This window comes from Musca autumnalis, unplaced genomic scaffold (genome assembly GCF_047663935.1).
Source record: "Musca autumnalis isolate F117 unplaced genomic scaffold, ASM4766393v1 scaffold_5, whole genome shotgun sequence".
Taxonomy (NCBI): Eukaryota; Metazoa; Arthropoda; class Insecta; order Diptera; family Muscidae; genus Musca; species Musca autumnalis.
In genome coordinates, this window is record NW_027412088.1 from 69,677,678 (window position 1) to 69,749,766 (window position 72,089).

The 72,089-nt window shown below is 34.4% G+C and overlaps 1 protein-coding gene across 1 annotated transcript; it reads left to right on the forward strand.

Annotated features, from left to right (window-relative positions):
* Nucleotides 1-6,403: 6,403 nt before the first annotated feature.
* LOC141405816 (antigen 5 like allergen Cul n 1-like) lies at nucleotides 6,404-46,042 on the forward strand. The gene is made up of 4 exons (XM_073990550.1): nucleotides 6,404-6,785; nucleotides 18,297-18,446; nucleotides 45,322-45,569; nucleotides 45,644-46,042. Exons 1-4 carry the CDS (start codon nucleotides 6,642-6,644, stop codon nucleotides 45,894-45,896), a joined length of 795 nt encoding a protein of 264 aa, XP_073846651.1. The 5' UTR covers nucleotides 6,404-6,641; the 3' UTR covers nucleotides 45,897-46,042.
* Nucleotides 46,043-72,089: the final 26,047 nt, after the last annotated feature.

The window sequence follows — 72,089 nt, forward strand, 5'->3', positions numbered from 1 at the left end:
TGACGTTTGCCTCTCGTATAACCTTTTCTAGCAGATCACACAAAAGGCTGTCTCCTTGCCTGAAATCTCTTTTGGTACAAAACTCTTCGGAAAGGTTCTTTCCTATTTTAACTGAAGATCTTGTGTCAGTTAGAGTCATTTTACAAAGCCGAATGAGCTTTGCGAGGATACCAAATTCAGACATGGCTTGGAATACCTTTGAACGCAGCGGGCTGTCTAAGGCTGCTTTATAATCGACAAAAAGGTGGTAGGTGTCGATCTGCATCTCTTGGGTCTTCTCCAGGATTTGCCGCAGGGTAAATATCTGGTCAATGGTGGACTTGCCAGGTCTAAAGCCGCATTGGTATGGTCCAATAGTCTCGTTAACCATAGTATATAGTCGTTCGCACAATATCCCTGACACGATCTTGTAGGCAATAGGGAGTAGACCTATGCCCCTATAGCTAGAGCATACAGTATTATCTCCTTGCTTGTGGAGGTGGCACAGGATACTCAGGTTCCAATCGTCGGATACTCGTTCTTCCTGCCAGATGGTGCTAACTAGCTGAAGCATACACCTTATCAGCGTGTCGCCTCCGGTTTTGAACAGCTCGGCTGGTAGGCCATCAGCTCCTGCTGCCTTATTCTTCAGCCGGTTTATTATCTTGGCCGTGTGGTATACATTCAATACTTCTTCTTGGATTGGATCTATGGTATCTTCGTCGACTTCGCTACTATTGGATACCAACAGTTTGGAAAAATTATCTTTCCATATCCTTAGCACACTATTTGTATCAGTTACCAGATTACCTTGCTGGTCTCGACAGGAGGATGTGCCAGTTCCAAAGCCATCAGTTTGATGTTTTACTCTTTGGTAGAATTTTCGGACTTCATTCTGTCTCCTGTACATCTCGATTGGTTCACACTCCCACTTTTCCATCTCTCTCTTTTTCCTGCGGAAAAGGCGTTTCTCCTCTCTCCTTTTCTCCCGATACGACTCTCGTGCGCTACGCGTTGCTACTGACTGTAAAGTAGCCTTATATGCCACATTTTTCTCTTCGGTAGCAGCACGACACTCCCGGTCATAACATGGATTCCTTGGTGGAGGTCTCTGGTATGCAAGTACTGATTTTGCGGCTGTTTGCATGGAGTGGGCAATATTTTGCCATTGTCCTGATATGTTATCGGGACGAGGAGTGCTTTGATTAAGCAGTTGGGCCCGTTGAGTGGAATATGCTGTGGCTATCTGTTGTAATTGCAGCTTACCGATGTCCAACTTCCGTGTTGTGTCTGTTCGCACTTTGTTTGCTACGTTTAATCTGGTACGTACCTTTGCTGCAACAAGGTAGTGGTACGAGTCTATATTTGCACCTCGGAACGGTCGTAGATCCAACACGCTTGATGCATGTCTTCCATCTATCACAACGTGATCAATTTGATTTATTGTTCTTTGATCTGGCGACAGCCAGGTGCCCTTATGAATATCTAGATGCTTAAATTTGGTAACTACCATGTTTCTTGCAGCTGCAAAGTCTATCAGTCTCATGCCATTGTCAGATGTTTCACTGTGGAGACTGAATTTCCCGACTGTTGGACCAAAGATATTCTCCTTTCCAATTTTGGCATTAAAATCGCCTAGAATAATTTTAATGTCATGGGTAGGGCAACGGTCATGAGTTTCTTCTAAGCGCTCGTAAAATATATCTTTGGTCTGTTCGTCCTTGTCTTCAGTGGGAGCATGAGCGCAAATAAAGCTGATGTTGAAGAATTTTGCTTTTAATCGAATTGCAGAGAGTCTTTTATTCACTGGGGTGAAGGTGGAGACCAGATGTTTTAACCTCCGACCAACTACAAATCCGCAACCAACTCATGTTTTGTGTCATGGCAGCTAGCAGCAGCAGTGCGTCACCTTTAGGTATTGTTGTGACGCCTTTCCCGTTCCATCGTATTTCCTGTATGCTAGTAATATCGGCCTTGTACTTTTCAAGTACATCTGTCAATGCGTAAACTGCACTTTCTCTATAAAGAGTCCGAACATTCCAGGTGCAGATTCGCCGATCATGGTCCTTAAAACGTTTGCGGGGTTCGTCAACTTTAGAGGGGTTTGTTTTTCTTTTCTTTCGTTTTTTCAACGTTTTTTTAACGTTCTTATGGGTGAACACGCGGCACATGTAAGCTCACTACCTTTAACGGGTGTTAAGGGCAGTTCCCCAGGTGACACCACGGGGAGGTCAGTGTGCACTTGAGATGAAAGAGGGACCAAGATAAATCCTGGGCTGGTTAAAACCGGTCAGGACCGTTCCTTGGTATATTCCATCCCCTACGTCACCCAGATAAGGATGATATTGAAGAATATATATTTTATCCGAATTACCGCTAGTCCTCCTCAGGCCTTCTATATCAAGCCCTTTGGTCTTTCATATGATCTCCTCTGGCGTTCTAATAAAGTCTTCTGGCCTTCTATATGAGGACCTATTTAATATGTATGAAAACTTCTGGCATTCTACATGAAGGCCTCTGTCATTATATACAGACCTCTGGTACTTTTTATGAAGACCTCTGGTCTTCTAAATATGAAAACCTCAGGCCTTTTATATGAATACCTCTGGTCTTCTATATGAAGACCTCTGGTCTTTTGTATGAAGACCTGTGGCCTCTTATATGAAGACCTCTGGTCTTCTATATATGAAAACCTCCGTCCATCTATGTAAAGAACTCTAGGCTTCTATATGAAGACCTGTGGCCTCTTTTATGAAGACCTCTGACTTTCTATATGAAGACATCTGGTCTTCTATATGAAGACCAATGTTAATATGTATGAATACTACTGGCATTCTACATGAAGGCCTCTGCCATTATAAAAAGACCTCTGGCCTTTTATATGAAGACCTCTGGTATTCTATATGAAAACCTCTGGCCTTCTATATGAAGATCTCTGGTCATTTATATGCAGACTTCTGGTATTCTATATGAAGACTTCTGGCCTTCTATATGAAGCCATCTGGCCTTCCATATGAAAATATCTGACCTTCCATATGAAAATATCTGACCTGATATATGAAGCCGTCTGGACTTATTTATGAAGAACTCTGGCCTTCTATATGTAGACTTCTAGCCCTTTATATGAACTCATTTGGAATTCTATATAAATACCCCTTGACTTCTCTATGAAGACCTCTCTCCTTTAATATGAAGGCCTTTTATATGAACTCCTTTGGCCTTCTATATGAAGATGTCTTTCATTCTATATAAAGACCTCTGGTTTTATGTATGAAGACCTCTGGACCTCTATATGAAAACCTCTGGGCGTTTATATGACGATTTTGGCCTTCTATAAACATACCTCTGGCCTTCTATAATAAGATCTCTGGCCTTCTATATGAAATTCTTTGGTATTCTATAACAATACCTCTGCCTTCTATATGAAGAACTTAGGCCTTCTATATGTAGACCTCTGGCCTTCTATATGATCTTTAACCTTTTGTATGAAAACTTCTCTTTTTATATATGAAGGCTTGTAGTTTTATATATGAAGACTTCTGTATTTCTATGTGAATACCTTTGGCCTTATATATGAAGACTTCTTGCTTCTACACGAAGACATCTTGATTTCTATATAAAGACCCAATCACTTCTATATGAAGATATCTGGCCTTGTATATGAAGACATCTGAAGACCTCTGACCTCTTTATGAATTTTTATATGAAGTCTTCTACTTGAAAACCTTTGCTTTATATATGAAGACCTCTGAACCTCTATATGAAAACCTCTGGCCTTTTATATGAAGACTTTTGGCCTTCTACAAACATACCTAACTCTATAAGAAGATCTCTGGCCTTCTATATGGAAATCTTTGGTATTCTATAACAATACCTCTGCCTTCTTATGAAGAACTTCGGCCTTCTATATGTAGACCTCTGGCCTTCTATATGAGCTCTAACCTTCTGTATGAAAACATCTCTCTTTATATATGAAGACTTCTGTTTTTCTATATGAATACCTCTGGCCTTATAAATGAAGACTTCTTGCTTCTATATGAAGACCTATTGATTTCTATATAAAGACCCAATCACTTCTATATGAAGATATCTGGCCTTGTATATGAAGACTACTTAAACAAAACTAAACTTAAACTTCTTAAACAAAACTACTGGCCTTCTCTAACAATAAGTTTGGTCTTCTATAAGAAGACCTCTCTGGCCTTCTTTATGAAGATCTCTGGCCTTCTTTATGAAGACCTCTGTCCTCATATATGAAGACATCTGGCCTTCTGTATGAAGACCTCTGACCTCTATATGAAGACCTTTGGCCTTCTATATGAATTTTTATATGAAGTCTTCTACTTGAAGACCTTTGCTCTACTAATTGACGACCTTTCCTCTCCTATATGTAGAGACATGTTCTTCCCTTAGACTCTGCTCTCTTAGTTAAAAACTTCTTCTCTTCTATATGAAAATGGCTCTGACAGGGGTGAGCCGAGAGACGAATTGATATCTACAAATTTATAGCTAAATTCACGTCTGGCATCATGGCAAATATGGTATGATACAGTTATACAAATTTTTGGTAATGTGGCTTTTTGCTTTCTTCATCGAGCGTTGCCGACAGTTTTTGATCGGAAATCGTCAAAAAAATCTTCAATAATATTTGGAAAATCGTAAAAAATCGTCAACATAGTCCAAAACTAGGTTAGGTTGCCGCTTAATGTGAATTTTTCGATGGTTATAATGGCAATGGGACTGACTACAAAAGATATACAACGCAAATCTATCTTAATCTCATTAAAATACACGCAAAAAACTTTCCTATTGTTATCGATTATGCAATAATGCAGCCAGTTAAATACACTGCCACTTTTGAACGACAGTTTTTTTCAAATATCGCCAACTATGCTTGTTGGAAATCGGAAAAATGGTCATTCAAATCTGATAGATTAACTGTCCTCTTAAAGAGGGCAGAAAACTGGGCTCCTACACTTTTCACAACGAGATAGACAATTTGTATCCCTTAACAATACTAAACGAACATTTTTAACCGATATAATTCGAATGTAAGGAAAAATGCTCAAACTACCAGTATTCCAAATATGTACCTTATTGAAGTTTGCATCCGCCAATGCAAAATTAATGTGTTTGATAGAAGTTTGCATTACTTTTATGTTCAACAATCATGAACAACACTCTTTTACTCTGTACATTTAGTCTTTAAGTTATCATTAAACAACAAAGATCTCAAACATACCTAAATATAGCCAATCTGGCTGGAAATTGCTAAAAACATTAAACAATCTCATAAAATCGAGATTGCAACATTATTTTCCTCAAATTCTTTCGTTGAATTTTGGTTAAAATATAATTATTCTGTTTTATTTCATGTAATTTTGGCATATGTGAAAAATCGTAATTTCAGGGCATAAAATCAAATCAAAGTCAAATCGTCATTTTCCCATTTTGGGCCAAAAAATCGTCAAAATGACGATATATCGTCAAATCTGGCAACACTAATTGTACTCATTCATGTGCAGTATGTGAGGGTCGTCAGCTTTTGGGAGATTTGCTTTCTTTTCCTTTGTTTTAAAGGCAATAGGCTTTTTTTGAAAAGTGTGTCACCAACACGTCGCATATTATTAATAATAATGCCCAAGCGATGCTACTTTTGCCTACATAAGCTGCTCAAAACAAAAGATACTACACGGCTAACAAACATCCCACTCTAAAACGAATGGAACCGAAAATTTTTCAAAAATACAAGTTAAAATAGTACAAGTAAAGCCCCTTATTTTATTTGACCCACAGTAGTGCAACTCATTCATTTTCTATTAATTTATTCTTCTCCAATTAATAAATTTATTAGTTTCAGTTTGTCAACATTTACCGTGAAAAAAAAATTAATAAAAATATTTTCAAAAAAATAAAATCTTGTTTATGCATTTCCGAACATTTTATACCCCCAACAACACTATTGCATAATTTTGTTATGTTTTATATTTGCTAATTAAAAACATCTTAAACTGTGTCATTCATGTTGGCAACTCACACGACTTCCCATCGATACAACGAGAAACATAAAAGTCTCGTGGAAAGAATTTCTAGTTTCGCTAGAAAGAAATATCTCCCACAAATAAATCGAAAACACAAGCAATTAACACATGTGAATACCAAATTGAATATTGAATAGAAGAGAAAACAATAAAAAATAAGACTATAATAAAACCCATGTTTTAAAGAATTACTAAAAAGCTTGTTCTAAATTTTCAAAACGCTTACGAAACAACAACAGCAATACAAACTAACAGAAGCTAAAAGACACTCAAATATGCAAATATAAGAAAGGAAGAATTAGCAAAAACAAAAAACAGAAAACAACGACAACTTAACAAGTGATTAGAAGTCTAGCCGTTTATATTTCAACACCATTCACATCATTTTAAGTTCACGGCTCAACGTGAAACATTGTCCAAACCGCAGTCCGGCATTCGGCGACTTCCTAAATAAATAGACTAGCCATTAGAGGCCCGCGAGTTTCTTTGATTTGGTGAAGTTTTGATATTAAAATATAAGTGTTAAATAAAAAATAAAAATTCAAAAATATTTTTTTTAATTTATACAACACAAAATATTAAAACAACGATATTTCTAAAAAAATAATTGTTCCATTTGAAATGATTATGTGTGGAAAAATGTTGTTATCATTTGTACTATTGTCCTTGCAATTATCATTTGGTTGGTGTCAACTTTCCTGGTGTGATCCGCAGCTATGTGATGGTCGCACCGATGTGCGGCATATTGCATGTGGAAATTATGGCGTAAGTCAATGTTATTATGTTAAATTTGACGATTTACATCATATTAAGTAAAAAAACATCAGTATCCAATACAGACACTTCGAACGCGAACAGATTAAATAAAAACACAAATTCTCTTCTTGTTATAAAACGAAAAACACAATTTTGGTTAGTATATGTAGGTTTGTTGGAAATTATCGGGACCTTTATCTGGGGAAGTGCTGCTAACTTGCAAAAAACAGATATCGTTGTAAACAATAATACAAAGCACGAGAACATGATCCTTGAACTGGCATTCCTTTGATTTCAGTTGTATTTTTGGAAACAAAGTCACCCTGAAAGAAAATTGTCTCACGATTACAAAAAATCGGAGATATTTGAGAAAGGTAAATTTGTCCCCCCGATTTGTTTAGGGAAATGAAAATAAGAACGATCAAAGAAACAACCTCATTAAGAAGTTTTCTTTGGCACCCACATATTACCCAAACAACAGTGTTTGCAGACAAAACAAACTACTCCACTGTGTCGCTGATTTTTAAGAAAGATAAAACTAAATTGTTGTTTTCATTATAAGAGCAATGACGTTCCTAATTTGGATTGCTGTTACATTTTGTATACCCTCCACCATAATATGGAGGATATAATTAAATTTGTCATTCCGTTTGTAGCACATCGAAATACACATCGGATACCCTATAAAGTATATATTTTCTTGATCAGGGTAAACATCTAAGTCGATATAACCATGTCCGTCTGTCCGTCTGTTGAAATCAAGATACAGTTCGCAATTTTTAAGAGAGAGCTTTGTAATTTAGTTTTGTAAGCTTATATTACTCATAGGATGTTTTGTATTACAAATGGGCTATATCGGTCCACATTTTGATATAGCCCCCCATAAAACGTTACCACCCGATTTTCGGTATTTTGAAGGTTTTAGCTTCATTATCACAGCGAAATGGCTGAAATTTGATACTAAGTCTTCGTTGGGGGTTTAAAACTTTTCCCCAGAATTTTGTAAGTATAGGCCCACGCCTTCATATAGACCCCATAGAACGATACCTCCAGATTTTCAGTATTTTAAAGGTTGTTGCCTCAATATTCCACTGAAATGACTGGAATTTAGTCTTCATTTGGGGTATAAAACTTTGCATATGAAATTTGTCGATATACGTCCACACCTTCATATAGCCCCCATAGAACGCTACCTCTCACTTTTCGGTATTTTGAAGGTTGTTGCCTCAATATTCAGCCAACATGGCTGAAATTTGGTATTTAGTCTCTATTTGGGGTATAAAACTTTCCATATGAAATTTGTCGCTATAGGTCCACGCCTTCATACAGTCCCCATAGAACGGTACCTCCCGATGTTCGGTATTTTGAAGATTGTGGCCTCAATATTCGTCAGAAATGGCTGAAATTTGGTATTCATTTGGAGTATAAAACTTTCCATATGAAATTTTTCGGTATAGGTTCACGCCTTCATATAGCCCCCACAGAACGGTATCTCCCAGTTTACGGTGTTTTGAAGGTTTTTGCCTCAATATTCCACCGAAATGGCTGAAATTTGGTATTTAGTCTTCGTTGGGGGTAAAGAACTTTCTACCTGAAATTTGTAGGTATAGGTTTAAGCCTTCATATTGCCCCCATAGAACTGTACCTCCCGATGTTCGGTATTTTAAAGGTTGTGGCTTCAATATTCCACCGAAATGGCTGAAATCTGGTATTTAGTCTTCCTTGGTAGTATAAAACTTTTCCCTCGAAATTGGTCCGTACAGGTCCACGCCTTCATATAGCGCCCATAGAACGGTACCTCCCAAATTTCGGTATTTTGAAAGTTAGCCACATTGTTTTACCGAAATTGCTGGAATTTGGTATTTAGTCTTCTTCATAAACGAACTCGTGGTGGAGGGTATAACAAGTTCGGCCGGGCCGAACTTAACGCCGTTCTTACTTGTTTTTTTTTTCAAAATAGTTTGGCTTAATCCCATTTTCTTGTCTGTGCACGGTTATTTAGGTTATAAGGTGGTTACAAAGAAAACTTCTCAATGAGTTTGTTTCATTGGCCACTTTTACATTTCGAGCGGACGATTGAAGTTGGGACGCTGTTGAAAGATAACTTCGGTGGATCATATACGCAAACAACAAACTAGGGCACTGATGAGGACTCGTAACGAGGTCTTAAACTATAGTCGCCCTACAAGGGCTAATTATTGGCGAACAATGACAAATTGTTTTCACTAATAAATTAACCGTTTAAAAAAATATTAAACTACGAAAAAAATTCACTTAATTTTTAATTAATTTCTCGTTAGAGACGAGCTTACTGACCAATATGCTTTTTTGAAAAAGGAAAGCCGACGATACGAACCCACACAACCACCACTGTGTGACATGACATGTTTCGCCATTGGTTTAGGAAGGCTCCTCAGACACATCGATTGTGGGGCGGCTTTGCTATCATCTAACTTTTTTCCTATTTCAAATGCAATTTGTTTTTTTACAAAGTTGAATTTTTTGTTCAAATCTTTGTATGGCTTTCATGACAAACGTTATCGTAGCCTTTGAAAGTTATGAGTTTGGTTCTGAACACTAACACGACGTGACAACACTTTTTTCCATGTGTTTTTTCAAGGACGTGGGTTCGAACCCCAGCCTGGCTCAAGCTGATTTTATTTTTATTTGAAGGTCATTTTTTATTAATTTTTAATTCATTTTTCCAGCTGAAAATAAAATATGGCCAACTTATTTTTCCAAAAGATAACTAAAAAACGGTCAAGTGGGACCCATAAGTCAACATTGACACAAGATAATATGAAATGAACGAAACGAAAGACTTAAGATACAAACCTTATGTGTTAACATTGTAGAGCCTTCATTGTAGGATGGTGACGGTTTGTTGTAATCATACCAATATAGGAAGAAGCGGGGGCCAAGTCCGGTGAATACGATATATAAATATATATCGTATAAAATATATAAATACTAGCAAAATGCCCGCTACTTCGCAAGCGGAAAAGGAATAATATACAAATAAACAATATTTAATATGGAGAACACTGAACATTTTGATGTACTAATACTAGAGCTGGCAAACCATCGATGGAAATATCGATATTATCGATACTTAATTTTTTACGCCAATATCGACGAATAGTTTTTTATATCGATACTATCGGCCATTTTGACATCACTAAAGAAAAGCCATAGAAGCAATAGCCAGAAGTTTTTACACCCTCAGCCTTTAAGCTGAAAACACATCCAACGTTTGAGTAAAGTTTTGCGTTGGGCGTTGACAAAAAAACAAGAACAACAGGGCGACGCCGGCTCCAAAGTCCGGCGTTGATGTGTTTGCCGGCATATATTTCAAATGAATTTGAATTTTTCGGCATCATGCCCAACAGTGTAAAAACGGCCAAAACGACACAAAACTTTACCCAAACGTTGTATGTGTTTTCAGCTTTAGGCTGACGAGGCGACGTCCGTCCGTCTGTCAGACTGTCTGGCTGGTGATCACGATAACTCTCGAATGGATCGATCGATTCGAACCAAATTTTGCATTTGGTAATATTTTGCCCAAACTTAGTTTAAGTTCGAATATGAGCCACGACCGGTCCAATTCTTCGAGTACCTACCCCACAAAAGTTCAAAATTTGTCTGTAAAATGATGTGAACGATAACTATCGAAGAGATGAATCGATTTGTTTCAAACTTTGCACATCGTATTATTCCTTCCAGATATACATCGACTTCGAATATGAATTATCACGGTTTACTCCTTCGGAAATTTTCGAAATTTCTTGCACCGATCAACGCGGGATCCGACGAGAAAACCCCCATTTCTTGCGGCAAGTGTTCATGCAATATCAAATGTTAGTTGGTGGAATAAATACCCAATGATGCCTTTATCTTGCGGTACATAACATGGTGATCTTGCACTATACGTTCACGCACGACCTAGTTTTTTCTGGCACTACGACAGTTTTTAGACGACCCTCAGGAACTTCGTTTTTTTATTTTTGCGAATGTGGGCCACGATTGAATTCATTAAACCAGTTTTTCATAGTGCTATAGGATGGTTCTTTATTGACATACAAAGATTTAATTTGATCGATGCACTCCTTCCGCGATTATCCACGTCTAAAGTTGTGAAAAATTATCGGACGAAAATGTTCACAAGAAAATTCCATGTCAAACTCTCCTGACTACGCTCAGACTAAAAATTGTAACACTTTCCAAAAAATTGTCAAATGACGACTGGCGACACTGCATGTTCTTAGGCCCGCAAACTTTTCTAATTCGCCTCGTATTTCACTGACATGCGAAATGTAAACAAAACACATTTGTCGGCAATTTTAGATTCTAAATAAATAGCAGTAAGAAATGTACGATAGTATCGATTTTATCGATATTTTGAAACGGAAATATCGAAAAAATCGAATGGGGCCGATATCGATAGTTTGCCAGCTCTAACTAATACCTATTTGAATTGATATTTAATTTCTTTCAAGTACTGCTCGTACACGTTTTGTTCGAATTTCAAAAAAAAGAACTGTACACTTCAATAGCGGCCTACATTTTAAATTCCAGTCCATGTTTTATTAGAACGATGTGGGTATTTTGAAAATTTTATCCACATTTTCCAACCGAATTTTGGAATTTGTGATACGTTTTAGAATAGGGTTTCGAAAATCATTTTATATCGAAAACTGTGAGAAATTATGAGGAACAATTAAACTGTAGATGTCTTTATACTGTCTCCGTGCGACTGAAATTTTACGCTTACTATCACGAGGGTTATGATTGATAAAATTGCAAAAACAATGATTTTTATTTGTAGAAAATTATATTTCTTTACCATACGGTCCTACATGAATGCATAAATGTCAAAAGAATTAAGTAAATTTGCCAAGAAAGAACGTGGGGTAACCTATTGAAGAAATTCATTATTTTCGGGGAAATTTTCGCCCTTAATTATCTATTTTTTCTCGTAATTTCCGATATGTCTTGACATAACAAAATTTTCGAAACCCTATTCTTATACTTCAATACATTTTATGCCAAATATAAAACAGAACTTGCGATTTTTGCGACATAGAAACCAAAAATGACTTTACGTTACCTTAGCCGTTTGCAACATTTATTTTCATATAAGACCTAGAACATTGTTGCAGAAGGACCGCTATTAGCTATTTCCGTCCAAAATTCGAGAATAAATTGCCATACATATTTTTTTTAGTATTTCTGATGTTCGTCCGACATTTTATTCATGCAAAATGTTTTATCAAATTATCATTATTTTTACATTATTCTAGAGCAGAGCCACTCTAAAAGAAGAAAACAAAAAATTGGTGGTATTTTGCTTTAAAAATCCTTAAATACCTCAAATATATAGTGCTTCTAGGTATATGAATACGAACTTTGCCACCCACACAGGCGCCATCTATACCTAAATGATGGAGTAAATTAAAAATTTGTTTTGTTATTTTTAAATCTTTCTTCGATATAGTAATCCCCATTAATTATATTATATTTTAATATAAAATATGGAATTAATAACGATTTTATTCATTTTTGAAGTTTGTACGAATATGAACTTTGCATACTGTATATCCAAACCGCGATTTAGAATTTTTCGTATACATTAGTACGAATTTGCAAAACTTCTTTTCTATCTCCACTCTAAACGTCAACTGCTATACTAATACCGAATTTCAAAATTTCATCTCTACCCCTTTACACAATAACAGTTTGGACCAAATTCTGTGCCATTTAGTAATTTTCGTACACTTATTGCATGTATATCCAAACCACATCCATATCTCAACCCTACACACCAACAGCCGCTATAATACAAAATTTCCGAATTCCACTATCTCCAACAGTAATTGCGAATTTGAGGATTCCACCTCTATCCGTCCACCCAAATCAAAATTTTACCAAATTTGGTATCATTTATTAATTTTCGTACCCATAAGTACGAATTTCCAAAGCTACCTCAATGCAACACTCCATAAGTAATCTTAATTATAAATTTCACGATTCCAGCTCTATCTGTACACCCAAATCCAAAATGTACCAAACTTAGTACCATTTAATACTTTCCGTACCCATAAGTACGAATTTCGAAAGCTACCTCAATCCTACACTCCATAAGTAATCATAATTCGAAATTTTGAGGATTCTACCTCTATCCGTCCTCCTAAATTTAATTGTACCATATTTAGTACCATTTAGTACTTTCCGAATTTCCAAGACTAAGTCAATCCAACAGTAATCATAATTCCAAATTTCAGGATCCCATCTCTATTCGTTCCCCCAAATCCAAAGTGTACCAAATTTAGTACTTTTCGTACCCATAAGTATGAATTTCCAAAACTACATCAATCCTACACTCCATCAGTAATTTTAATTCCAAATTTCAGGAATCCAACTCTATCCGTTCACCCAAATATATGTAAATTGTACCAAATTTAGTACATATTGTACTTTCCGTACCCATAAGTATGAACTTCCAAACTACATCAATCCTACACTCCATCAGTAACCTTAATTCGAAATTTCAGGATTCCAACTCTATCCGTTCAACTAAATTTAAATTGTACCAAATTTAGTATTTTCCGTACCCATAAGTACGAATTTCCAAGACTAACTACACTCCAAAAGTAATTAAATTCCAAATTTCAGGATTCCAGCTCTATCCGTTCACCCAAATCCAAATTGTACCAAATTTAGTACATTTAGTACTTTCCGTACCCATAAGTACGAATTTCCAAAACTTCCTCAATCCTACACTCCAACAGTAACCTTAATTCGGAATTTCAGGATTCCAACTCTATCCGTTCACCCAAATATAAATTGTACCAAATTTAGTACATTTAGTACTTTCCGTACCCATAAGTATGAATTTCCAAAACTACCTCAATCAAACACTCCATCAGTAATCTTAATTCCAAATTTCAGGATTCCAACTCTATCCGTTCACCCAAATATAAATTGTACCAAATTTAGTACATTTTGTACTTTCCGTACCCATCAGTAATCCTTATTCCAAATTTCAGGATTCCAACTCTATCCGTTCACCCAAATATAAGTTGTACCAAATTTAGTACATTTTGTACTTTCCGTACCCATAAGTATGAATTTCCAAAACTACCTCAATCCTACACTCCATCAGTAATCCTTATTCCAAATTGTACCAAATTTAGTACATTTTTTACTTTCCGTACCCATAAGTATGAATTTCCAAAACTACCTCAATCCTACACTCCATCAGTAACCTTAATTTCAGGGTTCCAACTCTATCCGTTCAACTAAATTTAAATTGTACCAAATTTAGTACCATTTAGTACTTTCCGTACCCATAAGTACGAATTTCCAAGACTAACTCAATCCTACGCTCCAAAAGTAATTAAATTCCAAATTTCAGGATTCCAGCTCTATCCGTTCACCCAAATATAATTTGTACCAAATTTAGTACCGTTTACTACTTTTCGTACCCATAAGTAAGCATTTCCAAAACTACCTAAATCCTTCACTCCATCAGTAATATTAATTCCAAATTTCAGGTTTCCATGTCTATCTAAATCCAAATGTACCAAATTTGGTACCATTTAGTACTTTTCGTACACATAAGTATGAATTTCCAAAACTACCCCCATATCTCAATCGTACACTTCAACGGTAATCTAAATTCTAAATTTCAGGTTTTTAGCACTATCCTTTCACCCAAATCCAAATTGTACCAAATTTAGTACCATTTAGTACTACTCGTACACATAAGTACGAACTTCCAAAATCATTTCCTTATATCAACACCACTTCCCAACCTTGACTCCCATACCAAATATGAAGATTGTAGCTATATCCGCTCAAAATATACAATTGGTACCAAATTTAGTAACTTTTCGTACACTTATAGGTCGAATTTCCAAAAACCCTTTGATACATCTTTCTAACTCTCCATCAGTTATCCTCATTCCAAATTTCAGAATTCTAGATCTTCCCGTTTGCCTAATACAAAGGGTACCATATTTAGTACCTTTTAGTACTTTTCATACCCTTCTAGGTCGAATTTCCAAAAACCCAGCCTTATCTCACCCCTACACACCGACAGCAACCCACAGTCAACAGCATTCTAGCTTCAGCGGTTTCGTCTGGGCGATGATATGTCAGTCACTCAGTCACTCACTCACTAAGCTCTTTTATATATATATAGATAGAGTTGGGTAATCTAGTTCCTAGTTCCTTGTACTAGTTCCATAACGTATGAGTAACATCATGAAATATAACGTGTGATATTAAGTATACGCAGTTTGTTCAAAGAAAATAGGTGGACCATTGGAACTGCGAAATGAACGAGACAGTTCCATGTAGTTCCTTTGGCACAACTCTATATATAGATATATCGATGTGGATGACATTGAAACCAAATGTGGAACAAAATTGTATGCATTTTGCGCAAATTAGTTTTATACATAGGTTTTTTAATGCTAAGATGAGAAAAATATAATGCGGACAAAGTGATTTGGATAATTACGCGATTTACACGTTATTTAAAATGCACATAAATTGCAATAGTTTCTTTTAACTCTATTTCCGTTAAAGAAGCCTAATGATTTATCCCAACAGCCCGATAATTTTTTTCAATGTCAATTTACATAGATAAAATAATAATAATAATAATAGTAATAATAATAATAATAATAATAATAATAATAATAATAATAATAATAATAATAATAATAATAATAATAATAATAATAATAATAATAATAATAATAATAATAATAATAATAATAATAATAATAATAATAATAATAATAATAACAATAATAATAATAATAATAATAATACTAACAATAATAATAAGAATAATTATAATAATCCGCCCATTTTTCTTGGGAGTTTCGAGAAAAATAAAAGAAATACTGCTATAGATTTTTTCCTACAACCAAAAATTTGCTCCCGAACCAATTTATACTGGGGAATTATTTCTTAACCTATGTACACAAAAATCGTTAATGTAGCGCGAAAAAAATTTAAATTTTTTGAAAATGGAATATGAAAGATTTGGCAACATTTCCCATATACACTTTCATACGGGCAAAATGTGCTTCATCGAAATAATGGTTTTAAACCCCAAGCATGTTTGGACGAAATCCGTTTCAGACAATTTGGAGTTGATTTAGCCATTTCTGTACATCTGGCTGGCTGGAGCGTACGATAACTCTGGAACGGATACACCGATTACGTCCAAAATTTGGCTTTTGTAATATTATGTCCAAACCTAATTTAAATTCAAAGATGGGTTATATCGGTCCACTCCTTCCGGTATCTCCCCCACAAAAGTTCGAAAATGTTCAGAAAATCTGTGCTCACGATAACCCTTGAAGGGAGTAACCGATTTGGTTCATACTTTGCACATCGTGAGATTTCTACCAGACTTAGATGAGGTTCCAATATGGACTCAATTGGTCAACCATCGGGTACCTCACATAATGTCGGCAAAGTTCAGTTTAGTACCCGCTCTCCAATCGCTTTTTATTTTTGTTGTAACAACTTGTATTCACTGCCCCCATTACGATGGTACAAGTTATTTCAGGGGCAAGTCCATACTTCGTAAAGAAAATGGCCCAATAGCTGTAAAAATCCGCTATGGCACAATGTGTGGTGGATAGAGTGCACAATATCTCTCGAAAGGGTAAAGCGAATTGGTCCAAAATTTGGCAGTCGTAATATCTTGCGCAAACTAAAATCAAGTTCTAAGATGGGCTGTATCGGTCCACTCCTTTTGGGTACTTCCCCCACAAAAGTACAAAACTTTTCATTAAAGTAGTGCGCACGATAACTCTCGAAGGCAGTAACCGATTTGATTCATACTTTGCACATGGTGATATTTCTACGAAACATAGATCCGGTTAGAATATGGACTATATATGTCAACCCCTTCGGAAAAGTTCAGTTTAGGACCTCCTCCCGAATCTGTTGATTTCTCTTGCAACAGGCCCCTATTACGATGGTACAAGTTTTTTTGTTTTTGAGAAGTAAGGCCATACTTTTTGAGAAAATGACTCGAAAGCTGTAAAAACCGCTACCCAACAAGCACCACCTTCGAATTTCACCACCAGCCACGCGCACAACAACTCTAGAAGCGAGAGTTGGGTTGGTCCACACTTTGCATATCGTAATATTTCTTCGAATATTGTTTCAATTCACATAGGCTTAGGGTATTATATCTCTGTCGGCAAAGTCAACTGATATTTTTTTACTTGTTAACATACATATAGCCACAGCTTCCACCCAAATTAAATTTTATGGCCAATTTTAAGGCCTGAAGGAGTGGAGAAAAATGTTGCCCTTTTGTAAGGGTGGTACCCGAAGGTGTGGACTTATATGATACTGATATGGCCCATCTTCGAACTCAAACTAAGCTTAGACAAAATATTACGAATACCAAATTTTGTAACGAATCGGTTATAGTGCGCACCAGCTAGCCGGAGAAAGACAGACGGAAGGACTAACTTGACTAAATCGACTCCAAATTTTCTGAAACCGATTTATTAATTTTTGATTATTTTATTTTTTTTTTTGGCAGCAAATGAATTAACCGAAAATGTCAAAATTTTGAAACAATCATTATTAGTTATAATAGCCCGTTTCCACGGTACGTCGTTCGTTCTCTATTCGTTGTTCGACCCATAACTACGAATAAATTACTTATTTCCCCACACAAAATTTTGTGAACGAACGACTTTTTTTACGTTGTTCGAGTAGAAATACTCTCTGAACGATGATAAAATATGTCCCATCCCTAACAAATGAGAGAATTTATCGAAAAAAATAATTATGACATGTCTAAATTCAAAATTAAAAAATTTGTTGAAAACACAAAAATTTTTAGAAAAAAGGAAAAAGATGAATGAAGATTAATGAACTAAACATTTTATACAGATGCAGAAGGAAGATGGTTGTGTTTCCTTCTTAATTCCACACACATTTTCTTGTCCATTAGTTCAAAACCGCGTAAAAAATCAGAATCAAAATGGAAACAAATAACTGAAAGTCTGTATATACAAGCAATGTTTTGACGTGTCTCTCTCTCTTTAATTTTGAAAATAGAAACATATAAAAATATATTGAAAATACCAAAATTTTCAGAATTAATGGAAAATATGAATGAAATGTGTGTAGTTAAATAAAGACGATACATTTGAAGGAAAGTCTATTGCTTTTCCTATTCATTTAATGCAAATTTTATGTGTTTTCGGTCCAAATTTTCGTGAAAACAAGGAAACAAAAATGAAGCAAATTTTGTTTATGTTTCTGTTAATTACGAATGGTGTCGTGGAAACGGGTTAATTCGTGTACGTCGTTCGACAGGCGAACAACGTAATTGAAACGCTCGTGTGAACATGACATAAGGGAAAACCGGATAACCGAATTCGACAACACTATCAATTCTTATCATATTTGTGTTAATAAGATTTTTTCTAACACAACAGTATTAATGAATCATTTAATTCTGTTTTTCAGTTCTTCGCACCTCGTTGTCAACCTGATGCCAAAATAATTGACATAAATCCCTATCGGCATGTTTTTGTTGATGAACACAATAAACGACGAAATTTAATAGCCTCCGGAAAATTGCCCGGCTACTATCCAGCTGCAAGAATGGCTACTATGGTAAGTTCAAAAACTACGTCGTTTTGTTTGAAAATTTCATACGACCTACATAAATTTGGTTGTATAATTTCAACAAAAGAATGCCAATAAAAATCACACGTTACAAAACTGTTACACATAACGAAACATATAAATAGGTTTCTGTGTAAACATAAGACACAGAATGAGAAGCATGAATAATAATAACGGTAAAGTAGGTCTAGCCCCCTCTGCACAATAAACTATACTAACAAAATTCTCTTAATTTATGCAAATGGCCAAGAGATTAAAAATCTCTCATCTGAAATGCGGCACTGTCAGTCAGTCATTGAACATTTCTATCTTGAAGCTTAACAACAACGACAACGCATGCGATTTATAAATATTAATAGAAATGTTAAATTATTACAACAACAAGACATTATCTATGAATAATCACAACAACAATAAAAAGACAACAAAAAATCAAAAATAAAATCAAACAAAAACTCGTAAAATTTGTTGAATTAAATACAGAAAGCCACTGGCAGACAAATAATTAATTCTTCCTAATAAGAAAAAGTCGAAGAAGAAAGAAGAAGGGATGTTCCCTCCCCTCTTTCACTCAAATGGTGTGTGAGATAAGCCCCTAAGATATAAAAATCTGGTTAATAATATAAAATATAATAAACTGTCAAAAAAGTGATGATTGCGGTGTTATTAAATGTGATTAGCATCGCCTTAAAACAAACGATTAACTGGCTAATAGAAATCGGGTTGCCACAAAGCATTGTTCGGATAACGACAATGGGGGCAATTATGACATTATTTATTTGAATTTTATTTAGATTTGTACATCACCAATTGCTTTAAATAGTAAAACACGTTTGCATGGATGTGTAATGGCTTATTAATGGTTTAAAAATATAAAGTATATAAAAATCTGTGGTTTATAATGTACTTTAAAATGTCAGAAATTAAGAGGATTTAGTCAAAATAAATCATCATTATTTTGATGCATTCAATGTAAAATCCTCGAAAAATACAGCTATAAAATTGCAATGGTAGCCTTGAACAAAAAAATTAGTATATGTGGCGTATACATGTTTGCATAATGTATACGCATTGGTGGCCACATAATGTACAACAAAAATTTGAAAAATGACACAAATAAATCAAAAACATGTGAGAAAAGGCTATAGCCGGAACGGAGCCGACTATGTGATACCCTACACCACTACCCCTGTGCATAAGCTTTTCACTCGTAAGCATTTTTAAGGAGATACTAAACTTTTCACCTACATATACAGTCTACGATGGAAAAAAGCCATTGGCTGTAATATGAATGTAATATTGAAAAAAATTGATTTCTGGAATAGAAGGGGCACACATGAGTCGTCTTTGGAAATAAAAAAGGTTCAATTTGAAATCTTGGATGTATAAAGAGAGGCCCCAAATGGTGAAAATTGTCTGGCAACAACAACATCTAATATGCCTGAGGATGTTAGCCTAACCAGTCAACGAAACGACCGCATAGCTGTTTATGTGTGTGTGTAGGACTTCGCTAGATAGCAATTTTTCAATGTAATCTCCTTAGGTCATAAAGCTCGATTAATTAAATTAATTAAAATCTCACAAACAATGGCCTTCGACCCTAAAAAGGCAAAAACTTAAAGATAATATTTTAACATAAGTGACAAATTTTGTATTAATTTAGAGCTCAGATGGTTCAGTTTAATTACACTATGCGACACTGAAAATGCAAACAACTTCTAGCATGCATTTTTTGAAAGTACATATTTAGACTACAAAAAACCTAGTAGGGTTTTGTCCTGTCAGATCCAGTTCGGATTTTATGGCCTCATCTAAACCGGGCTAAATCTACACTTTTTTGCATTTATCAGGCCTTTATCTCAGAAACGAATAGGAATTTGGCCTTTCTGTCTTTAGCAATATTGTAGCCCGAAACTAGTAGAACTTATCTTTTGAAAAAACCACATAAGAAAAACTCCATCTAGAGCATCAAAATCTATAAAATGTAGAAAATTTTACGTAATTGCTGAAATTGTGGTCAGTATCGGCTAAAATGTTGGGAGTTGAACCAAGTAACCTTTTGCAAAAATCTTCCAAATAATGTTCTCAACAATTCTTTAGACCATTCTGAAACTCTAAAATGTTTAATTAACGTTGTTTCAGCGGTATTTTGCATCATACCTTTTACAACACATATTTCAAACACAGTTCACACCAACAGTTTATTCTCGCATTTCGGATTTCACTACATTATTGACATTTTTAACGGTTTTGGAGATACGGTACGAAATGTATAAAAATTGTGGCATTTTTGCATATATTTCGAATTTTGAGGCAATAAATTTAGTTTTTCCAGTTCATTATTTCTCCAAATATTTTATTCTTGTCCTTATCTACAAATTTGCTTCAGAGGTCAGAAGAAGATTCGCCTTGGGTTCAGAGATATAGCCCCTGAATTTCTTTAAAAACTCAATATTTAACCACGTTTAGATGGGTCATAAAATCAGAGCTGGATCTGACACAACAAAACCAAACTAGGGTTTATTGTCGTTTGGGCCTGTACTTTCAAAAAATCCTCAGTTCGAATTGTTTGCACAAGATCACCTTAAAAATGTTGCACAGTGTTATCAAGCTCTCTCCTTGGAATATGTCCAACAGAAGCAGAAATATCTGACATCGAAATAAAATTGCATAAATTGGAAATTGGTATATCCCAGAATCTTTTTCAACATCACAAGCATTTCACCAATTTTGGTAAAGCAATTGGGAACATATCTTCACTGTCGAAACACATCCAACCAGTACAATTCAAATAAAAAAGGGAAAGTGGGATGTTCGCAAACCTATTTTGCATCATAGTAAAGATGATACTTTCATCATCCATTGACGGGCTTTCCTTTTGAAATAGGACTACTGAAAGCGGAGATATTCACATAAGAATAAAACTTTGAACTTTTGTCAACATTCGTTTTTTTTTGTCCATTTCGACTCTTGTATATTATCGGACCATCACCAAACTAAATATACTTCTTCCTTTCTGGGAGCCCTATTAACCACCATAATTTCTTGACTATCCTATCAAAATTGCGACTTGTAGCGTGATTACAAACAAGTAAAAAAGTATCAGTCGGCTTAGCCGACAGAGATATACCCTCAGCCTATGTGAATTAAAACTTTCATCTACGGACAGATCGACACAATTGTTGAACTTTAGTGGGGGAGGTAACATAAAGAGAAGATCGATATCGGCCCTTTTAGAAATTAAACTAAATGTGGACAATATATTAGGAGATCCAAAGTTTGGATAAATTTGGTTGCCCCGTTCAAGGGATATCGTACATACCATTTTAGTGGCATTTTTTAAATATTGGAGGGAAGTACAAGAAGTTGTTGCCAATCTTTAAACTGGAACTAAGTTTGGACACATTTTGTGCTGTTTTCTCAAGAAATATGGACTTGCCCCTGAAAAAGCATGTACCGTCGTAATTGAGGCAGCGAATGCAAGATGCTTCAACAGAAATCAAAGTGATTCGAAAGCAGGTCTTAAAGTGAATTTATCCAACATTTAGTGTTTGAGATACCCGAAGGAGTGGACAAATATAGTCCATATTCAAACCTGATATCCATATGGCAGATGTATAAGGATGTGTAAAGTATGGACCAAATCGGTCACTCCCTTCAAGAGTTGTCGTGCGCACAATTTTTCCGAACACTTTTTAACTTTTATGGGGTAGGTACCTGAAGGTTTGGACCGATATGGCTTATCTTCGAACTTATACTAAGTTTGGACAAAATATTATGAAGGCCAAATTTTGAACCGATTCTGCATATCCGTTCAAGACTTATCTTGCGCTCCAACCACTAAAGACGGTGTCATAGGGATTTTTTGCACTTTTCAGGCTATTTGATCAGGAAGTATGGACTTGCCCCAGATGAAACTTGTACCGTCGTATGGGGGCGGTGAATACAAGTTGTTACAACAAAAGCGATTCGAGAGCCGGTCCTAAACTGGGCTTTTCCGATCTTTTGAGTCCATATTGGAACCTCATCTAAGTCTGGCAGAAATTTCACGATGTGCAAAGTATGGGCCAAATCGGTTATTCCCTTCAAGAGTTATCGTGCGCACAATATTTCCGAACATTTTCGAACTTTTGTGGGGAAGGTACCGGAAGTAGTGGACCGATATAACCCATCTTCGAACTTAAACTAAGTTTGGATAAAATATAACGAAAGCCAAATTTTGGACCGAATCGGTTGATCCGTTTGAGAGTTATCGTGCGCTCCAGCCAGACAGACAGACGGACGGACAGTCTTGTCTGAAACGGATTTCGTCCAAACATACTAAAACCATTATTTCTATGAGGCACAATTTGCCCGTATGAAAGTGTATATACCCTCGTTAGCATAAATGCTGAGGGTATACAAATGGATAAATGGGATGCATTATCGACTTTTGCGATATCACCGTTGTTTGACCACCTACGCCAACATATTATGCAACAATATAGAGGAAATCTTATGCTGTTCCTACCATTTTTTACCAGAAGAAATTTGTCTGGTAGCCTGTGATAGAAGAGAAAGCCATTTTTGTTCTCTCTCTCTCTCTTAAAAATTGCTTCCAGTTTTACCACTTTTTGGGGTTAATGAACGCTTTGCAGTTTAAAAATGGTGAAAAGGTAACCTCTGGCAAGTAAAGGAACAAAACTAAGAATAGATTTCCGAACCTCTCTATTTTGTTCCCAACTTTTAATGTCATGATTTTTGTTCTAGTCTTCGACCTGTTTACTCCATTGTAGACTTGGCCTTCCCGTTCTAGTGTACCGCAATGTTATCAGTATTTATGCGTCTGACCAAGATAATCGATATATGCAGGTGTATATCCAGTACAGTTAGGGTACATCTTACAAATTTTATATACTTCTCAACAAGTTAGGGATTTGGTAGTGGATTTGCCAGGTCTAAATTATTTCATTTGGCATACATAAGATGCTCTAATCATAGGATACGCATTCCTCTTATCAGTGTGTCACCTCTAATCTAGAACAACTTGGCTTGTAATCCATTGGCTCCAGTGGCCTTATTTTCAATTCAAGTTTTCCCTTTTATGTCTGAAACTCTATTTGATTTCTAAACTAAGCGGTATACACTCAAAACAAATTTTCTGGCTTTGATAGCAACAGTTTGGAAAAATGTTCTTTGCATACCCTGAGCGTACAGCCTACATCTCTTACCAGATTACCCTTATCGACACTATTTGTCGGACTTCACTCTGGCTCCATTACATTTCCATTTTTTTACACCACCGCTTTTTCATTTCTCTCTTTTTCATATAAAGACTTTTCGAAACAAAATGTCGGAGCGACATCGTATCGATTTCGTTCCCAAATCGCAACGAAATCGGTACAAAATCTGAACTATTTCAGCTCCGAAAAATCGTTTAGAAATCGGAACGAAATCTGAACGACGTTGCTTCCGAAATTGTTCAGACGTGTCAGACATCCGACATTTGGTTTGCTGGGAACAGGGAATAACATATCCAAATGAGAGCCATGTCAGGCGTTGTTTAACAAAGGGACATTACTCTCCCAACAATTCTCTCTCATTTATTTTGGACACCAATGCCTATATGTTGCATTCTTCTCTTCGATAGCATCATGACATTTCTGGCCATATTATGGGTTCCTTGTTGGAGGCCTCTGGTATTCAAGTATGAATTTTGGGATGTTTGCTACTGTGCTGATATGCTATCGGAATGAGGAGTGCTTGGTTACACAATTGGACCAGTTGAGTGGAATATGCTGTGATTGTGATTGCAGCTTACTGATGTCCAATTTTCGTGATGGGTCAGTTCGTAATTTAATTTAATTGTGGACATTGGTATTTTCGCAAGAGAAATAAGACGAATTATTCCAATTTAGTAGAAAATATTTCATGGTAGAGGGTGTAATTTTCAACTTATTATTCTTCGGCCATCTTACTGCTGACCTTGACCTCATTCTGGCTGGACAGCAGTGGCATCTTTGTAGTCGATAATACTACCTACCAATACAACCAGTTATGTTTTCAGTTCCGATTTTCAATTTATCATGCGATGTTTCTTCTCCCGATGCCACTCTCCTTTCGTTTGCTCGAATTTGATGTTTGCACCTCGAATTGATCTTACGTTCATGATCGATTTGGTTTCTCATATCCATGTATAATAAAATCGTACATATAAGGTAATTGGATAAAAAACCTCAAGCAGAAAAATTCACCGCAAGCAGTTATATAATTGAACACAAACTTTAGAACTGCAAAAATATATGTACCATAATATGGGATCATCAATTCCACAAGGATGAATCTAAGAACATGTTGCCTCGAGGCAACCTTAAATTACAAATTACAGCTAATTCGATTAAAAATTGCTGCTAAAATCTTCAAAATACCGAAAATCGGGAGATATCATTATATGGGGGCTATACCAAAACGTGGGCCGATATAGCAAAAAGACAATCGGGTACAAAAATATAGCGTTATAGATTAATTATTGTGGACGCTAATGTAATTACAATAGACGGACATGGGTAGATCTACTTAGAATTTTATCTTGACCAAGAATATATATACTTTATAAGGTCGCAAATGATTATTTCAATGCATTACAAACGGGAAAAACAAACTTAAACAAACTCCATACTATGGTGGAGGGTATAACAATTAAAATACTTATAAATGCATTTTATGGGGTCTTCTTAATAGAACATTGTTTTCTTATTTAGTAGATAATTCTATTCAGTCTTCGGGTACCAGCATTCTATGATTTCTTCCATTGACAATTCATTTTTGAATACTCCGGTGTCGGAATCTCCCAACATATATTTCATATGAGTGTTGAACAAAACATTGTAATGGAATTTGGATGTACATCCTCAAAAGACACCATGTAAAAGAATATTCATATGTTATAAGTGTAAAATAATCACGGTATACAGATACATGGCCATCACTGATATATAATTAATTCGGACAAAATCTAATTTTAAAACCACTTGCACAAAATTGACAATAAAGAAAATAAAAACAAATAAATTAAAATAACCTCGAATTTATATAAAGTATTTAAAAATTTGCATTTCAAAACGTAAGAAGATTCTAAACAATAAAAATGTACATCAAGTCCCATAAATCTGACTTAGGTGTATAAATACTGTAAAAACATTTACGTACATTTACGGTAATTAAAATGGCAATAGACGTCTTCTTACAGAGAGTTACTGACAAATTGTGTCGGTTAGGTAATTTTTTAATATTTTTAGCGTCATATTACAGATTTAAACTTCTAACAATAATATTTTGAAAAAAAAACCTATGAAATTATTAGAATGTTCCAAAAATTAAAAAGTATTTTGCATTTTTTATTACCATTTATTAAATATGCTCTAGTCAGGGTTAATAACATCATAAAGATGAATAATAAATTTTGTTCTTTAAATGCCTTAAAATCACACCGCACAGTGTGTCCAAAATGGGTTTTTTGTGTCAAAAATCTATATTTTCTAAATGGATAAAGATAGAGCTATGAAATTTGGAGGATATGTTTATCTGACATGGATCTTTTATTCCATTTAGATACAAGCCATTCGGTCGACGTCTTCTATAAAATTTTATTGAATAAAAAACGGCTTTTCGAAATTTCGTGTAATATAGATACATTTAAATAAGAATTTATAATTTCTTAGAGTTATTTAAAATACGTTTTGGAGATATAGAAACATAAAACGTTATATTCGCAAATACAGACTTGTGTTTTAACAACATAAAATAATTCATTTAATATGTATAATATAGAAATAGAACAAATTAAATTCATAGATGAATATTTACTTAGCGTAAAATGGTAATATTTCGCTGTTTAAATTATGTTTTTTTAGTTTTTGACTTGTTTCTTAAATTGCAAATAAACGATCGATGGACCAAGTCTTCGTTTGTGACCTTTGTGGAAATCTTTCGCGTAAAGTTTTGGCGGTATCACCGTATATCCTTATGTCGTGACTCTTGTGCCACCTCCAATAGTTGCCCAATAAGAATTATATATGCATCTGTTATAGTTTTTCCATCTAATAACACCTTATGAACTGTGGCTGGCGTATTATACCAACTATAATTGTCTAAATAAACCTTACAAGTTTCTTGTGCATATTTATCAAATTTGTCTGAAATCTCGTTATTAATTCCATTCGGTTTTTATTTTTTTAAATATTCGCAAAATTCCTTAAATAGGTAAAGTTTTATCAAAAAGTGGACCTATGTCCACAGTTTTTTGTGTGCAAGTTTTTTTACCACTAGGAACCCTAAATGCAAAATTTTAGCAACTTCGCCCGGAAAATGTGTTTAAAAAATCTAAAATACCTGAAATCGGGTAGTACCGTTATATGGGTGCTACATCAAAACGTGGACCTATATAAACAATTGTTGGTAAGGAGATAGTTTACTCGTAGAAAACGTTATATGTATTTAAATTTTTAGCTAGATCGGAACTTTTTAGTTATATCCTATTAATAAAGAACTAAACAAGTAAAAAAGTGTAAGTCGGCTTTGCCGACAGATATATCACAAATGTTGTTAAATATTTCAAATTCCATTTCAAAAAAATGTTAATTTTTGTTTCGCGCTACATCAAAGATTTTTGGTACATAGGTTAAGAAACAAATTCCCAGCACGAATCCGCTCGCGAGCCAGTTTTTTGGTGATGCGGACAAAAGTTATGGCGGTTTTATTTTCGTTTTAAAGAAAAAATTATTATAAAAACTCTAATTATTTTACCGCGAGCAATTGCTACTAAAAAGTTATCTGGAAGTGGCTTGAGTTAGTAGATTGCATAATTTTGGTTAAATGTTACTCAGTACTCGCGAAATGTATAATAAATTGATAAATTATTGAATGTAAGTCAACTTTTTTCAAAATAAAGTTCCATTTACCCGCTGTAAAATTACGAAAAAATTCGTATGGAAGCAAAACATCACGGCGAATCAAATGAGACTAAAATCATACAGATTGGTATTATAGTTTCGACGTCACAGCCAAAATAAACACATATTTTGGTAAAAAAAAATAATTTTTTGTTTGAAACAATATTTTTTCACATTCATTATGTAGTATAAAATTTTGGAAAAATCTATAGGAATATTTCCTTCATTACACTGTGCGACACGAAAAAAATTAACCACATTCTGACACCGCAGCGTGATAGAAGACGAACAATGAGAAGACACGTGTCTCGGCGTTTTTCCCTGTTACTTCGAATTTCGCGGTTATAGGCCCCAAAGACCTGAGACCTTGATGTCAAAAAGGACCATTTTGTCAGGCTCATATCTTCTAAACCGCTAAGAATTTTGGTTTACTCGTGGAGGCAAAGTTGTAGCTCTCATCTTAAAGAATAATAATTGTGAAGACATACAATCCATTCACCTTATCTTCAAGGTCAAAATCGTTAAGGTCAAGTTTCCGTTATAATTTTTTCTCAGATTTTGGCCTACAGATATCAAACCGATCAAAATTGAATCAAACAACCAACTACAAAAATGTACCTTAGATCTCAATTAACAACTTTTTAGAACATACGAACTCTGTAGAAATGGTTCTTAAAGGTCAAAATAGCAAAACAAATGCAATTTTTATTTTCTTTTTTCGGTTTCTGCTCCATAGAAATTAAACCATTCAAAATTCAAGAAAACATTCAACCACAATAATGTAGCGAATATATCAGTATACAACATTGTGGAACATCAGAGCCCACTACGAACTGATTTTTATACTTTTTTCTCCGATTCTGGTCCATAGATACCGAACCGTTCAAAATTCAAGAATACAAGCAACTACAAAAATTTACCTAAGATCTCAGTTAACAACTTTCTAGAACATATGAACATTCTAGGAGCGGCCCTTTAAGCTCAAAATTCCATTAGTTTTACCCATTCTTTCCTGGTCAGGTCCGTAAATAACAAACCTTTCAAATTTTCTAGAGTATTGAACAGTTTGTTATTTCCAGACCTGAGCATTAACCATAATATAACACTGTGACACAAAATGGAACTCAAAGTCTGGGGGGTGGAAAATTTCTTTTGGAGATGAAAGCCCTTGATGAGTTTACTAAGAACCCAAACGGAAATTTTCGCCATAGGTCAAGTTTCTGAGATATCGCGCGATGAAGTTTTTGATTTTTTCCCTATAAATACTTGGGAAAATACCTCCATATCTCTGTTTGGCGTTGCTGTAGCATCGTTTTGAGGTGACATGTCTTTAGTCAAATCGCTTGGCGAATCTTTTTGTAGAACATTTCATTCTTCTAACTCGATGCCTTTCATGTCCTATTCGTCCTTTATTTCTTGAACCGTAGTGAAAGTACCACAAGATGAGATTTTTTAGCATCCAAATATTCTACAAAAATGTTGCTCAGAAGATTTTAGGTACGGTTCTCTTTGACATTATCATTTTTTGAAATTTATTCGGACTTGGTTCAGAATTAAACTATGTTTTGTTTATCTGTATATTCGTTATTGGTTATGTATTGGTATGTAGACATTACCAATGGGTATTGCTTATGTAGACATCTGGGGTGCTTCTGAAATATTTACCACAAATAGCTCTTGTATTGATGAACATGTTAATAACAAATTTTCTTGGAGGATAGATCTGGTTATCTCAGTTTTTGAACCGGATATTCCGACACTAAAACCGATTTTTGAACCGGTTTTAAGTAACCGATTAAAGTTATATGTATACCATTAAAAAGCTTATAGAGTTGTCAATCAAATTAAATACATTCGCTTATGAAAACTTTGCTAGTTGCAGTTCTAGAACAAAAACACCGTTTTCTTAAACCGTTTTTAAGGGAAAATATCAGTACGCGCATATATGGAGATCAAAGGCTGGGGGGTAAAAAATTCTTTTTGGCGATGAATGTCGATGAAGGTAATATGATGAACCCGGAAGGACAATTTTGACGTAGGTCAAACTTCTGAGTTATAGCGAAATTAATTCTTTCTTGACAAACTATACAGACCTACATGAAAAAAACACATAGCAACATTTTATCATGCTATAACTCAGAAGTTTGACTTATGGCAAAACTTCATCGACATTCATTGCCAAAAAGAATTTTTTACCCCCCAGCCTTTGATCTCCATATATGCGCGTACTGATATTTTTCCTTAAAAACGGTTTAAGAAAATGGGTTTTTTGTTCTAGAACTGCAACTAGCAAAGTTCTCATAAGCGAATTAATTTGATTTGATTGACAACTCTATAAGCTTTTTAATGGTATACATATAAGTTTAATCGGTTACTTAAAACCGGTTCAAAAATCGGTTTTAGTGTCGGAATATCCGGTTCAAAAACTGAGATAACCGGATCTATCCTCCAAGAAAATTTGTTATTAACATGTTCATCAATACAAGAGCTATTTGTGGTAAATATTTCAGAAGCACCCCAGATGTCTACATAAGCAATACCCATTGGTAATGTCTACATACCAATACACAACCAATAACGAATATACAGATAAACAAAACATAGTTTAATTCTGAACCAAGTCCGAATAAATTTCAAAAATGACAATGAAAACGGGTCAAAATCGATTAGTTGTCAAAGAGAACCGTACCTAAAATCTTCTGAGCAACATTTTTGTAGAATATTTGGATGCTAAAAAATCTCATCTTGTGGTACTTTCACTACGGTTCAAGAAATAAAGGACGAATAGGACATGAAAGGCATCGAGTTAGAAGAATGAAATGTTCTACAAAAGGATTCGCCAAGCGATTTGACAGAAGACATGTCACCTCAAAACGATGCTACAGCAACGCCAAACAGAGATATGGAGCTATTTTCCCAAGTATTATAGGGAAAAAATCAAAAACTTCATCGCGCGATATCTCAGAAACTTGACCTATGGCGAAAATTTCCTTTTGGGTTCTTAGCATACTCATCAAGGGCTTTCATTTCCAAATGCAATTTTCCACCCCCCAAAAATGCTGCTGCACAGTGTAATTGTTAGTGAATTTTGAACATGAAGAACCGTTTCTAGAATGTTCATATGTTCTAGGAAGTTGTTAACTGAGATCTTAGGTACATTTTTGTAGTTGCTTGTATTCTTGAATTTTGAACGGTTCGGTATCTATGGACCAGAATCGGAGAAAAAAGTATAAAAATCGAATATTTTCTAAAGTTTTTTGCTATTTTGACCTTTAAGAACAGTTCGTAGTGGGCTCTGATGTCCCACAAAGTTGTATACTGATATATTCGCTACATTATTGTGGTTGAATGTTTTTTTGAATTTTGAATGGTTTAATTTCTATGGAGCAGAAACCGAAAAAAGAAAATAAAAATTGCATTTGTTTTGCTATTTTGACCTTTAAGAACCATTTCTATAGGGTTCGTATGTTCTAGAAAGTTGTTTATTGAGATCTAAGGTACATTTTTGTAGTTGGTTGTTTGATTCAATTTTGATCGGTTTGATATCTGTAGGCCAAAATCTGAGAAAAAATTATAACGGAAACTTGACCTTAACGATTTTGACCTTGAAGATAAGGTTGAATGGATTTTATGTCTTCACAATTATTATTCTTTAAGAAGAGAGCTACAACTTTGCCTCCACTAGTAAACCAAAATTCTTAGCGGTTTAGAAGATATGAGCCTGACACAATGGTCCTTTTTGACATCAAGGCTTCAGGTTTTTGGGGGCTCATAACCGCGAAATTCGAAGTAACAGGGAAAAACGCCGAGACACGTGTCTTCTTATTTTTCGTCTTCCATGACGCTGCGGTGTCAGAATATGGTTAATTTTCCATGACACAAAAAATTACACACAGTGTTATGCTTAAATCTCCCACTAAAATATACGGATTTTGCTTTATAGACATTCATATAAAAGCTTTCCTATTGAGGAAGATAATTGGGTTGCTGAGGATATATCTCAAGGCTTCTGAAATGGAAATAGAGGTCACATAACCCATTTTAATTTACATGCATTTTAAAATACGTGTAAATCGCGTAATTATCAAAATCATTTTGTCCGCATGTGATTTTCATGTAAGACCATATCTTTTAATTTCTATATATTTTTCGAAATTTAATTTGGAGGCTAAGATGTAGCATCGGCTGCATCTTAGCACTAAAAAACCTATAAAATATCGCTAACTTGCGCAAATTGAATACAATTATTGTCCGCATCCGATTTCAATATCCACCATGAAAATCTACATCGATATATATCTATTTCAAGGCGATCAATCAAGAACCGTGGGTGTAGCATCCCAACATTATTTTTGGGATAAAATGAAGGTAGCTCCTTTATCATTGAAGTTTTCAAATCTCTGTTTCCGCTAAAACGAAGATGCTGTACTAGTTGTTTCATTGCAGTGGAAACGAACCACAGAAAACGCGATAAAATACGCGGTATTTTCAAAAACATTTTTAGTTGATTTTTCTACTTTGGAATTTCTCGCAATTCGCGTTTTAGTAAATGGATTTTCACGGAGAATGATTTATTGGATCCGGAACGTAAAAAACTAAAATGTGCAATCAAGTACGAGGAATTCGAATGACAATTGTAAAAATTAGGCCCGAAAAATATGATTTTTCGAAAAATGTTCGCACAAAATTTCCGTATTTGGATGCAGATTTCTATGAAGCTGTGTAGACTACATTCACGACACATATATCAAATAACTCAGAATCGCGAGTTCTACAATCCTATATACGATTTTTTGAAAAACCTGTTTGCGGACTGAAATTAGAAGAAAATTTCAAAAAACACTGTAAATCTGGCTTCAATATGTCGGCATCATTTAATGGTAGAAGCAGTTCAAATTTTGAAAAGTAATACATTAGCGAGATGATCCTTATTTAGTTTGCTTCAACTTTTACTTTGACAGGAAAATCGAGAGAAGTGTGGTTTACTCACAAATCGAGAGAAAACAAAAAAAGACATGTTGGCTTCAACCCATTTTTACCCATTTTTTCACATAAACATAGCCACAGCTTCCACGCAAATTATTTTTTAAGGCCAATATTTTTTACCACGTCCAAAAACATTTCATTTTATCCAAATATATTTAATTTGTATAATATACAATCACAAGTCGCGTGTTCTGAAAGGGTAAACCTTGACTTCAGCTATGTTAAATTTTCAAAAATATTGGTGATATACCCTCAGCCAATGTGAAGTGAAGCTTTCGCCTACGGACATATAGATTATTATATTTAAGGTCTCTTCAGAATTTTGTGGCCTTTTTGGACATTTGAACTTGCCGACAAAAATTTGGATTAGGAATTAACTGAACTAAGACAATATGTTGAACTTTTGTGGGGGAGGTACCCTTAGGGAGGGTACCATTTTAGAAGTTAAACTAAATTTTGACAAAATATTATTATGACATTCAAGTAATATCGTCCTAGCATTTTAGTGAAATTTTTTAAATATTGGGGAGAATTACCGGAAGTTGTGGATCGGTATTGCGTCATGAAACTAAGTTTGGATATAATATGACGAAGACCAAATGTTGGACCAAATCGGCTATCGTGCTCTCCGACCACCACATATGGTGCCATAGGGGGTTTTTAAACCCTTCCAGATGTTTGCTCAAGAAGTATGGACTTGCCACTGAAAAAAGTTTACCATCGTAATTGAGGCAGCGAATGCAAGTTGCTTCAACAAAAATCAAAGTGATTCGATAGCAGGTCTTAAAGTGAACTTATCCGAAATTTTGTGTGGGAGGTACCGGATGGAGTGGACAAATGTAGTCCATATTTGAACCTGATGTATATCTAGTAAATATATTAGGATATGTAAAGTATAGACCAATTCGGCCACTCCCTTCAAGAGTTACCGTATGAACAAATTTTCTGAACATTTTTGAACTTTTGGGGGGGAGGTACCTGAAGGAGTGGACCGATTTGGCTTATCTTCAAACTTAAACTATGTTTGAACAACATATTACTAAGGCCAAATTTTGGACCGAATCGGCTGATCCGTTCGAGAGTTATCTTGCGCTTCAACCACATCACACGGTGTCATAGGGGTTTTTTTTGCTACTTTCAGGCTATTTTCTCAAGAAGGATGGACTTGCCCCTGATGAAACTTGTACCGTCGTATGGAGGGCAGTGAATACAAGTTGCTAAAACAGAAATCAGAGCGATTCGGGAGATGACTCTAAACTGAACTTTTCCGAAATTTTGTGTGGGAGGTACCCGAAGGAGTGGACCGATTGAGTTTATATTGAAACATTATCTAAGTCTGGTACACATTTTACGATGGGCAAAGTATGGACCAAATCGGTTACTCCGTTCAAGAGTTATCGTGCGCACAAATTTTCCGAACATTTTCGAACTTTTGTGGGGGAGGTACCGGAAGGAGTGGATCGATATAGCCCATCTTCGAACTTAAACTAAGTTTGGGCAAAATATTACGAAAGCCACAATTTGAATCGAATCGTTTCATCCGTTCGAGAGTTATCGTGCGCTCCAGCCAGACAGACAGACGAACGGACGGACATTGCTCAATCGACTCCAAATTGTCTGAAACACATTTCGTCCAAACATACTTGGGGTCTAAAACCATTATTTCGATGAGGCACATTTTGCCCGTATGAAAGTGTATATACCCTTATTTCGTCCTTAAGAACGCGAAAAATGGAAAAAATAAGTTTAGTTTCGAAAATTTGGAAAGTTTTGAAGCGATTTGCAGTTTTACATTTTTAAAACGATGTCATAAATTTTTTGATTTTTGTCATTGGGCGCATCCACTGTGCATCGGTAACAAGCAAATCACATCTTACTCCAACTCGCTTTTCTTTGTTGACCTTCTGCAATTCTTTCTTCAGTGCTAGCATAATCTTTTTCCTTTGTAATCGTGGTCGCGTTCTATAAACATCTACGTGCCTGCTAGCATTTTTGTAGCTGTTAGAACATCAACTACAGTTTTCGATGATTTAAATTCTACTACAAATGATATTTTCCTGAATTTTCTAAACATTTTCGATTTCGGAATCAATATTTAATTTAAGATTGTAACTTAGGACTTTCTTCACAGCACTATAAATAGATTTTTGTGTCGGTAACCCTCTCATGATAACTTCGCTTCAGCTTAATTGCTCCTCCAGCCTCTGTAACCTCTTGTTAGTTTCTTCTTTCTCCTCATTCATCCTTTTCATTTCATCTTTGAGCACCTCATTTTCGATCGACAGCCTTTTAACATCATTCTTCACAGTCTGAATGTTGCCTTTGATGCCCAATAAGTCTGTTTAGTTGGTAGATTTTCAAGTTTTTCATTTAACAGGTTTGACATGGACTCTTGCATTAACTTCATTAGATCCATTGTCGACATATTCCCTACCAAATAAACTAAATTGTTTGTTGTTTTCAATAAGTTATAGTGCTTTTTATCCCCAATACATTTTAATTTAATGTTGCATACTAACTTTTGCGACAGACTGTATGGGATCTATGTCCAAATCTGAACCGATTTCAATACAATATGGAAAACCTATTTCTAGTTTGAATTCGGTGACATACATAGCGTGATTTGTGCATCAAATACCTCAAATCGGGAGCACATATATATGGGAGCTATGTCCAAAACTGAACCGATTTCACCTATGGGTAAAAAATTATATTCCCTTATTTGCTGCTAAATCGGACAATAAATGCGACGGATGAACATTCAAAAATCCACTCGGAAGGAACTATCTATCTCTATCTGTCTATCTCGTTTCCCTTTGTATGTTACATACAATGCACAAAGACATAATACCCCTTACGACAGTGTGGTGTAGAGTATAATAAATATATGTAAATACTTAAATGTTAACAAAAAAGCTTTATTACCTAATAATAAAATAATTAGTAATAATATTTCTTAAAACAAATTGCTTTACACTTTTATTCTACAATTTATGAAACTTTGAAGAAACAATTTGCCAATGGAGGATCTTTCGAAGCTTAAGTGAAAACATGAAATATTTCGAGTGATTAAATTTTATTACAACTTAATTGTACGATTTGTTAATCATTTAAAATTTATTATTTTTTGCACCAAAATGAACATTTGTACAAACACTTTTCTCATAATATCTTGAATGATTTCGGCAGCGACGTAGCCAGATATTTATTGTGAGAGGGAAATCCCATGGGTAACGTCAAAAATCACTTTTAAAACAAAAAGAAATAAGTCTGTCTTGGGATTTTGTTTATCACATTCTTATTTATCTACACTTGACCACGCCTTTGTTCTCATATTTGTTTTTTATTTTATGACTATGGGAATATTTTGTTTTGTTATTCCATAAAAAAGTTCATCAGAGTTCAGACAAATAAACAATTTGTGATAAATTGCAAATACAGCAAAAAATCTCACAATGGGTGGCGGAAACGACAAACGATTAATTTGTCGTCGTGGCACATTAAAAACAACAGATCACAAATCATCCCAAAGCTTTCTTGGTACCTGTTCCACCCATTTTCTGCTGCCACATATGGTGCTGATTAGTCACAAATTAGCATAGCTGCCAGCCAAGCCATACATACCGTGGACCTGTGGATTTCCATAGCCTGCAGTACAAGAGATTTATTGAAAATGAAGATTGCATTGTCATTATTGTACCGTAATTTTTTGCTGACATTTAATGTCTCCACAGATTAGTTAACCGGATAAAGCGCATGTGCAATGGGGTTTGTTTGAACAATAAATATATGTTAATTTATTTAATTATTAGAAAGTTTATATATTTAAAACGAAAATAAGTTAAGCTACTTTTTGGTAGAAAAAAGTTTTTTTTGGATCAATATAATAAATTGTTTAAATATACACGGTGCGCCTTAACTAATTTTAAATGAAAGGTGCTTACACCTGGGAAGTTTTTGCAGATTCTGAAACTACAATGTTCATAGATGAGAAATATCAAGAAACACAAAAATCGCCGGAGGGATTTTCAAATAAATCGCCATTTAAGTTCACATGTTTAGGGGTTGTTTAGGTTTTCACGATTTTGCTGGGAAACCGCGAGTCCTATTTAAATGGGGCTAAGGAAAATGTTGTAGCTGTGAAAATTCTGCACAAGATTGACCTGTATGATATTTTCGTAGGTTTTACCGTTTTTGAGATAACTTCAAATTGAGACAATGCACTGACTGTATCGCCTGCTTATAAAACAATGTCTTTACTGCAATTTCCCAAATTAAACTTATATATCTTGAAAATGGTACAACCTAGGCAAAAATTTCAACATTTTCTTTAGTCCTATTTTGATATTACTTGCGGTTTCCAAGCAAAATCTTGAAGACTTAAGATAAAACCCTAAAAATTTGAACTGAACCTCTATATCTGAAAAATGGTAAAACCTACAAAAACACCTAAAGGTCAGTCTTGTAGAGAATTTTCACAGCTATAACATTTTCTTTAGACTCATTTCGATACGACTTGCGGTTTCCAAGCAAAATCGTAAAAAAATAAAAAACCCAAAAATTGTGAATTTTGATCGCGATTTTTTTAAAAATCCCTCCGGCGATTTTTTCTGCTTTTTATACCCTCAGCCTTTAGGCTATGAAGGGTATATACACTTTCATACGGGCAAAATGTGCCTCATCGAAATAATGGTTTTAGACCCCAAGTATGTTTGGACGAAATGTGTTTCAGACAATTTGGAGTCGATTGAGCAATGTCCGTCCGTCTGTCTGTCTGTCTGTCTGCCTGTCTGGCTGGCTGGAGCGCACGATAACTCTCGAACGGATAAACCGATTCGGTTCAAATTTTGGCTTTCGTAATATTTTACCCAAACTTAGTTTAAGTTCGAAGATGGGCTATATCGGTCCACTCCTTCCGGTACCTCCCTCACAAAAGTTCGAAAATGTTCGGAAAATTTGTGCGCACGATAACTCTTGAAGGGAGTAACCGATTTGGTCCATACTTTGCCCATCGTGGAGCGTGTACCAGACTTAGATAAGGTTTCAATATGGACTCAATCGGTCCACTCCTTGGGGTACCTCCCACACAAAATTTCGGAAAAGTTCAGTTTAGGGCCAGCTCTCGAATCGCTTTGATTTTTGTTTTAGCAGCTTGTATTCACTGCCCTCCATACGACGGTACAAGTTTCAGCAGGGGCAAAACCATACTTCCCGAGAGAATAGCCTGAAAGTTGCAAAAAAAGCGCAAGATAACTCTCGAACGGAACTGCCGATTCGGTCCAAAATTTGGCCTTAGTAATATTTTGTCCAACCATAGTTTAAGTTTGAAGATAAGCCATATCGGTCCACTCTTTCAGGTACCTCCCCCACAACAGTTCAAAAATGTTCAGAAAAATTGTTCGTACGGTAACTCTTGAAGGTAGTTGCCAAATTGGTCTATACTTTACACATCCTAATACATCTACCAGATATAGATCAGGTTCAAATATGGACTATATTTGTCCACACCATCACGTACCTCCCACACAAAATTTCGGATAAGTTCACTTTAAGACCTGCTATGGAATCACTTTGATTTTTGTTGAGACAAGTTGCATTCGTTGCTTCAATTACGATGGTAAAAGTTTTTTTAGGGGCAAGTCCATACTTCTTGAGCAAACAGCCTGAAGAGTGTAAAAACATCCTAAGGCACCATATGTTGTGGCTGGAGATCCACTTCCATAACGGTCAATGTCGATCCATTCCTTTTAGTATCTCCTCCGCAAAACTTTTGAACTTTAATCCTAATCAACATTGTTGTCGGTTCAAATATCCAAAATTTTTAAAACCCCCTATATACATACGTATTTTGGGATTTTTTTTTTTTTTCAATATACACAGGCTGAGGGTATATCTCTGTCGGCAAAGCCGACTGATACTTTTTTACTTGTTTTATTTTTCTTATCTATGAACATTGCTGTTTCAGAATCGGCGAAATCTTCCCATGTGTAAGCAGTTTTCATCAAAAGTTAGTTAAGGCGCACTGAGCATGATATTGCTTTATATGGAGGCGAAACAGTCAGTGCATTGTCTCAATTTGAACTTCTATATCTCAAAAACGGTAAAACCTACGAAAATATCACAAAAGGTCAATCTTGTGGAGAATTTTCTCAGCTACAACATTTTCTTTAGGGCCATTTACATAGGACTCGCGGTTTCCAAGCAAAATCGTGAAAACCTAATCAACCCCTAAAAATGTGAAATTAAATCGCGATTTTTAATGAATTTCTCATTAGAATCGAGCTTGATGATCAATGAATAATGCAAGTGAAAAAGGAAGCCGACGACGATTCGAACCCACACACCCACCACTATGTGACATGCATGTTTTTTAGTATTAATTTTTAATGAATTTCTCATTAGAATCGAGCTTGATGATCAATTTATTTATTTATTTGAAAATCCCTCCGGCGATTTTTTTTCTTGATATTTCTCATCTATGAACATTGTAGTTTCAGAATCTGCAAAAACTTTCCAGGTGTAAGCACCTTCCATTTAAATTTGGTTAAGGCACACCGTGTATAACAATACAACAGATTAACATGATTGTTAAAGAAGACCACTTCACCTTCAAAGAATACATACTAAGAGGTAGTTTACACTAGCCATCAATGTCATATGACACGAAATAAAAACATTCCAAATCGACCCACACAGACAATGTGGAGACGTATTTTCACTGTATTTTTGCTGGTGTAGACGCGAACATATCTCAATTTTATTTGTTTGGGTACCAACATATTTTTTATGTTAGAAACTATTTTTTACGGGTGGAGAGAGGATTTTTATCAAAGAGAGTAACAGCAGGGCTCTCGCGGCTGCGGAATGCGGTTTTATAATAAATGGTGGTTTGTATGCGGCCAAACACATGTGTTTCATGCTTTGTTACTGTTAACCAACGTAGCACGCGAAGGGGAAAAGAAAAAAATGTTCTTTTTTCTTCAGCTTTCTAAATACAATCATTGAGTATAGACGGTAAAGTGAGTGAATATATCAGTGTTTTGTGTTTTCTTTAAGAAGTGGTGCTTTCTAGTAAATTGAATGCCCAATCAAAAAGACGAATGGAAATATTTTATTTGACAAGGAAGAAATTGGTAATTACATCAATACATTTTTCTTACACATACATACATACATATGTATATTTGAAATATGGATGCACCTATTTATTACATTATATAATCATTTGATTCCAAATGCCGATTTCCCGCTAATGATTTCAACTTTGAGGAGAATGTATTTTACTTCAAAACTAAGAAGAAGCGTTCTACGATGTTTCTATATATTTTTTTCTTTTTAAAAGTGTGAATTTTTATAAATAATTTCATTCCGCCTTTCTTTTATTAAAGTCTGTTATGTATTTCTTTGGAATTTTTATGTACCTATGTGCCTGTTGTTGCTTTTGTGTTTGTTATTTCCATGCCTTTCAATAAACCACCGCCATTTATAAATGTGTGCATATGTTAGAGAAAGAAAGTGAGCGCTTACTCAGAGCAAGTGAGCATACATTTCATTGTGTTTTACATTGAAATTTACGCTCCAATGCTCTCAGTAAGCGCCCCCTGGTGCATGTGTTTGTTTTTTGTGGCTTTTGAGTTTGTATTTATACCAGCGTACGTAAAAATACTTTAAATAACCTTTCCAATCGTTTCGTTTCGTATTTTCAATAGGAACAATACAAAACGAAACATAACCCACGTTGGCCGAGCTCGCTGTTTAGTTTTGTTTTGTTTACATTCGTGAGTGCAAACAAAACGAAAAGCGAAAAGTACTCAACTCACAAGAGCAGATAGAAAACGGAATAGTACTAAACACATGTGAATAAATCAAAAACGTTTGGTGGTTGATAAAATTCACTGTGGTATGCTGATGCTAACTTATAGGGTTGTTAAGCAATCACATGTGCGTGTGGCTAAGTGTGTCATTGACAATACGCACGGGAAACGTTTCCCAAAAATACTTTTTGTTTCGGTGGTGAATGAAACAACTCGGCAAAGCATAGCCGAAGTTACAATTCAGCAATCGTTCGGTTTCTATCTTTTTACATTGAAAAGTTTGTGTTTTTGTTTTGGTTGTGAGAATGAAACGATTCAGAGAAGCTGAAAAGTTTGTGGCTTTGTGTTTGGTACGGGAATCGTTTTATTTGTTTCCGTTCATTGATTTATACAGTTTAACCTCGATTATCCGTGATAGAAAAGAAATGTTGGACTCTTTTCCATTTCTTCCATTTTCGTTATAAACTTCATTACCCGGGAGTAAAAACTAACTTTCCAATTAATTTGATTAAGCAAACAAAAAGTAAACAATCGAGAACTGGAAATTTTCCCGTATTACACAATTTGTGTATTTATGGAATCACAGAAACCATGGGACAAAGTCAAATCAGATGAATCTGATTATGATGATGATATCATGTATCCTTCTAAAACTTGGTGGATTACCGTAACAAATTTAATAAAAAGTGCAGATTTTCATATTATTGTACAATATTATGCCATTCATACTTAAAAATATGTTCAAAAGCTACATAAAAGCATTGCCTCCATTATCCGGGAAAATCGAAGATATCGCAATAGTCGCCAACTATTCATTTTTGCGATTTTAATAATAATGATGAATATCACAGCTTTGGTTGGGGATCTTCCAAAAGCAAAGACTGACTATGAAAGTAGAAAATCCCATCTTTACAATGATGTAAAGCGGGTTGGTGTAGGTGGCCAAATAACGGAGATATCGCAATAGTCGGTAATACATCCCATTTTTCCACTTTTTTTTTTGTAATCACGCTATAGGTCTCACGAAATTTTGGGTGTTAATGGGAGTCCTACAGATTTTGGGTGTTAATGGGAGTCCTACAGAGGAAGAAGCCTATTGATTTTGGTAATGGTCGGATATTATTCAGGGTTCGGAATGTGAAAAAAACTTATTTGGAGAAAAAGTCAACGTTTTATTTCAAAGCGAATATCTCCGCTTCTATAAGGGGTGTATCAAAGCAAGACCTGCTAATGAAATAGAAAATATCACCTTTGCACCGATGGTAGGTTGCCGTAGGTGGTCAAACAATGAACAACTTTTCATTTTTGCGATTTTAATAATAATGACGAATATCACAGCTTTGGTTGGGGACCTTCCAAAAGCAAAGTCTGACTATGACAATGATGTAAGCGGGTTGGCGTAGGTGGTCAAATAACGGAGATACCGCAATAGTCGGTAATACATCCCATTTTTTCATTTTTTGTGCAATCACACTACAGGTCGGAATTTTGGTCGGATCCTCACGAAATTTTGAGGGCTGATGGAGGTCTCTCAGAGAAGAAGCCTTTTGAAGGTTGGAATACATCCCACTTTTCCATTTTTATACCCTACACCACCTTGTGGTAAGGGGTATTATGTCTTTGTGCATTAGTTTGTAACATGCAAAAGGAAACGAGATAGACCCATAGTTCCTTTTAGGGATATACATAGAATCACTTTCTGAGTCGATTTACGCATGTCCGTCTGTCTGTCCGTCTGTCCATGTATTTTTGTAAACAAAGTACAGGTCGCATTTATTGTCCGATTCGCATGAAAATTGGGGAAGATAGTTTTTTTGGCCAAAGGACGAACGCTATTTATTTTAGTAAAAATCGGTTCAGATTTAGATATAGCCCCCATATATATCTTCGCCCGATTTAAGGCATTTGGTGCACGAAACACGCTATATATGTCCGATTTCAATGAAATTTGGAATATACGAAGCAATTTAGTCTAGAAATAAGTGTACCAAATTATATAGAAATCGGTTCAGATTTGGACATAGCCCCCATATATATTTTCGCCCGATTCAAGGAATTTGGTGCACGAAACACGCTATATATGTCCGATTTCAAGTAAATTTGGAATGTGTGACGGTATCTAGCTAGAAATAAGTGTGCCAAATTATATAGAAATCGGTTCAAATTTGGCTATAGCTCCTATATACATTCTCGGCCGATTTTAGGTATTTGATGCACGAAACGCGCTATATATGTACGATTTCAATAAAATTTGGAATGTTTGCCGGGATTTGGCCTAGAAATAAGTGTGCCAAATTATATCGAAATCGGTTCATATATAGATATAGCTCTCATATATATATTAGGCAGATTTGAGGTATTTGATGCACGAAACACGCTATATTTGTCCGATTTCAATGAAATTTGGAATGTGTGACGGTGGTTAGTCTAGAAATAACTGTGGCAAATCATATCGAAATCGGTTCACATTTGGATACAGCTTCCATATATATTTTCGACCGATTTGATGCACGATGAATTGATGATGAATTTTGGACTATGTGACGGAATTTGGTCTACAAATAAATGTGAAAAATTATATCAACATATGTTATGATTTGGATTTAGCTCCCATATATATTTTACATATTCACAGTGGTGTAGGGTATTATATAGTCGGCCCGCCCGACTTTGATCCTTTCCTTACTGGTTTTTGTTTGAGTTGTACTGACGATGCATTTAAATGCGTTTCAACACAATTGACCTTGTTTTTTTATTAAAAATTTGTTTTGACAGCAAATGATGACATCAGTTGGTATTATTGTATCGCCTTCTTTCTTGCACCATGGTATATACAGTTGGAAACGACTGAAATAACGGTTTTAGACTCCAAGTATGATGAACGAAATTTGTTTCAGACAAAATGTTTGATATATCGTCGGTATCATGCTTAAGTGTTCCATACGCCATTTTCACGTTTTGAGATAATCGAATTTTAATGTTTGCGTCACAACTGCTTGTATCTGAATAAAGTAAATATTTATATTTTTAACAAGATTTATTATTAATAGTATATAGAACATCTTTGCCAAAATTTTGACAAATATCTGTTGGAATAAAATAGTTTTAGAGAATTGTTCCATATCCACCCTTATGACACATATGCAAAATATTGTAAATGACATGGAACAAAGTAACAAAAAATGTTCCTATCGTTGCCTCAATAAATTCAAACCTTCTAAGTCGAAAATTAAATTTTGATTTTTGGAATGTATTTTTAAATTAGTAAGTTATTAAAATATTAATTTCATACCTGAAAACAACTTAAACTTTCGATCCAAAAGGTGGATATCTCGGAAACTAGAGCAGATTGGAAAAAGACGATCACAAATTCAGAAAGAGCATACGCGAAAACCCTGAAAACCACATATATCTTAAAATGTCAAAAATGGCGTATGGAACACTTAAGCATGACATCGACGCACAATGTCGCGAGTTCATATTAACTGTGGCCAAAAATAGAAGGAGTTGTCGTACGTGCATCAATTTTGGTACACGTACCTATTATTGACTTACAATCTTCAGGACAAAAAACCGTACCTCCCGATTTTTGGTATTTTGAATGTGTTAGACACAATGACCAACCGAAAGTATTCAAATTTTGTGGTTAGTCTTCGGCAGAGGTATCAAACATTCCAACTGAGAATAGTGGGCTTAGGTCCACGTTTTGATATAGCCCCCATACAACGGTACCTCCCGATTATCGGTATTTTTAAGATTTTAGCCTCATTATTACACCGAAATTGCTGAAATTTGGTATTTAGTCTTCGTAGGGGGCATTTTACCTTCACCTTGAAATTTGTCTGCATAGGTCCACGCCTTCATATAGCCCCCATAGGACGGTACCTCCCGATTTTCGGTATTTTGGAGGTTTTAGCCTGATTATCACACCGAAATGGCTGAAAATTGGTATTAAGTCTGAGTTGGAGGACTTACAACCTTCCACCAGAAATATGTCGGTATAGGTCCTCGTCTTCCTATAGCCCCCATAGAACCGTGCCTCCTCATTTTCGGTATTTTGAGTGTGGTGGCCTCAATATCCATCCGATATGACTGAAATTTGGTGTTTAGTCTTCATATTGTTTGTGAGCATATCGAATATATCAAACTCTTGCCTTTATATATGAGATATTTCCTTTAACAAATTTTTTTGACCGATTAGTGGTCAAAAAGCTGTCAATTTTTTGTAAAAAATCGAATTTTGATTTTCGCTGTTCACAATTTTTTTAAATTGATATTTTTAAAATCCTCTCGTTTTAAAGTAAGATTATTAAGTACTTAATAAGCCCACAAAAATATATGATGATCGGTTCATTCGTTTTCGCGCTATAGTCAACACCGCAAAACGATTTTATAAAAAAGGGGGTATCCTCTCAGTGAGGTGGTCGCTGAAAAAGAGAAATGACACATTCGTCTGTAAACCTCTGCAGCTGGGACCTTTATATATTTGAAGTACTTACTTTTTACTACTCACACAGCAAAAAATATCGATATGCACTTTTATACAATTTTTTTCCCACTCCACTCAATTTAAAATTTGCTTCAGAAAATTAATAAACTTAGTAATACATGTTTGGCTAAATGTAAACACCATATGATTAATATTTACATGCAAACAAAAGTGTAGCCAAGTTGATTACATCCCAATAGAACTTAGGAAAGCATTTTGCAGCGACCGTTACTTTTAAATTTTAAATATTAACGCATAATATAATTTATTAATTTTAGAAAAAAAAAACACAAAAATACGTATTAACTATAATTGTCGGATTTAAATCCTCATATAGCAAAAACTACATCACGTATCAGTACCAAAATTCAGATTCTTCTTAACTAATACGTTTTCAATCACTCCCCATCAATAAATTTGTTCAACGACGTATTTAGTTTTTACCATTTTTGGCCACGGTCGTGACACTGTGCGACGATATGTCAATGATTTAGTATACATATTGCATGTATTTTGAAACAATGTAATATATTTTATTTATTTGGCTGAGAGTACATCCCCTTCAGCACAGCTAACTGATACTTTCTTACTTGTTGGTCTACTCTTTCATTTTCCAAAATGTTCTTCTTTTTCTTCTCTTTCAGATATGGGATGAAGAGCTTCAATACTTGGCGGGGTTAAATGTACGCACCTGTATACTGGATCATGATGATTGCTATCACACCTATCGTTTTAAGAATTGTGGACAAAATCTATGCGCTATTTCACGTTTAAAATATGTCCCGTTAAATGTCACCAATTTAATAGATCAAACGATACAGTTGTGGTTCGATAATGAACATCACTTGGTGGATAGTTCGTACGTGAATTCCTTTAGAGTAGCTCCCCATTTGTAAGTAATAAAATATTATTTATAAAAAAATGTTTTTTTTTTCTAATTTTAATATTCTAATTTCTCCCTTTTAGTGAAGACTATGGCCACTTTACAGAAATGATTGTTGATCGCAATATACGCCTTGGCTGTGCCATACTGCAATATACCCGACCGGAGTATCCTCATGTCCATATCTATCATGTTGTGTGCAATTATGCTTCAGTTTATGCCTTGGATACACCTCTCTACAAAGTTGGTCGTCCCGGTAGTGGTTGTATAACTGGTGTTAATCCGCGATTTCCTGCCTTATGTTCAGTTAAGGAATATTTTGATCCAAACTATTGAAATTTTGTTATTATGTAAACATATTTAAAAATTTTTAAATTTTAGTTATAACCTTTCGTTTAATCTAAGATTACTGTTAAGCTCGTATTATAATAAGAAAATTAGTTTATAAGTTGTACAAAAAAATAAAAAATGTGGGAAAACAATGCATTTGTATAGATATTTTTGGAAGACAAATAATGTACCATCGAAACAACAATATATGGGGAGTTCTGAATGAAATCAGACACTTATGCAAAAGTGATTTTTTGATTTTCTTCATTTTTTGCTGTGTTGATGCTGCTCATCAGCAAAACATTTCACTGTATTTTCAGATGTTTTTGGATTAAAGGTTCCAGATAATGTCGTCCCTTTTCAGGATCGAAAAATGAAGCAGTATTTAAGATGTTTTGTATTTATGTATTTATTTATTTATTTATTTATTTATTTATTTATTTATTTATTTATTTATTTATTTATTTATTTATTTATTTATTTATTTATTTATTTATTTATTTATTTATTTATTTATTTATTTATTTATTTATTTATTTATTTATTTATTTATTTATTTATTTATTTATTTATTTATTTATTTATTTATTTATTTATTTATTTATTTATTTATTTATTTATTTATTTATTTATTTATTTATTTATTTATTTATTTATTTATTTATTTATTTATTTATTTATTTATTTATTTATTTATTTATTTATTTATTTATTTATTTATTTATTTATTTATTTATTTATTTATTTATTTATTTATTTATTTATTTATTTATTTATTTATTTATTTATTTATTTATTTATTTATTTATTTATTTATTTATTTATTTATTTATTTATTTATTTATTTATTTATTTATTTATTTATTTATTTATTTATTTATTTATTTATTTATTTATTTATTTATTTATTTATTTATTTATTTATTTATTTATTTATTTATTTATTTATTTATTTATTTATTTATTTATTTATTTATTTATTTATTTATTTATTTATTTATTTATTTATTTATTTATTTATTTATTTATTTATTTATTTATTTATTTATTTATTTATTTATTTATTTATTTATTTATTTATTTATTTATTTATTTATTTATTTATTTATTTATTTATTTATTTATTTATTTATTTATTTATTTATTTATTTATTTATTTATTTATTTATTTATTTATTTATTTATTTATTTATTTATTTATTTATTTATTTATTTATTTATTTATTTATTTATTTATTTATTTATTTATTTATTTATTTATTTATTTATTTATTTATTTATTTATTTATTTATTTATTTATTTATTTATTTATTTATTTATTTATTTATTTATTTATTTATTTATTTATTTATTTATTTATTTATTTATTTATTTATTTATTTATTTATTTATTTATTTATTTATTTATTTATTTATTTATTTATTTATTTATTTATTTATTTATTTATTTATTTATTTATTTATTTATTTATTTATTTATTTATTTATTTATTTATTTATTTATTTATTTATTTATTTATTTATTTATTTATTTATTTATTTATTTATTTATTTATTTATTTATTTATTTATTTATTTATTTATTTATTTATTTATTTATTTATTTATTTATTTATTTATTTATTTATTTATTTATTTATTTATTTATTTATTTATTTATTTATTTATTTATTTATTTATTTATTTATTTATTTATTTATTTATTTATTTATTTATTTATTTATTTATTTATTTATTTATTTATTTATTTATTTATTTATTTATTTATTTATTTATTTATTTATTTATTTATTTATTTATTTATTTATTTATTTATTTATTTATTTATTTATTTATTTATTTATTTATTTATTTATTTATTTATTTATTTATTTATTTATTTATTTATTTATTTATTTATTTATTTATTTATTTATTTATTTATTTATTTATTTATTTATTTATTTATTTATTTATTTATTTATTTATTTATTTATTTATTTATTTATTTCTTTATTTTTTACATATTTCTAAATATTGTAGGATTCAACTTTCCGCTATTAACCGCCATAAATAAAACATGTTTCTTATCTATACTTATATAATATCTTCAGCAAATGCCTCATTGCTTACTCCAGCGGCAAACCTGATGGTGACAATAACATTCACCCATCCAAAGAGGGCAATGGCAGCGACTGCATCACGGTGCTCCTGAACCAACTTTAAATGGAAGGTGCTTACACCTGGGAAGTTTTTGCGGATTCTGAATCTACAATGCTCGCGAAAAATCGCGTTCAAAGTTCACATTTGTAAGTTTTTTAGGCTTTCACGATTTTGCTTGGAAACCGCAAGTCCTATCGGAATGGGATTAGAAAAAATATTGTAGCAGTGAAAATTCTCTTCAAGATTGTCCTTCACGATATTTTCGTAGGTTTTACCATTGTTGAGATATCGAAGATTAAATTGGGACTAGGAAAAAATTCCAACCAATCTTGTAGAGAATTTTCACAGCTATAAGATTTTCTCTATTCCCATTTCGATAGGACTTACGGTTTTCAAACAAAACGTGAAAACTTAACATAACAAGTAAAAAAGTATCAGTCGGCTTTGCCGACAGAGATTTACCCTCGGCCTATGTGAATTGAAACTTTCATATACAGGCAGATCAAATGTATTTAGGGTCTTTTCATTTGTGGCCCTTTTTGAACATTTGAACTTACAGACAAAAATGTGGATTAGGATTAAAGTTGTACTTGAAGAAATGGACCGACATGGTCCATTATAAAAGTGGTTCTTATTTTGGGAGTCGTAGCTTTTCGATAGATATCGCACCCACTAGTCATTTCAGTGGGTCACATTTGGTCAAGTACGCCAGGAACAATGAACTTATCCACGGAAAACATAATATCGCTGTAAACAGGAGCACAGCCAGTAGCATCGGTATACTGCACATAAACAAAAATGTTGAATATGGACCATTTTAGAAGTTAAACTAAATTTGGACAAAATATTAGAAGATTCAATGTTTGGACCAAATTGGTTACCTTGTTGGGGTACTGGAAGTTGTGGACCGGCATTGTCGATCTTCAAACTGAAACTAAGTTTGGACAAAATATGATGAAGCCCAAATTTCGCACCAAATCCGTTAACAGTTCGAGTGCTATAGTGAGTGCGCTCCAGCCACTACACATGGTGCCATTGGGATTTTTACAACTTTCGGCCTATTTTATCAGAAAATACTTTCTGCCCCTGAAAAAACTTGTACCATCGTAAAGGGGGTCAGCGAATGCAATTTGCTTCAACAAAAGGGTACAAAAATATAGTCCATATTCGAACTTGATCTACACCTGGTAGATATATTAGGATGTGTAAAGTATGGACCAAATCGGTCACTCCAATCAAGAGTTATCGTGGGCACAATTTTTACGAAAATTTTTGAACTTTTGTGGGGTAGGTACCTGAAGGACTGGACCGATATGGCTTATCTACGAACTTAAAATAAGTTTGCACAAAATATTACGAATGCCACATTTTGGACCAAATGGGCAGATTCGCTCGAGAGTTATCTTGCGCTCCAACCACTACACACGGTGCCCTAGGGGTTTTCTGTACCTTTCAGGCTATTTTCTCGTATGGGGGGCAGTGAATACAAATTGCTACAACAAAAATCAAAGCGATTCGAGAGCAGATCCTAAACTGAATTTTTCCGAAATTTTGTGTGTGAAGTATCCGAAGGAGTGGACCGATTGAGTTCATCTAAGTCTGGTAGAACCTTCAAGAGACATCGTGCGCACAAATTTTCCGAACATTTTCGAACTTTTGTGGGGGACATACCCGAAGGGGTGGACCGATATATCCCATCTTCGAACTTAAACTAAGCTTAGTCAAAATATTACGATAACCAAAATTTGGTTCGAATAGGTTAATCCGTTCGATAGTTATCGTGCGCACAAGCCAGACAGACAGACGGACGGAAATTGCTAAATCGACTCCAAATTGTTTGAAACGGATTTCGTCCAAACTTACTTGGGATCTAAAACCATTATTTCGATGTATATGAGGAAAAGTCAGAATTTTTTAATATTCCATTTGAAAAAAATTAGAATTTGTTTTTGACGCTACATGAACGATTTTTGGTGCATGCATTGAGAAAAAATTCCTACTCTCAAATCTGTTCGAGATACTAATTTTGGATATTGCGCGCAAAAGTTATGGCGGTTTCGATTTTGATTATTAGAAAAAATCTTATAAAAACACTATTCATTATATCGAGAAACATTGTTAATTTATGGCTTCCTACATACTATATGTTTACTGAGGTCCCATAACTTTAAAAGTGGTAAATTTTCGCGGAAATTGTTTTAATAAAACTCAAGTTGTTTATGCATCTAAAAAATATATAAAAAATATGTACGTAATCTAAACATCGCGAATATTCAAATGAAAGCAAAACTATACAAATTGGTTTAGCGGTTTGCATATTATAGCAAAAACAAAAAAAATATATTGAGGAAATTTATAAAATTTTTGTAAGAGAAAGTATTTATTAAAATTTATTTTGTGAGTTAGTTGAAGAAAATGTGAGAAAAATAGGTCTATTTTAGTTAAATTTCACGCAAAAAATCACATTGTCTATTCTAATCACTTCTCGAATACACGCTAACATCCAGCAGAAGATATGGATATCTTTCAAATAAATGTTGGGTTCCTCTAAATGGGGTATAATCTTTAAATAAAACTGTATCGGATAATGTTCATTTTGAAATGCGTGTAAATCGCTAAATCCTCAAAATCACTTGATGCGCATGCGGTTTACCAATGCATCGAATTCTTCTCTTTTAATTTTTAAACATTTGCCAGGATTTACTTTGGCCGCTAAGATGTAGCATCGTCTGCAGTTTAGTGAGCAACAAACTGTATAACGCTTATAATTTGCACAAAGTGCATACACTTTTTATGCGCATCCGATTTCACTATCATTCATAAAAAAATACATCGATCTAAACATATTTCGATAAAAACTATAAAGAACCGTGGATGTAGCATCACACACTATTTCTGGGATAAATCGGATACAGCTCCCATGCCACTAAATTTTTTGAAGCACTGTTTTCGCAAAAACGCGAGTGATGTGTCAGTTTCTTCATTGAAAAGGAAACGATCCACAGAAAACGGGGTTAAATCCGCGATATTTTCAAAAACATTTTTCGCACATTTTTCGGTTTTTGCAGTTGCTGTTTTCGCCGTTCTAGTGGATGGATTTTCACGATCTATGATTTATATGATCCGGACCATCAAAAAACTAAAATATCTTGAGATCCCAGCACAATCAAAAGGATATTGTAAATGCTGTACCCAAAAAATAGGGTTTTTCGAAAAAATATCGCACTAAATTTTGATGATGCTGTCTGGGCTACATAGTCAATACTCGTATACATATCAAATTATGCGTAATCGCGAGTACTTTGATTTTATTATACTTTGATTTTATTATACCCGAATGCGCATCACAGTTAGATCAAAAATACAAAAAACACCTAAAATCCGGCTTCAAAATGTCAGCATCCATAAAAGGTGGATTTGGTGGAGATTTTGAAATCTGATACATTAGAAATGTAATCTTCATTTTGTATTCTTCTACTTTTACTTTGGACAGATATCCGTAATTTTAACGGTTTAACCGCCAATCGAATAACAACGTAAAAAAACTCGTTTGCTTCAAAGTGTTTTTACCTATTTTTATTCACTTACGCGGTCATAGCTTCCGCGCAAATAAACTTTTTTAGACACATTTTTGAGCTTTGATTAAAAACACTTCGTTTGATCCAACTATGGTCATATTTCGTGGTACACTGCAATATTTCGCGAATTATATAAACCTTGGCTTCATCAATGTTAATTTTTTTTGACTTTTCGTCATATACCCTCGTTAGCATAAATGCTGAGGGTATAATAACGGAAAAAGTACTCCCCACGGGAATGAAAAACATTTCAGGAACATGCACAAAAAACCCTAAGCAATTCAACAGTACCCAAACAACAGACTATATTTTTCACTTCAGTCGATTATCTTTAACACGAATGGGAATTGTCGCTACACTGACAGATTGGCCCACGGGAATGACAAAAAATAGGGACATGACTAAAATGTCTCAAATCCTAATTTAAAAACAAAATTATATTTATGAAATTAAAATAGACTTTGTAAATTCTTCTAGAATAACTCGGCGTACTTATATATATATATATAACATGTTTTGAAATATTAAAGAATATCAGTGTTTTATGAGCACAAAACGACTGGGGATCCGCCACGGTAATGAGTATTTGCACTTTGCGACCAATATTTTTCATATAAATACAGTCAGAGTCAAAAGAAAGTTTACACCTCATAAAAAGTTTTTAATAGCATACTTACACCGGTATAATGATATAATAAATATAAAACACAAATACAAATTTTTAAGTGTTTAGGGGTGAATTAAAATCCAGAAAATAATTGGCATTGTATAAGTTTAATTATGAAATGAATGAAGATTGATAAAATAAAATAAGAAAGTTTTTACAGTGTTTTATTTAACTTGCTTTGGTGTGTGTTTAGTTCAAATCTGGTAACTCATTTTTAACACAGTTGCAGTTTACCAATCGAACTAAAACTTAGCACGCGTTTCAGATGTGGATGACAATACATGAATATGAAATCAAAACCAACATTGGTCCATTTTTACACTGTTTTACAGTGTTTTATCTAATTTGCTTTTCAAATCTGGTAACTCATTTTTCACATAGTTGCAGTTGACCAATCGAACATAAAATTTGCACACTTTTTAGATTTGGATGACAATACATGAATATGAAATCAAAACTAATATAGGTCCATTCTTACAGAGTTTTTACGGTGTCTAACTTGACCCCCTTTTCAAATCTGGCAACTGATTTTTAACACGGTTGCAGTTGACCAATCGAACTAAAACTTTGCACACTTTTCAGATTTAGATGACAATACATGAATATGAAACCAAAACCAATATGGGTCCATTGTTTCCTATAGCCCCCATATAACGGTAACACCCGATTTCCAGTATTTTGCTTTTCAAATCTGGTAACTCATTTTTCACGCAGTTGCAGTTGACCAATCGTACTTTAAACTTTGCACACTTTTCAGATTTGGATGACAATACATGAATATGAAATCAAAACTAATATTCGTCTATTCTTACAGTGTTTTTACGGTGCCTAACTTGACCCCCTTTTAAAATCTGGTAACTGATTTTTAGCACGGTTGCAGTTGACCAATCGAACTAAAACTTTGCACATTTTTCAGATTTAGATGACAATACATGAATATGAAACCAAAACCAATATGGGTCCATTTTTTCCTATAGCCCCCATATAACGGTACCACCCGACTTCTGGTATTTTGAGGATTTTGTCTTCATTTTTAGCCCGAATTTGCTGTAACTTGGCATTTGGAGTTCTCAATAGTCCAGGAACTTCCCCGCTAAAAATTGTGGACGTAGGTCAAGGTTTAATATAGCCTCCACATAACAGTACCACCCAATTTCAAACATTTTAATCTACATTTTCTGCTCAAATAGAGTGTAATTCGGCATTTGGGGTTCTCAGTGGTCAAAAAATTTTATTTACTAAAAAGATAAAAATAAAAAATAATTTAAAAAAGTTAAGTTTCAGTGTTTTATTTAGAAATGCACTTAAAACTAAAAAATAATTTGTCGCTTAGCCTCAATAAATATATTCTTTCTCATGATAGAATCTCTCAAATAAAACGCTTGCCGTTTAATTGTGCCACCATTCATAATTTAAATGCAAGCGTTTTATTTGAGAGATTCTATCATGAGAAAGAATATATTTATTGAGGCTAAGCGACAAATTATTTTTTAGTTTTAAGTGCATTTCTAAATAAAACACTGAAACTTAACTTTTTTAAATTATTTTTTATTTAATTCCTTATCTTGAAATGCCTTTATTTTGGCTTTTTAATTTATTTTATTCCTATTCGAGTGTCTAAATAATAAATCCGCCTATATTTTGGTGAAATCCCCCATTGGACCCGAAGTATAGCTCTCGGGCTATTTTCGCACAAAATACGCCTTTATTTAACTTTTTTTTTGAATTTTTTCGGTAAGTGCTTAATGGATTTGAGGTATAGAGACTACAATTTGTGATCCTTGATGCATGGTAGTAAAATATAGCAAAATTTTATTCATAAATAAGGGCAAAGCCTTCATATCCCTGCCCAAATATCCGATTCCCTTTGATATTAGCCCCATTTCATTTTACTAGGATCTGTAATCTCATGTCAATATGAGTATATGATATTGTTATTGTATCTTTGAACCCATACAAACTACTTCTTTGAACCCCGCTTCTGTCAGGCACCCAATGAACATATCGCTCATTTACTCAAAGAGTGACACATCTCGAAAAATCCAATTTCGAGAAAAACACATTTTAAGTTGGCGATTGAAATTTGACTTCTCCACTTAAAAAGATTATTACACAAAAACTAAAATAACTACTTGGACAATATTTTGCAAACAGCTAGCAAGATACCAGTGCTAAATTTCTATGCAAGATTAAGCATGATTTGAAGTGTTCTAGTGATTCATAAACTAAAAAAACTGTTGTGTTGATTTATGCGAAGCTCGTAGTAAATGAGCTGTAACTCGTCGAGTTTTAGAGATATCAGTATGAAAATTTGACAAAAGATGACGTAGAAGTCGTAGAAAAAATAAAACTTGTTAACTCAGAAAACGCATTTTTTGAGTTTTGCCACTCTTTGAGTAAATGAGCGATATGTATATAGGACACTCCATCCAGTTTGATTCTGGTACAACATTTTCACAGCTAAAATCTTCGTTCATGTGTTCATGTAGAATATTTTATTTTGATTTTCGAGCCTTGTTTAAGGTTATTTTCTTTCACTTATTCCGTTTCTAAGAATTTAAATTTTTTCAATATTTTTAACCTCAAAATGCGTCGGGACACAGAAACAATTCTTTTCGCAATATTCACCCAAATAAATCGTTTTTTTTAATAGGGGAGATAACGTGCAACCTTCAAAATTCATGCCTACAAATCGGTTCGTTAGTTTCGGAGATTTTCTTAAAAACTGACCGTTGTCTCGAAAACTAAATTGCAAGCCGTTGCACAATAGGCCCCCACATATTTATCAACAAATATGTGGTATTTTGGACCGCCGGACATTTCTGAACATTTTCTGAAAATTTCATGAAATTACTTTCAGTAGCGTTGAAAAAAATGTATTGAAAAAAGTGAGTGGTCATCAGTTTTCAAGATATAACATATCATATCAAAATAACTTTGTCCGGTATTTTGGCTCCAAATATGTTCCTAAGGTCGGAGACACAACCCCATTGTCTTCCAAAATTAATGCTGAAACCGATATAATCGTAAGTTTGATATATACATATAGCATTTAAAAGAAATGTGTGGGAAGGTACCCCACCTCCTCTCAAATTCATAAAGTTCACATTGCCACGGCAGACCTTGAGCATTTGTTTCAAATTTCATGGAAATCGATTCAGTATTTTGAACATATTTAAAAATATAGGCGTGATCGTGTCTTTAGGCCCAAAAAAGTACCTAGATTCTAGATTAATTCGTAAATTTTCAAACCGATACATTCGTTATTACTGCAAATGTAGCGTTTTTTTTTTAAATATCAAACAAAATATACATCCTATTTTCACCGGGGCCATCGCTGTACATCCCTGAAAATGTCAGTAAAATAGGTTCAGTAGTTTTGTAGATGTGACATATTTTTAAAAGTGGGCGTTGTCAAATCTTTGGGTCCCAAATAAGTACGTAAGGTTGGAGACACAACCAAAACCACAATATATGGGAGCTATACCCAAATCTAACCGATTTCTATATAATTTGGCACAGTTATTTCTAGACTAACCTCCGTCACACATTCCAAATTTCATTAAAATCGGGCAAATATTACGTGTTTCGTTAAATCTGCCTAAAATTTATAGGAGAGCTATATCCAAATTTGAACCGGTTTCTATAAAATTTGGTACACTTATTTCTAGACAAAATATCGTCACACATTCCAAATTTAATTTCAATCGGACATATATAGCGTGTTTCGTGCACCAAATGCCTAAAAGCGGGCGAATATATACGTATGTGAGGGCTATATCCAAATTTGAACCGATTTCTATATAATTTGGCACACTTATTTCTACATTAAATTCCGTTGCACATTCCAAATTTCATTGAAATCGGAAATATATAGCGTGTTTCGTGCACCAAATGCCTTAAATCGGGCGAAGATATACATATATGGGGGCTATATCCAAATCTGAACCGATTTTTACCAAAATAAATAGCGTTGGTCCTTTGGCCAAAAAAACTATCTTCCCCAATTTTCATGCGAATCGGACAATAAATGCGACATGTACTTTGTTTACAAAAATACATGGACAGACGGACATGCGTAAATCGACTCAGAAAGTGATTCTATGTATATCCCTAAAAGGAACTATGGGTCTATCTCGTTTCCTTTTGCATGTTGCAAACTAATGCACAAAGACATAATACCCCTTACCACAAGGTGGTGTATGGTATAAAAATAGAGGAAGTCCCCCGCCCTCTTTGAAGTTCAACAAAATATGTATCCTATGTTCACCGGGGGCCATCCCTGTACATTCCCTGAAAATTTCAGGGAAATCGGTATAGTAGTATTTGTGGAACATATTAAAATTGAAAAAAGTGGGTTATGACGAACATTCCAAAAAAGAATTATCCAAATCGGCCCAGCCGTTCTTATCTGATGCCGTTACCAACGAACGACATTTGATTTTTATTTATACAAATATTACAACATTATTATTATAGTTAAACGTATCGAAATACAACGATTTCGTTGGCTAGGCCATGTCACAAGAATGAGCGATGATGAAGCTGCTAAAAAGTCGCATGGCGATACACGCAGAATGGAAGGCAAAGCCTTCGATGGAGTACAGAAGTGGAAGAGGAGATCGAAATTTGCGGCATTCCAATTTGGGGAAATAAACCAACAAATATAGAGAGGAATGGAAACCTTTTCTTAGTTCGGTTTATATGACAAATGTTCAACTAAGTATGTACGTCAGAAGGAGTAATAATAAATGACGTAACAATGCTGCCCAATCTAAATAATTGGTGATCACTTCCTTACGGTAGCGTAAATACAAACCACACGTATTATCTCTTTATTTCTCATTTGCCATTGCTTAGTAATGGGGAGAGTGTCTTACCACTACTAATACACGAACTATTCTGAGCACCCCTGATCTGAATCATAGCCGACCAAGAAGAGCGAGCGCTTAAATTGTTTATGTGTGGGTAAAATTACACTGACAGAACAGAGTGATGATTTTCATATTGAATGTGAAATGAAAAATATATTCTTGGCGCGTTCGCTTTGTATGACTTAAATTAAAAATAATATAAATAACTTCATAATTTGAAAAGTATTTTTCTTCATATGTTAATTTTTTTGAGAGAATAAACAAATTGTATATAAAAATGATTTTTTAAGACTTTCTAAGCATACATACATTTTTTATTGTTGCATTGCAGACGAGGCATTCTGCGTCATTAAAAATATTAATACAAAACAAAAATCATTTTCAAATTCTTCCCTCCACATATTTGCTGTACAACTGCAAAATCTTTTCTGTGTACCCAAAAATAAACAAATAAAGCGGCATCAACCTGCTTGCATGAAATTCAGTACAAGACTGAAGTAAAAAAATCAAAACATTTGCTCTCTTACTTTGCGTTCGGGTCGCGTGTGTGTGATTTGCCGAAAAACTTCGTAACCAAATCAATACCCACGAACGGGTTTGATCTAAATCAGGAGGAGGCATTGTGACTCACAAGAGAGCCCATTTGCTCTAAGTGAGCGTAAATTTGTTATCGCTCACAGCCTGTGTAGATGCTAACACGTTGTGAACAACAACAAATTTACGCTCATTGAGAGCACAAGAGAGACCCAAAAATGTTCTCTGCCTCAATCTGATCTAAATGATCAAAACAAATATGAGAGGGAGAGGACAACACAAACAATAACAAAACAAACATGAGAAAGAGTGAGTGAATATATAGAAGTAGTTGTTGTTGTAAATTTAATTTAAATCAGAGAAAATTTTTGGGTCTCTCTTGCGCTCTCAATGAGCGAAAATTTGTTGTTGTTCACAACGTGTTAGCATCTACACAGGCTGTGAGCGATAACAAATTTACGCTCACTTAGAGCAATGGTGCACAAGAAGAGAATGCTATTTTGGGTTTTTGTATGGGAAAGAGAGCTGTAGTTAACTTTTTCGTAAAGACGCGTGCATGACTGACTTAGAGCAAATGGGCTCTCTTGTGAGTCACAATGCCTACCCTTGATTTAAATAATGTACATCTCAATAAAATTTACTCTACAATTACTTTTTTAATAATCGGAAATTTATCTACATTTACTAAATCTACAAGAGTTACTTTCGTAACAATATTAAATATACGAACATGCCTTGACACGGTGAAGGAGCTTAAGGTAGAAACACAATGAAATACGCCGCTTTTCCACCAAGGACGAACGCTATTTATTTTGGTAAAAATAGGTTCAAATTTGGATATAGACCCTGTTTAGGTGAGAAAGGGGAAATCCATAGGTATTTTCAATAATACAGCGATAGCTCAGGATACCGTTTGATGAGCAATGAAGGGAGAAAAGAAGAAGAAAATAAAACACAAGCAGTATCAGTTTAAATATTAAATAATATGCTGTTTTATTGGTGATGTTTGTTTCTTTTCTCATACAACAAATATTACCTTGTGGCGACAGAGGCCGGTTAGTATGTCAATCAGCATCCGTGACCGACAGAGCTCGGGAAGTTGAGTTGGAACGTATCAAACTTATACAGCCCTCATATATGTATATCTTCGCCCGATTTAAGGCATTTGGTGCACGAAACACGCTATATATGTCCGATTTAAATTAAATTTGGAATGTGCGACGATATTTAGTCTAGAAATAAGTGTGCCAAATTATATAGAAATCGGTTCAACTTTGGATATAGCTCTCCTATATATTTTAGGCAGATTTAAGGTATTTGATGCACGAAACACGCAATATATCGAAATCAGTTCAGATTATATAGCTCCAATATATATATTCGACCGATTTGAGGTATTTGATGCACGAAACACGCTAAATATGTCCAATTTTGATGAAATGAGGACCATGTGACGGAATTTGGTCTACAAATAAATGTGAAAAATTATATCGAAATCTGTTCTGATTTGGATTTAGCTCCCATATATATTTTATATACTCACAGTGGTGTAGGGTATTATATAGTCGGCCTCGCCCGACTTTGATCCTTTTCTTACTGGTTTAAAAATGCTGTATTTACAATAATTACGAATGTATCGCTTTAGAAATTCATTTGCGAGACAATTGTGGTTGTGTCTCCAACCTTACGTACTTATTTGGGACTAGAGATGGACAGTGGGTAAATACCCGCTAAATTGGGTAAATACCAATTTGTGGGTATTTATTTGGGTATTTACTATATTGAATCGCTAATACAACATCTTAGGCCCTATTTCTGGGTTTAGGCTATGAAATCGATTCAAAATGGATAGTTTTACAATAATTTAAACAAGTGGGTAAATACTTGGGTAAATACCCGAGTATTTACCCAATTGTTGGGTAAAAACTCATTAACTGCCGAACCACTTGACGTAGGCTGACAAAATTTGGCTCAAATCTTACTTATGTCAAGAGAATATCTAGCATTGGGTCCATGTTTTGATATAGCCCCCATATAACCGTACTTCCCGATTTAAGGTATTTTTTGTCTATTTGCCTCATTGTACAATCATAGTGGCTGACATTTGGCGCAATGAGTTCTCAATATGTAGAAAATATCCGTGCAAAAATTTTTCAACATAGGTCCAATTTTTGTAATAGCCCCCATATAAGGGTACCCCGATTTCGAGTATTTACCCAAATGTTGGGTAAAAACTCTTTAACTGCCGAACTACTTGACGTAGGCTTACAAAACGTGGCATAAATCTTTCTTATGTCAAAAGAACTTCTGGCACTGAACATGGGGTCTCTGGCAGGGACGTACGCAGGATTTCATTTCGGGGGGGGGGCAACTTGACCAAAAATTATGAAATTAAAAAATGTTTTGTAGCGTTACATAAAGCTATTTTAAAGGGTTTTTAGTTGATTTTATATGAAATATTGATACAAAGTATATAATTTCAATTAAGAGAGTTTACAATATTTTAGATATAACTTTGAAATTTGGAACAGAGTATAATAAATTAGTCTTTGGATGTCTAGAATTGAAATTAACCATATCAGAACACGTTTAGTATAGTCCCTATACAAAAATTCCACCTGGTGTTTTGAAGATTTTAACCAAATTCTCCAACGCATTTGACGCAATAACTAAAAATTTTTTCAAATGAACATTACCCATATAGTTTTACGTTTTAATGTATCCCAGAATTTTTAATCACAGTAGCTCTTATTAGGCATTTTCGATTCTATTTCAAAGATTTTCAGTATTTCTTCTTCTTTAAAGTACATATCCATACATCCCATATTAACTTCAGTCACTTTAAAAAAGTTTTGTCTTATTTTTGCCTTATTAAGTTATCAATTGAACACATTTTTACCACGAGGACTGATTCTGACAAGAAGATCTATCTAAAAACCTATTAATGTTATTTGTATACCATTAATTAATTGAAATCAATAACTTCAAAATAAGAATAAATCGAATCCCCGAGTGCAGATTGGACTTGTACCGAACTATTGTTAGAAAATAATATTCTTCTATGTCATAAAAACACCAAAACTTTACTATTTTACCAGAAGTGGTAGAGTCCATGCAAGCCAACTAAAAAATTCATAAAATTACATTTATGGTATGTTCCAGTACTGCTAGAATCTACTCATTATACCCTACACCACTATGTGGTAAGGGGTATTATGTGTTAGTGCATTTGTATGTAACATACAAAAGGAAGCGAGATAGACCCATAGTTCCTTCTAGGGATATACATAGAATCACTTTCTGAGTCGATTTATGCATGTCCGTCCGTCCGTTCGCATTATACAGGTCGCATTTGTTGACCGATTTCGCTGAAAATTGGGGAATACCATTTTTTTAGCCGTCGGAAGATCAAGTTCGAAGATGGGCTATATCGGTCCAAGTTTTGGTATAGCCCCCATATATATTTTCGGCCGATTTCACGTATTTTCTGTAACACACACGCTATATATGTCCGATTTTGATGAAATTTGGAATGTGTGACTGAATTTGGTCTAAAAATAAATGTGCCAAATTATATCGAAATCGGTTCAGATTTGGATATAGCTCCCATATATATGTTCGCCCGATTTCACGTATGCGATGTACCAATCACGCTATATACGTCCAATTTTAATGAAATTTGGAATGTTTGACTGAATTTGGTATAGAAATAAGTGTGCCAAATTATATAGAAATCGGTTCAGATTTAGACATAGCTCCCATATATATTTTCGGCCGATTTCACGTATTTTCTGTACCAAACACGCTATATATTTCCGATTTCGATGAAATTTGGAATGTGTGACTGAATTTGGTCTAAAAATAAATGTGCCAAATTATATCGAAATCGGTTCAGATTTGGATATAGCTCCCATATATGTTCGCCCGATTTCACGTATGCGATCTACCAATCACGCTATATACGTCCGATTTTAATGAAATTTGGAATGTTTGACTGAATTTGGTATAGAAATAAGTGTGCCAAATTATATCGAAATCGGTTCAGATTTGGATATAGCACCCATATATATTTTCGGCCGATTTCGCGTATTTGCTGCTACAAACACGCTATATAAGTCGGATTTCAATGATATTTGGAATGTGTGACTGAATTCGGTCTGGAAATAAATGTGCCAAATTATATCAAAATCGGTTTAGATCTGGATATAGCTCCGATTTATATTTTACATATTCACAGTGGTGTAGGGTATCATATAGTCGGCCCCGCCAGACTTTGATCCTTTCCTTACTGGTTTTTAGTAGTAAAAATGTATAGATTCTTGCAAGTTCTGGAACAGTCATTTAGAAAAAAGAGAAAACATTTTTATCAGGAGTCGGGCGATACCAAATTTTAGCTAAGTCCTGCGATTGTCTAACACATTTTTTTAGTTACCGACAAAAATCCGTAAAATTTAAACGCAAAATTATATATGAAAAGTTCAATAAAATTTGACAACAGTCTTACTATCGGTATAACTTTACGACTGATTTTTATTCGTCGCTAACTTACAGAAAAAATGGGTAATTACGAAATTATAAGTATTTTAATTTTACCGACAATTGTCGGTAACTCAAAAACAAGTAAGCAAAGGCTACAGTCGGACAGGGCCGACCATACGATACCCTACACCACTACCCGGCGAGTTAGCTTTCAGCAAATCAAAGTTTCTTTTGGACAAATAAGCTCATTGTAAGAAATACATTTTTGGAGTCTGCAACCTTATCACATTAAGTTTAAATAACAATATAATAATTGTTCCACAAACATCACATAAGGGACAGGGCGTGCACCACGATTCATATTACAGCAATAGTATGGGGCCTACTGTTTATCGCCGAGTCCGAAAGGCATGTCTTAAAACACCACCTGTAGAGAAGTTGTACATGGTTGAAATACTCAGAAAATTTCGCCAACTTTACTGAGGGGTATTTTGCCATCGTCGGAAATTTGATGTTTGCTGGCCGGGAATCGAACGCAAGACCTTCAGCGTGCAAGGCGGGTGTGCAAACAATTGTACCATGGTGTACCATAAGTAATTTAAGAACGGACATTTTGTGTCCTAAATATCCCATCGAATTGGCTGAAAGTATGTATTAAGTATTCGTTCATCACAATTTTCGACCTGAAATTTATCGGTATAGGTCCAAGTCTGCATATAGCTCCCATAGAACCGTACCTCCCGATATTTGGTATTTTGAAGGTTGTGGCCTCAATATCAAATGGCTGACATTTTGTATTCAGTCTTCGTTGGAGGTAAAAAACTTTCCACCTGAAATTTGTCGTTATATGTCCACGTCTTCATATAGCTCCCATAACCAGAACCTACCGATTTTCTGTACTTTGAAGGTTATGGTCTCAATATCCCTCCGAATTGGCTAAAATTTGGTATTAAGTCTTCATTGGGGGTATTAAACTTTCCATCTGAAATTTGTTGGTATAGGTCTAGGCGTTCATATAGCTCCCATACAACGAAAGCTCCCCATTATCGAAATTTTGAAGATTGTAGTTCTGGTTACAGATCTCTCTATTTTATTGACTTGTCTGAAGTGAATTTCAAACAGAAAAATGTACACATAAACATTTTAGAAGATATTATTGAAATATATGTAGCATACGAAAATATTACCAAGCACACATATTATTGCAATTTTCATCAGAGGAAAGATCGGTAGTTAATTTTTCATATATAGGCGACTTCGCCGGTATATGGCCTCCAGGCATTCAAATATGGACCAAAAATAAAATGTTTTTATTTAGCATACAAATGTAATGAATGGTCCATTGCACCCGCTAAATAATATCAGATCATCATCAAAAATTGTAGGCATCTTCTTCGACCTAAACCCCTACCTCGTGCAAAATTTCGTGACTATTGATTTATAATTGCGACCTCTAGTATGCTTTTGATTACATTACAAGCAAAACACTGGATATATTAGGCTGTAACTCTGTTATCTGACCACATAAATCAACATAATTGGCATTAATTGAAATGGCAAGAGTTGTCCTTCCAAATATTATTTATGTGGGCGGAATGTGTGGTCCAGGAATAAAGATATTTCCGGTATATTATCTCAAATTGCAAGCTTCTTCTTTGTCATATACTCTTACATTATTTAAAATTTCGAGGCGATCGGACTATAATTGCGACATACAGAGCCGCTACAAAATCGGATACAAATTTTGTTTTTGGTCCATTTCACCCGCTAAATATTTCTCGATCATCACCAATAAGAATAGGGATCTATTCTGGCCTGAACCCGACCTCCATACAAAATTTCGACGATCGGTCCATAATTGCGGCCTGGAGCGTGTTTACAATTTATAATGGACATGCGGACGGACGGACGGACACACATCTCAAAATCGCTTTAACTCGTTGAGACATGAAGATTGGTATACCACACTGGGGGTCTCCCACGAATATTTCGCGGTGTTACATGAATTTTTACCAAAACAAACTTGTAATACCCTTTCCACATTGTGGTGTACGGTATAAAAAATTGAGTTAGAGAATCGCTCTACTGATATCCCAATGGTAGTTGTTCCGCCTTATTTCTATCTTAATTGTACGATTAGATGTTTATGAACTCGATGACATTTAAAACTTTCCAAGGACTATGACTTCGGTCGGCAATGCGGAGGCGAACATATGAAAATTCATAACTTTTGTTTTCTCGAAAACAAGTAAACAAGTATCAGTCGGGTTTGCCGACAGCCTGTGTAAGTTGACAGATCGAATACGGGCTTCATAACCAAAATCATTGTCCTATAAATTGTGTAGTCAAAGAGTTTCAGAATTTCGTGGCTTTTTTGGACGTATAAACTTTCCGACAAAAATATTTGGGTATAAAACTTCAAGATTGTGGGAGTTGTGATTAAATGCTTATGCTGAGTTCATAAGTTTGACTCCGATAAGAGCGCAAAAGTTTTGCACTTTTGTGGAGAAAATAACTGAAAGAATGGTCCGTTTTGGAAGTAGACCTAATTTTGGAATTCATTCCTTTTGATGGTTATGGTGTCAAGCCGTTATTTTAGTTGGTCATGGTTAGATTTAGAGCTTTTGAACCGTTATGTCAAGAAGCATGGACTTACCACGAAAAATAGAATATCGCTGTAACCAAGACCGCAAGCAGTAGCATTGGTCAAAATGTCAAATGGATTCTCGAACACCCCTTATATTGCACTTATTTTGAAATTTTGTGAAGGAAGTATCCGAAGATGTTGTCCCATATAGACCCTCTTGGTACTTGATATACATATGTACGTCCGGAAATAATTTTAGGATGTTCAAAGTTTCGGTGAAATCGGATATTGAAATTTTGTGTGCGAGGTACCTGAAGGAGTGAACCGATATAATCCATATTCGAACCTAATCTATGTCTCGAAGAAATCGATTTGGACATTCGAGAGTTATTGTGCGCACCATTTTAGCGAAATATTTTGTAGTCTTGTGTGAAAAAGGAATGGGCCAATATGACTTAAAGTTCGATTGATCCGTTCGAAAGTTCTCATGCGCTCGAGTCAGACAGAAAAACAAACTGGGCTAAATCGACGCCAAATTATTTGAAGCGGCTTTTGTCGAAAGATGTGAGGAGTCAAAGGTCATTATTTCGATGAGGTACATTTTTATCGTTAGCCTAATGGCTGAAATTACAGCAGATTTTAATACCATTTAACCAATGTTTGAGCATTAATTTCGTTTACGGTTGTTTTCAGCTACAACTTTGTTAATGGTAGGAAAAAAATTCTGGTGGGTATGCTACTTGTAGCAGATATTAGCACTTTATGATGCACAACAATAAATTTTTCTTCATTAAATAAATAATAAAAAAATTAAGGTAGTAAAACAATTTTCTAATTGGGTTCAGAGATATACTCCACGGAAAACACTTGATATATCTTACATTTTTCTAGTAAACATGTCATTTCATGCACTTCCAATCCGCACAATAATAAACTCGTCATTTTTTGAATACATAATGAGTTTAAAGTCTCTTTATATTCATTATAGAATTCCTCGAGCCTTTATTATTTGATAACGAAATTACAAGAGATAAAGAAGTTATTCAGATTTTACTGGAAGTTTTTGTCATAAAGAGTATTTAAACAAAAAATTTTAAATATTTCTTAGGCAACTTGTTCATACATCACATTTTTACATAACCTTCAAAACAATCTAACTTTTCTTTTTAAAATTCCAAAAATAAAAATTATTTTAGAGAAAAAAACGTAATAATTTGTTAAAGTAGCTCAAAAAATTGTAGTCGACCAATTCATTTCGGGGGGGGCCGGGCCCCCCGTGCCCCCCCCCCTGCTTACGTCCCTGGTCTCTGGGTCCATGTTTTGATATAGACCCCATACAGCCGTACCTCCCGATTTAAGGTATTTTTCATCTATTAGCCACATTTTACAACCAAATTGGCTATAATTTGGCACAGTGAGTCCTCAAGGACTCACTTTGCACATATTTGTCAACGTAGGTCCCCGCTTTCTTGCAGCCACCATATAAGGGTATTGAAAATGGAGTCCCTGGGTCCACTTTTTGATATAGCCTCCCGATTTCAGAAACCCATATTGGGGCTACAAGAAAACGTGGACCTACGTCGACAATTTTTTGCAAGGATATTTTATACATATTGGGAACTCACTGTACCAAATTACAGTCAGTATGATTGTAAAATATGGCTAATAGATGAAAAAAACCTTAAATCGGGAGTTACGGCTATATGGGGGCTATATCAAAACATGGACCCAGGGACTCCATTTTCAATACCTTTATTATTATAAGAAAGTTTTGAGCCAAATTTTGTCAGCCAACGTCAAGGGGTTCGACAGTTAATGAGTTTTTACCCACTTTTGGTTAAATACTCGAAATCGGGGTACCCTTATATGGGGGCTCCAGGAAAACGTGGACCTACGTTGACAAATATGTGCAAGGATATATTATACTCCTTGAGGACTCAGCTAATAGATGAAAAATACCTTAAATCGGGAGGTACGGCTATATGGGGGCTATATCAAAATATGGACCCAGAGACCCCATGTTCAGTACCAGCAGTTCGTTTGACATAAGAAAGATTTATGCCAAGTTTTGTCAGCCTACGTCAAGTGGTTCGGCAGTTAAAGAGTTTTTACCCAAAATTTGGGTAAATACTCGAAATCGGGGTACCCTTATATGAGGGCTATTAGAAAACGTGGACCTATGTTGACAAGTTTTTGCAAGGGTATTGTCTACATATTGAGAACTCACTATACCAAATTTCAGCAAATATGATTGTACAATGAGGCTAATAGTTAAAAAATACCTTAAATCGGGAGGTACGGATATATGGGGGCTGTTTCAAAACATGGACCCAGAGACCCCATGTTCTGTACCAGAAGTTTTCTTTTGACATAAGGAAGATTTATGCCAAGTTTTGTCAGCCTACGTCAAGTGGTTCGGCAGTTAAAGAGTTTTTATCCAAAATTTGGGTAAATACTCTAAATCGGGGTACCCTTATATGGGGGCTATTAGAAAACGTGGACCTATATTGAAAAATTTTTGCAAGAATATTTTCTACTCCTTGAGGACTCACTGTGCCAAATTACAGCCAATTTGGTTGTAAACTGTGGCTAATAGATGAAAAATACCTTAAATCGGGAGGTACGGCTATATGGGGGCTATATCAAAACATGGACCCAGAGACCCCATGTTCAGTGCCAGAAGTTCTTTTGACATAAGAAAGATGTAAGCCAAATTTTGTCAGCCTACGTCAAGTGGTTAGGCAGTTAATGAGTTTTTACCCAACACTTGGGTAAATACCCGAGTATTTACCCACTAGTTTAAAGTATTGTAAAACTAACCATTTTAAAACGAATTTACAACCTAAACCCAGGAATAGGGTGTAAAATGTTGTATTTGCCATTCAATATGGTAAATACCCAAATAAATACCCACAAATGGGTATTTACCCGGTATTTACCCACCGTGTGGGTATTTACCGGGTAAATACCCGGTAAATACCATCTCTATTTGGGACCCAAAGATTTGACAACGCCCACTTTAAAAATATGTTACATCTACAAAACTACTGAACCTATTTTACTAACATTTTCAGGGATGTGCAACGATGGCCCCGGTGAAAATAGGATGCATATTTTGTTTGATATTTAAGGTACTTCTTTTGGGCCTAAAGACCCGATCACGCCTCCTTTTTTAAATATGTTATATCTCCAAAATACTGAATACTCAAGGTCTGCCGTGGCAATGTGTACTTTATGAATTTCAGAGGGGGTGGGATACCTTCCCACGCATTTCTTTTAAACATTGTATGTATGTATATGTCAAACTTATGATTATATCGGTTTCAGCATTAATTTTGGAAGACCATGGGGTTGTGTCTCCGACCTTAGGTACATATTTGGAGACAAAATACCGGATCACGCCCACTTTTTTAAATATGTTATATCTTAAAAACTGATGGTCACGCCCACTCTATTCAATACATTTTTTTTTCAACACAACTGAACCTAATTTCATGAAATTTTCAGGAATGTCCGGCGGTCCAAAATACTATATATTTGGTGATAAATTTCGGGGGCCTATTGTTTTATAATCGCTATATTTGCTAAACTTATGAATGCATCGGCAGCAAATTAATTTTCGAGACAACGGTGGTTGCGCCCCACATTGTCACGACCGTAGCCAAAAATGGTCAAAACCATGTACTTCGGAATACAAATTTATTGATGAGAATTGATAGTAAACATTTCAATCTGAAAGAATTTTAATTATGGTATTGATTTGTCAAGTAGTTTTGGTTCAACCCGATAATTATTGTAAATATGCATTTTGTCCTTATTTTACTAAAATTATTAACTTTTGTTATGCTCCAATATTTTCATCTTTAAAGTAATTTATCATTCTAAAATCGTATCATTTAAATTAGGTAGTACTTGGCCTTTAATCTGTTACATGCAACTGAGCGTGAAAAAAGCGGGGTATTTCATTGTGTTTCTACCTTAAGTACTTTTATATACGAAAGGAAACTAATTATTCCAGTTAACTTGAATACAAATCGTGGCGAAGGGTATAACAAGTTTGGCCTGTCCAAACCTGCATTACCATTTTAATGCACATCTGAAGATTATTAAGTTCGACCAGTGAGACCATCTGGTGTTATTCGACTTTCTAATTCAATATGACTTATAAAGGTTTCAAAATGTAAGTCAATTATTTGTGTACTTTATTTCAAGGAAATATTTTTAAACAATAAAAATGTCTGTGAACCAATTTCGCATTTGCATTTATATGTCACAATGATTTAATACTTGGAAAAGTTTTCCTGTTGCAGATACGTACATTTAAAGCATCAATCGATTAAATGCAATTAAAAACGCATAAATAACAATAACGAGGTAAAATAATAAGTTGTTATTGGAAAACTGGAACTGTATGTATAACGAAAACAATCAGTGAAACAGAAGCAAATTTCTTTTAAAACAAGTGAAAAAGAGTCAGTCGGCTTTGCCGACAGATATATACCCTCAGCCAATGTGAAGTGAAACTTTCACCTACGGACAGATCGAATGTATTTAAGGTCTCTTCAGAATTTTGTGGCCCTTTTGCGACATTTGAACTTGCCTACAAAAATGTGGATTATTAGTTAACTGCACTAAGACACAAATGTTGAACCTTTGTGGGGGAGGTACCTTTAGGGAGGACCGATATGGGCCATTTTAGAAGTTAAATTAAATTTTTACAAAATATTAGGAGATCCAAATTTTAGACCAAATTGGTTGCCCCATTCAAGTGATATCGTCCTAGAAGTTGTGGACCGGTATTGCCCCATGAAACTAAGTTTAGAGATAATATGACGAAGACCAAATGTTGGACCAAATCGGTTGAACAGTTCGAGAGTTATAGGGATTTTTGTAACCTTTCCGGCTGTTTTCCTAAGAAATATGGACATGCCCCTGAAAAAACTTTTACCGTCGTAATGGAGGAAGCGAATGCAAATCGCTTCAACAAAAATGAAAGTGAACTTATCCGAAATTGAGTGTGAGAGACACCAGAAGGAGTAGATAAAAATATAGTCCATATTCGAACCTGATCTATATCTGGTATTATATTAGGATGTGCAAAGTATGGATTACATCAGTCACTCCCTTCAAGAGTTATCGTGCGCATATTCTTTCGGAAGATTTTTGAATTTTTGTGGGGGAGGTACCTGAAGGAGTGGACCGATATGGCTTATCTTCGAACTTAAACTATGTTTGGACACAATATTACGGAGGACCGAATCGGCACATCCGTTCGAGAGTTATCTTGCGCTCCATCAACTACACACGGTGTTATAGGGGCTTTTGCATCTTTCAGGCCATTTTCTCAGGAAGAATGGACTTGCCCCTGATGGAACTTGTACCGCCGTATGGTGGGCAACGAATACAAGTTGTTGCAACAAAAATCAAAGCGATTGGAGAGCAGGTCCTAATCTGAACTTATCTGAAATTTTGTGTGGGAGGTACCCGAAGGAGTGGATCGATTGAGTCCATTTTGGAATTTCATCTAAGTTTAGTAGAAATTTCACGATGTGCAAAGTATGGATCAAATCGGTTACTTCCTTCAAGAGTTATAGTGCGCTCAAATTTTCCGAACATTTTCGAACTTTTGTGGGGGAGGTACAGGAAGGAGTGGACCGATATAGCCCATCTTCGAACTTAAACTAAGTTTAGACAAAATATTACGAAAGCCAACTTATGGACCGAATCGGCAGATCCGTTCGAGCGTTATCTTGTGCTCCAACCACTAACACGGTGTCATAGGGTTTTTTGTTACTTTCAGGCCCATTTTCTCAGGAAGTATGGACTTGCCCCTAATGAAACTTACAGCGTCGTATAGAGGACAGCGAATACAACTTGCGTAAACAAAAATCAAAGCGATTCGAGACCAGGTCCTAAACTGAACTTTTCCGAAATTTTGTGTGGGAGGTACCCGAAGGAGTGGACCGATTGAGTCCATATTGTAACCTCATCTAAGTTTGGTAGAAATTACACGATGTGCAATGTATGGACCAAATCGATTATTCCCTACAAGAGTTATAGTGCGCACAAGTTTTGCGACAATTTTTGAACATTTGTGGGGGAGGTACCTGAAGGAGTGGACCTATGTGGCCCATCTTCGAACTTAAATCGAATCTGGACAAAATATTTCGATACCCAAAATTTGAACCGAATCGATTGATCCGTTCGAGAGTTATCGTGCGCACCAGCCAGCCAGACAGACAGGCAGACGGACGGACATTGCTAGATCTACTCAAAATTGTCTGAAACGGATATCGTACAAACATACTTGGGTTTAAAACCATTATTTCGATGAGGAACATTTTTGGTCGTATCAAAGTGTAAATACCCTCTTTATCCTAAAGGCTGAGGGTATAAAAACATAATACGTCAGATTGCAAATTATCGAAAACTCCAACAAAATAGAAGCTATTACTCACTTGTTTGTTCCATAATACGAACTAAGAATAGATTTCCAAACGCACCAATTTTTAACTATATTTCTCTAATTTTGGATACCTTACTTACTTAGTTGGCGCTCTCCAGAACATTTGTCCTATAGACCGAACTAAGAAAAGATTTCAATTCATCTCTATTTGTTGCTTTATTTCTCCACGTGACCCGTATTTACACGCCTTTCTTTCGGGTTCATCATCGCTCATTCTTATTACATGTCATAGGCAACACAATCGTTGTATCGCGATACGATTAACTATACTTATGTCAAGATCGATATTGAAATAGCAAAAAATTCCCACAAATCGGAATTTTGGTCAAAATGTCAATTTTTAGGGTTTCGGATTTTTTCTTCAAAAAACAAAATATAAGTTTGGTCTTTATAATTTGTTCCTAGAAGGAACTATTTTTGAGATATAGCGGTTCTAAAAAACGCATCATTTATATGCACTAATAGGGAAAATACGCACATATTCAGGTGAAATTGCTAAAAAAAAACGGTGTAAGCGGGTCTGTGGCCCCAAAAAAATATATGTTTCCTTGAAGAGCGAAATAATACCTATCTTTAAAAAAATTCTAACAAAATTAGAGCGTGTTTAGTAGAGTTATTTTAGGCTCCCTTTATGCAAAAATATCTAATTTATTCCACATGTGTAATCGAAAGCCCAACGGCAACGACTCCAACGAAAACTCTTCAACTTTTTGAATTTTTGTCAAAAGGTAGGGTTTGTTACGCTGATTACGGAAATGTATAATTTCAATGGGCAGCTGATCCGGTTCGCCTGTTGTTTGACCCGAAAGGCCAGATTTAAAACAGGGTTAGACGCGGTTCTTACTTACTTACTTACTTACTTAGCTGGCCC

What these genes read in the sequence shown, in the direction of transcription:
- LOC141405816 (XM_073990550.1), top strand. Translation starts at nt 6,642, where the DNA reads ATGATTATGTGTGGAAAAATGTTGTTATCATTTGTACTATTGTCCTTG. An exon ending in TTGCATGTGGAAATTATGGC is followed by an intron (nt 6,786 to 18,296) that starts GTAAGTCAATGT and finishes TCTGTTTTTCAG; the next exon opens with TTCTTCGCACCTCGTTGTCA. An exon ending in TTTAGAGTAGCTCCCCATTT is followed by an intron (nt 45,570 to 45,643) that starts GTAAGTAATAAA and finishes TCTCCCTTTTAG; the next exon opens with TGAAGACTATGGCCACTTTA.